Source organism: Nelumbo nucifera, chromosome 2 (genome assembly GCF_055504915.1).
Source record: "Nelumbo nucifera cultivar China Antique chromosome 2, China Antique-T2T, whole genome shotgun sequence".
Classification (NCBI taxonomy): Eukaryota; Viridiplantae; Streptophyta; class Magnoliopsida; order Proteales; family Nelumbonaceae; genus Nelumbo; species Nelumbo nucifera.
The window spans coordinates 18,612,275-18,684,363 of record NC_142650.1 but is presented as its reverse complement, the minus strand read 5'-3'; the positions used below and the strand labels follow the sequence as shown (position 1 = coordinate 18,684,363).

General features: G+C 38.5%; 2 protein-coding genes across 3 annotated transcripts; both read left to right on the top strand.

The window, feature by feature from the left end:
• Positions 1-41,762: 41,762 nt before the first annotated feature.
• Positions 41,763-47,710, top strand: LOC104595022 (vacuolar cation/proton exchanger 3-like). Of its 2 annotated transcripts, XR_016082324.1 has the most exons (13): positions 41,763-42,322; positions 42,430-42,497; positions 42,621-42,649; positions 42,733-42,929; positions 43,049-43,261; positions 46,015-46,146; positions 46,255-46,371; positions 46,467-46,520; positions 46,604-46,720; positions 46,888-46,978; positions 47,088-47,152; positions 47,240-47,298; positions 47,380-47,458. XR_016082324.1 is itself a non-coding variant. In XM_010255568.3 (12 exons), exons 1-11 carry the CDS (start codon positions 42,041-42,043, stop codon positions 47,147-47,149), a joined length of 1,362 nt encoding a protein of 453 aa, XP_010253870.1. In that variant the 5' UTR covers positions 41,763-42,040; the 3' UTR covers positions 47,150-47,152; positions 47,235-47,710. The 2 variants fall into 2 exon arrangements, 1 of the variants encoding a protein (XP_010253870.1); XM_010255568.3 differs by having other exon boundaries at positions 47,235-47,710.
• An 11,476-nt stretch (positions 47,711-59,186) lies between these two features.
• LOC104595021 (thylakoid ADP,ATP carrier protein, chloroplastic) lies at positions 59,187-71,613 on the top strand. Its single transcript, XM_010255566.2, has 10 exons — positions 59,187-59,690; positions 60,478-60,534; positions 66,452-66,514; positions 66,596-66,652; positions 66,785-66,868; positions 67,161-67,229; positions 67,308-67,420; positions 67,527-67,696; positions 69,194-69,272; positions 71,164-71,613. Exons 1-10 carry the CDS (start codon positions 59,376-59,378, stop codon positions 71,261-71,263), a joined length of 1,107 nt encoding a protein of 368 aa, XP_010253868.1. The 5' UTR covers positions 59,187-59,375; the 3' UTR covers positions 71,264-71,613.
• The last annotated feature ends 476 nt before the right edge of the window (positions 71,614-72,089 follow it).

Here is a 72,089-nt window from a genome sequence, read left to right as displayed (position 1 = left end):
TGTTGACATACCTGGTATGTAGATATGTATTTCCTTATGGATTTTAGAACATACCCTTCCAATAAAATTGGGATGACACTCTCTTATATGTGTGTAGGACTCCTGAGTGTCCACCCATCGGTGTCGCATGGAAGTAATTTATGAGTTGGTCCAAAAGTGCTGAGTCCGCTGGTAACACCATTCTACCTTTATAGTACAGCACTGACCCTTGGATAGAATACCCCGGTTTGTCCCCTGTTTGCTGCAACAACTGTGTCTTTATTGCTTGGAGTTCCTTATCACTGTCGGCTGCCTCCCTTAATTGGTCCCGTAGTGCTGTCATGAGTTGTTGGAACACCTGCAATTGGAGTATGCTCTCCACTCCATGTTTGGGTTGACGTGACAGTGCATCCGCAACCCTATTTGTTACTCTCGGTTTGTATTCAATAGTGTAATCAAAGCCCATTAACTTTGAGACCCACCGCTGCTGATCTGGAGAAAGGACCCGTTGTTCCAATAGGAATTTCAGACTTTGGTGATCAGTCTTAATTACAAACTTACGGCCTAGCAGGTAGGAGCGCCAATGCTGAACTGCTAATACAACTACCATCAATTCCCGGTTGTAGACTGAAGAGTGGTTTTGTGTGGTGGATGACGCCTTACTGAAGAAGGCAAGGGGCTGACCATCTTGCATCAGCACTGCTCCCACGCCCAGTCCTGATGCATCGCACTCAACCACAAATGGTTTGTTGAAATCCGGTAAGACTAGAGCTGGTGGGGATGACACCGCTGCTCTTAAGGCTTCAAATGCTACTTGGGCTTTGTTGTCCCAGCTGAAGGAGTCCTTCTTTAGAAGGGCTGTCAGTTGTGCCACAATTATCCCATAGCTTTTAATGAAGCGTCGGTAGTACCCTGTGAGTCCTAGCAATGCCTAGAGTTCCTTGGTGTTACGTGGCGTTGGCCACTGTTGGACGGCAGCTATCTTGTTTGGATCTGCTAAGACCCTTCCGTCTTCCACCACATGGCCCAAATAGTGTACACGGCCCTGCCCAAAGGCGCACTTCGATTCTTTGGCATACAGTTGATTTTGTAACAGAATGTCTAGGGTAATCTGCAAATCCACTAAATGTTGGTCCCATGTGGGGCAGCAAGAGCAGAAAAGAACAAGAGCAGAACACAAGTGCAGTCAAACTGTGTTGTCTCTCTCTGTAATTCAATAGACTGTGAGATGTATTTGGAGGTCCGCCCTGCTCTCCTATTTATAGCCTTAAAGAGAGAATAATTTGGACTCTCTTTAAGAGATAAGAATAATCTCTTATCTTATCTACAGATAAATATCAACCTTCCTAATCTAATTAGGAGTTTCCTGATCCAAATCTTTATTTGGATCTGGACTCTTTGAGTGGATAGAGATAATCCCTTATCCTATCTGTTGATCCAAATCCCAGAACCGCCCCCATTTAATTAATCTTATTAAGCTAGTTTGAATTGGACTTTAGGCCCATTAAGTCTATGTGCTCACTTAAGCTCTTAATCTGCTGCCCAGTTGGCTATCCTTGTATGGCGTGGGACCCAAACATTGATCTATACATCAGCCACATGGGTTCAGCCCAGCCTCTGTTACAAGGCCTGGCCAAATTCACTGTAGGAGACAGTGAACCATTGAGTCCATCACCATGGGCTCTTAATGGGCCCAACATTTACACTAAATGGTCATTGGGTCCAACCATCTTATGAAAACCCAAGGACTGTGGGCAGATGCAAGATTAGCCCATCAGGTATTACCCTCAATGGTCTTACACTTAACCTCTCAGCCCATAATGATCAAACACTGCCTGACAAGAGAAGAAATCTCCCTCGGCTGCAAGGTACAGTGCTGGACTCTCTACTCACATGGATCCCAAGAATTAAAACATTTTGCAAACATTTTGAAACCATAATATATATGTATATCTTTATATAAATATATTTTGCAAAACAAATTTCAACGGTTGAAATCGACTGCCGGCAGTTTTGGTTTCCATCAGAGAGAGTGCATCCCCGATCATTCACTTTGTCCGGCAAAGGGGTTGATCCTGTCACTATGATCACCCACTCAAATGAATTCTCGGACTGCCCAACATACACAGGTTTTGACCCCCTCTAAGGATCTCACTGATTGGCATATCAAAGACAGCCCAATCCGACACCTAATGTAGTATCATAATCGAGTCTAGGGGACAGGTGTAACATTCCAGTTTTGCCTATCTATCTCCAAGGTCCAGGGCAATACTGAAATTTTGGTCTGATTCAAGGTTTCAAGAAAACCCATACTGCTTGTACCTCAAGTCTCACCCTGGCAGCTGAGACAAGCCACCCCAACCAATTTGGCGGCACATCAATGTCAGCCTTGGCAAGATAAATCTCCTCAGATCTATCCAACAACTGTGAAGATTCTAAAATAACACGAGTCTCATAATTGTCCAGTTTAAGGGTATTACACAGAAACACACCATAATAACATGAATCAAATATGTACTTTATTCATTTACATTAAATGTCATAATATACATCATTCTGATTAGAGCTAAAGGCATACACTGTCTAACAATATGAATGTTGGTCGATCAGGGCAACTTCCACTAAACTGAGCTTGAGAGAAATCAAAACCTGGGTTCTGTGATGAAAATCCAGTCACCAAAAGTAACAAGAAATCAAAGGCAGTACTCTCAAAATAGAACAGAAAAGGAAAAGAACCTTTCACAGTTTCTAATAATTATTAATCAAGGGACATGAAGCTGTATTACTTATTATGCATGAGACAGATAAAGAAAATACCAGAACATGAGGTTTAGAAACTTATATTGGAATACATACTAGGTGAGTTCATTCTTTTCTTGCACTGTTTTAGTAGAAATAAGAATCTTATATACTATTGACTATTGAAGACTTGTAAGAGCTAGAAACTACATCAGAATTTGGGGTCAGATGCAAATATACAAGCTTAATTTATCAAAAAAAATTATATATATATATATATATATATACAAGCTTAATAAAAAACCGCAATGATCTCACACAGACACAATGGCTAAGGAATGATGTCTGAATTCTTCTGTAATGGTGATACTGGGGCCTTGACAACATGGCTAAGAATTTAGGCCCAACTTCCAGCTAACTGCTCTGGTGGGATGATAATTAGATTAGCTACAATAGATGTATAAATTCTTGCACTGTAAGGATATATGCCACTCTTCTAGGGTGATGTTCAGAGATCAACTACTATACTTTGCTTAGTGATAAAAGCACAAGTTTGAATCTAAAAACTTTATGTAGTAATAGGCTTTTTCATTCAAAACCAAAAAAAAAAAAACACACATAACTAGAAAATCCAAACAAAAAAAAAAACTACACCACAAAAAAATACCTATAGCCACTCAACCTTGCAAACATAAACTGTCCAAATCTTTTTTAAGGCTATCTCAAAACCATAAAGTGGGAGCACCCAACCATTTATTGAATAAAAGAACCATTGTTCGCTAATGGTGTGCAAATTCATTGCCTTCTTTCATGACATGACAAAACCTGCACACACAGCCTTCCAAGGTTTTTAGGGTGTCCATCAAAAGTAGAATCCAAGTTTGAATCCATCTCATCCTACAAAAGGGCAGCAATCAACTCTTTACAACCACTTTCAATTTCCACATTCATAATCTTGAGCTTCCTAACAACAAGACGACTTCTTTAATTGCAATTGCTCTAGCTTCTAGTGTTTTAAAAGGTGTGGGAGGCGTACGCCTGGAGGCGCTCCCAAAACGCCCTGAGGCATATGCCAGAGGCGCTGACACATCTGAGGCGTATGCATCAAGTGCAAGAGGCATACGCCTCATGCGATTTTTTCGTAAGGCGTACGCCTCATGTGCATCATGCACATTTTATATAAAAAGACAGGAAAAAAAAAAGAAAAAGAAAAGAAAGGAAAGTAAAAGAAAGGGAAGGGAAAGAAAAAGAAAGAGAAGAAAAAAAGAGAAAAGTAAAAGAAAGAAAAGGAAAGGGAAGGGAAGAAAATATAAGGGGAAAGAAAGTGGTTTGCCCCCTTCCTCCTCCTAACCCCCCTCCTCTTAAGGAGGCTTACGCCTCCTTGTGTTCAGGAGGCTTACGCCTCTTGCGTTCTGAACTATGCCTCGCCTCTAGGTAGTGGAACGCCTCCGCGTTTTAAAACATTGCTAGCTTCATGGGGGCAGTTCAACGTATATTCTTTTTGTATCAATGATGGAACCTTTTATTGATAAAGAAAATAAAGCAAGGTACAACAGGAAGTTAGGGGGACTGAGGGAGAGCTAAACTCTCTTAACGCTCCCCCCAAGAAAAACAAGAAGCAAATTACAACACAGCCTAGAACATTTGCTCCCTTCCCACCCCATGCTTAGCAATCTTTCCTCTTAAAGTTGAGAGTGAGGCAGCAGAAGAATCACTGAAGGGAAGTAACTCCTCCTCCTAGTGGTTACCTAATACCAACCTGGACCAGACCCCCGTCTGTCAAGAAATAACGGTAGCAAGCTCAACCGTACGTCGGAGATTAACAGTTGAAGAAGGGAGGAAAAATTGGGAGCATAGAATGGTTCTAACGGCTGAAAGGGAAGTAAAGAACTGGACAAAAATCCTAGATGCAGTGGCACAAAAATTAAAGCTGGAAGGTGATGCTATACTATTGCCTTTCTCTGAGAAGAAAGCTATCCTGGAAGTTGATGTTCAGAAGTGGAGCTTCAACATGATACAGATCGATGGCGGATTGGTACAGATACAAAAATGGGTCCCAATCTGTAATGAAATCGAACCAGAAGAAGGTAGCTTTCGGATTAAGTTGCTAGGACTTCCTTTTCACCTCTGGAATGAAACAACTTTGGAAACAATAGCAAAAACCTTGGGTGGAGTAGTGTTGGAGATAAACCAGAGGAGCTTGCGAGCAGTGGAACTTAGAGTTGCAGGATTGGAACCAGAACAAGTGCCCCGTTCGATTGAGATATGCTCAGATGGTGCCTGGTACAAAGTTTGGATTGCCTAAGAAGCTGAGGCATCGCTTTGGGGAAGACGAACAGCTGAAAAGGGAGATGCTGAGGTGGCCGGTTGAAGTACACATGGCTTTCAGGGGCTGAAGAAGAAGACTGGTACAATGAAAACAGAAGGGGAACAGTCGCAGGAGGTTAACCAGTCCCAAAGCACTCCATTTAAAGCAAATAATTCAAATTTTTTTTGAACTAATGACTTTTGGCTATGGTCGACAGTCCTATGCTGATGTGGCAAGAAGGGGTTTGGGTTCGGATGGTAATAACCAGGGCGCACACTCTGAGCCGGTTCAAAGATTGGGTGAGCCGGATAGGATAAACACTCTTAGAGGCCCACGTGACACTTTAAGTTGTCACATGGGTCGGGAAAGAAAGAGGGAGATGATAGATGAAAAATCCCATCTATCATCTTCCAAAACAGCGCCGGCCGAACTGAAACAAAAGGAAAATGCCAAACAGAGAGAGAAACTCGATCTCTGTGTTGGGTCCCTCGACTGGGTGTTGAGGAACAGGAAAGTAGCGCAGCAGATCGCCCTAATCCCCGCTATTTGAGGGATAAGAAAGAAGAGAGGGATGTAGAAGACCAAGGGTGGATAAGTTGTGGTTCAGACAGTGACTTTGAGGAGAGTTCAGATGACATTTCAAGTTTTGGAAGCTTGGAAGATGAAGGATCTTAAGAGGATCATAACAGGGAGTTCCTAAACTTGGACTGCCTATTCCATGGAGATTTGGTGGGAGAACAAGAAGGGAACGAGGAGGCAGAGATGCACAACACAGAGGCTGAAAACAGAGAGACTCACAATCAAAGAGGTGGGGGGCAATTCTGGTGCCCAAAATTGGAAAAGCCTCCCTTAAGCACTAGTGCTGTACAGAAAACCGAGGTGTTAGCTTACGTTAACCCAGAACTGAGCAAGAATACATCACAGAATAGTAAACAATCGGGTAATGGGAGCAGTCGTTGTGAAAACAAAATGACAGGGAATATTTCCCTCCAAAACGAGGAGACAGAAAACTCCAACTTTGACACACAGGGCTTGACAACCATCTGTCCGCCTACAATCCCAATTCCCTTTGCCCAACCGAACCCAGGTAACCCTGCTAACCCTGTTCATTTAGCTTTTGCTACTGATGCGGCTTCTGTTTCTCTTGTTCCAGATTTCATTCCCAGTCCAGTCTCAGAAGCCCATGAGGAGGCCACATTGAGTCCTCAAGGAAAGAAGGGGGGAGAGGTGAGGATGGAGGGAACTTTAGGGAAGAAAGAATATGAGGAATCACTGAGAACATAATGGGTGAAATCGAGAAAAATGAGCTACAAAGGAGAGTTACAAATGGGTCTGAGCTGGTGTGCAATGAGGAGGAGGAGGTTAGAATGGAGGAGAGGACTAGTTATGGAGAGAACAGAAATGAAAAAGGGAAGGAGACTATGAAGGATGATTCGATAGCTGAATTTGTTGGAAAGCTGGGGTGTAAGCTGAAGAATCCAAATGATCTAAAAGTTTCCCTAATAAAAAGAAAGGAGGAAAGGAGGAGAGCAAGATTAAGAAAAGAAAATTGAGTGAAGTGGAGAGATTAAAGAGAGATATCGAGGGGGATAATAAGTTTGGGGTGAGAGGGGATAGAAGGAAAGGATTCAAATAGATATCTGGTGGTTTTTTAGGGTTAAATTCTAAAGTTGAGATGAGAATTCTAAACTGGAATGTGAGGGGATTGGGTAATGCAAGGAAGAGAGCAACTATCAAAGAAGTAATTAGGAAGTTCAATCCGGATGTGGTGTTAATCTAGGAGTCCAAGAGAATGGACTTTAATAGTAGATGGGCAAGAAGTGTCTGGAGTTCTAAAGGGATAAAGTGGGTGGCTACTCCATCTTGGGGAGCCTCGGGTGGGATCATAACATTGTGGAAGGAAGATGTGGTGGTAGGTTTGGAAGAATTGATAGGGGATCATTCAATTTCTATGAAATTCAGGCAGGTGGAAGATGGTTTTGAATGGGTAGCAACAAATGTATATGGCCCCAATGACTATAGGAAGAGGAAGAGGTCATGGGAAGAATTGAGTGATATTAGGGGCCTATGGGAAGGACCTTGGTGTGTGTGGGGGGACTTTAATGTAGTAAGATTCACAGAGGAAACCAACAATCCCAGACAGAGAGTGACAACTAGCATGAGAAATTTCAATCAATTTGTGGATACTTTTGAGCTTAAGGAATTTCCAATCCAAAGCAATATCTACACTTGGTCCAACCTTCAATCTAATCCAATCTGCTCTAATTTAGATAGATTCTTGTTCTCAATAGATTGGGAGGAGCATTGGGGGAACCTAAATTCTAGAGCACTCCCTAGACTCACTTCAGACCATTAGCCTATAGTGTTGTGTAAGGAGGACTTAAGAGGAGGTGGACCTGCTCCCTTTAGGTTTGAGAATATGTGGTTGATCCATCCGGGATTCATAGAGAAGATCAAAGAATGGTGGGAACAACACAATCCGTCAGTTGAATGGGAGGGGATGAGATTCCACAAAAAGATTCAATTCCTAAAATCTCAAATAAAGGAGTGGAACCATCTGGAATTTGGAAGAGTGGAGGAAAGAAAGAAGATTTTAATGGAGAAAATTGAGGAACTGGACTTGAAGGAGGAAAGGGGTTCTTTTGGAGAAGAAGACAAAGAACTGAGATGGAGGGTTAGAAAGCAGTTGGAGGATCTCTTATTGCAGGAAGAGATAAGTTGGAGACAAAAGTCTAGATGTAAATGGTTAAAGGAGGGAGACAGAAACACTAGATTTTTTCACTCTGTGGCAAACACTAGAAGAAGGAAGAATATCATTTCTAAGCTAGAAGTTGATGGAGTTGTTCTTTCCCAACCAGCAGAAATAGCAGAGGCTTTTGCAACCCATTTTAAATCAATTTTTGGAAGGCCTCTAAATGAGAGGATTTGGGTGGAGGGGCTGGAATGGCCAACTCTTAGTTTAGAAACCAGAGTGGGGTTAGAGAAAAACTTTGACTTAGAGGAGATAAAGAAAGCAGTATTTTCAATGGATAGAACGAAAGCTCCAGGCTTAGATGGATTTACAATGGCATTTTATCAAGATTGTTGGGATATTGTGAAGAAGGACCTAGTGTTGGTTTTTGAGGAGTTTCACAGGTGGGGAATCATTAATCCGGGTTTAAACTCCACATTCATTGCATTGGTCCCTAAGAAGAAAGAGGCATCAAATCCAAGGGATTTCAGACCGATTAGTTTGGTGAATAGTTTGTACAAGATAATTGCAAAAGTCTTGTCTCTAAGAATTAAGAAAGTTCTTCCAGCCATTATCACACCCAATCAAGGAGCTTTTGTGAAGGGAAGGCAGATCACTAATCAAATTTTGATTGCAAATGAGAGCTTAGAGAATTTTAGGAAATCCAAGAAAAAGGGAGTGGTTTGCAAATTGGACTTAGAGAAGGCTTATGACCTAGTTGACTGGTCCTTTTTTTTTGGATCAATAACAAAAACTTTATTAAGAATTATGAAGCTTTAGGTACAAAAAAGGGGGAGATAAAGAGTCTTATCTCCCCATCAGAAAATTACAATGAAAGAAGATTAAAAATTAGCCCAAAAAATAGCCTCCCTATTCACCCCTTGCTTGGCCAACCCATCTGCAAAAGATTTAACAGTCCTTTTCACCCAGCTGTATTGTATCTCAATGCCTCTACATAGCCATAAGAATTTTTTCTTTTCATTATTGTAACTCCACAAGCCACTGTCCTCTTTCTTCAACCAGCTAATCACCACCTTTGAATCACCTTCCAAAATCAGTCGACTGATATTTAGTTCCTTTGCTCTTTGAACCTCTTCCAAAGCTACAAGGATCTCAGCCCTAATAGAGTCTCCTTCTCCAATAGGGCCAGAGAACAGAGCAAATAACAATCCCTTCCTCATTCCTGAAAACTCTCCCAATCCCGGAGGGCCCTGGATTCCTTATGCTACTGCCATCAAAATTCACTTTTAAAAATCCGGAGGGAGGAGGGGACCACAAGGGACTAAGAGTCCTCTTACACAGAGTGGAGGTTGCTATCTCTTTTCAGTTTCTTAACAGGTCAGCAATAGGAAAGTCTGAGAACAGTTCCATAGTTTTTAGCCAGTGGGCAGCCCTTAAAAGTATTAGGTCTAATAGTTCTTCCAGGGATCTTTCCTTTTCTGAAAATATTCGAGAGTTTCTTTCCTCCCATAGTGACCAACACACAACTGCCCTAATACTCCTCCACATCATCTTCCCTCGCTTCTTAGGCCATCTGAAAAACGAAGGGGAGAACAAACCTTGGACACTCTCAGGAGGGTTCCAAGTACACCCAAAGCGAGAAAGTACCCACTCCCAAACAGTTTTAGTAACCTTACAAGAGACCAAAAGGTGGTAACTGGATTCCCCATCATCTTTACAGAGAGAGCATCTATTAGGAAGTAAACAAGAATTAGGTCTCTTTTTCTGAAGTAGATCATTTGTATTTATTCTTTCCAGGAAAATTTCCCAACAAAAAAACCCAACCCGAGGAGGAATGGGCTTACTCCAAAATTCCTTAATCGGAAAGGACACACCAGAAGGGACAGATGACTGAGTTAAGGTTTCAAAAAACGAAGCACAAGAGAAGGTTCCTGAAGTAGAAGGGATCCAAATTCTAGTGTCTCCCCTATTAGGATCAAGGAAGATATTCTCAAGGATGGCTAATAAAGGTAAGAGGTTGTCCAAGTCTGTATCCCTAATTGCCCTTCGCAGGCCGAGGTTCCACCCAAAACCAGAAGTGAAGTCTGAAGGAACTAAAAAAGAAGAGATAGGTTCACTTTTCAAATCTGACAGAGCATACAAGGAAGGAAACTGGTTCTTCAGAGGTGAAACCCCAACCCAAAGATGTTCCCAAAATATTATTCGATTGCCAGAGTTAACATCGTACCTGATCCAAGGGGAGAAAACTGGAAGCAGATCATGGATGGATTTCCACGGAGAAGTAGTTGTAGCCCTCGCCACAATTCCAGAATCCCAGTCGTTGTCTTCCAGCCCATGTATGCTAGCCACAATCTTTGTCCACAATTTTTCCTTTTCCACTGTGAACCTCCACAATCATTTTCCCAACAACGCTATATTCCTTTTCTTGATGTTTCCAATCCCAAGGCCTCCTAGTTTTTTACATCTAATTACCACCTCCCATCTCACCCTATGATCTCTCTTCTCCTCTCCCGGCTCCCACAGAAAATTCCTCATTAATTTTTCCAATAAGCTGGAGACCTTGGTGGGGATCTTAAACACTAACAAATAATACACAGGTAAGTTAGCTAGGGTGGACCTAATCAAAGTGACTGGTCCTTGGTGGAGGTAATGAAAAGTTTTGGTTTTGGAGATAGATGGTGTAGATGGATCTGGGGTTGTATCAGGAGTTGCCATTACTCGATATTGGTTAATGGAACTGCAGTGGATTTCTTTTCGGCCATGAGAGGAATAAGACAAGGTGATCCGCTCTCCCCCTTTCTCTTTACTTTGATTGCAGATGTCTTGGGGAGACTGATACATAGAGCCGATTCTAGAGACTTAAAGGTTGGAGAGTCGAAAGGGGGGAAGTACCACTTACACACTTGCAGTTTGCAGATGACACAATCCTATTTTGTAAGGGTGGGGATATAAGATGGATCAGAAACCTAAAACTGACAATACAACTCTTTGAGCAGATGTCTAATCTTAAAGTGAACTTTGATAAGAGTTGTGTGGTGGGAGTGAATTTGGAGGAAAGGGAAGTAAGTGATTGTGCAGGTGTGTTAGGGTACGCTATCTCGGAGTGGCCTATCACTTATTTGGGCCTCCCCCAAGGAGATAACCCCAAGAATGAAAGCTTTTGGAACCCGGTAGTAGAGAGATTTGAAAAAAGGCTTGCTTCTTGGAGGAAAAATTATCTTTCTCTTGGGGGGAGAATCACCTTGATTAGGTCTACCCTTTCCAACCTTCCTATTTACTTCATGTCAGTGTTCAAGATTCCTACAAAGGTCTCCAACAGGATAGAAAAATTAATGAGGGATTTTTTATGGGAACCAGGAGTGGAGAAGAAAGACCATAGGGTGAGGTGGGAAGTGGTAAATAGGAGCAAGAAGCTAGGGGGGCTTGGGATTGGGAATATCAGGAAAAGGAACATGGCATTATTGGGGAAATGGTTGTGGAGATTCCCGTTGGAAAGGGACAAATTGTGGACGAAGATTGTGGCTAGAATACATGGGCTGGATGAGAATGACTGGGATCTTGGAATTTTGGCAAGGACTACTGCCACATCCCCGTGGAAAGCCATTCATGATCTGCTTCCAGTTTTCTCCCCTTGGATCAGGTACGATTTGAACTCCGGTAATCGAATAAGATTCTGGGAGCAAATTTGGGTTGGGGACCTACCCCTGAAAGACCAATTTCCATCATTGTTTGCTTTGTTAGATTTAAAAAATGAACCCATTTCCTCCTTCTTGGTTCCTTCTGATTCTTCTTCTGGGTTTGGGTGGAATCTGGGGTTGAGAAGGGTAATAAGGGATACAGATTTGGGGTGTATGTCATCTTTGCTAACCATCCTTGAAAATGTTTTCTTGAACCCTAGTAAGGGAGACACCAGAATCTGAACCCCTTCATCCGACTCTTTCTCTTGTGCTTCGTTTTTTGAGACATTAGTCCAACCTACTACTCCGCTTAGGCTATCATTCCCGGTTAAAGAGATTTGGAGCAAACCCATTCCTCCTCGGGTTGGTAGTTTTTGTTGGGAAATTTTCCTGGAAAGAGTTAACACAATGACTTGCTTCAAAGAAAGAGGCCCAACTGTTGTTTACTTCCCAATAGGTGTATTCTTTGCAAAGCTGATGGGGAAACGGGTTATCATATTATGGTTACTTGTCCAGTTACTAAGACTGTTTGGGAGTGGGTGTTTTCCCTTTTTGGGTATACTTGGAATCCCCCCGTGAGTGTGCAATGCTTGTTCTCTCCTTCTTTTTGTAGTTGGCCTAAGAGAAGGGGGAAGATTATGTGGAGAAGCATTAGGGCTGCAGTGTGCTGGTCAATATGGGAAGAAAGAAATTCACGAATTTTTTCAGACAAGGAAAGAACCACAGAAAACCTAACAGATTTGATACTTTCAAGGGTTGCTCATTGGCTGAAATCAATGGAGATATTCTCTGAATTCTCTATGGCAGACATGCTGAGAAAGTGGAAAGAGGTTGCTACTACTGCTATGTATAAAGGGAACTCAGTAGTCCCACTTGGACACCCCCCCTCCCGTCGGATTCATAAAACTGAATTTTGATGGATGTAGCTTAAGGAATCCAGGGCCTTCTGGGATAGGGGGTGTTTTCAGGAATGAGGGGTATATTAATGCCATGTTCTCAGGGTCAATTGGAGAGGGTGACTCTCTTAGAGTCGAAATTCTAGCAGTTCTTGAAGGAATCCAAAGAGCAAGAGAATTAAGCATTAGATGCTTAGTGATTGAGGGGGACTCGAAGGTGGTGATTAGGTGGCTGAAAGGAGATATCAGTGGCTTGTGGAGCTACAACAATGAGAAGAAAAAATTTAATTGGCTGTGTAAAGACTTAGAGGTGCAATACAGCTGGGTGAAGAGAAGTGCTAACTCAATGGCTGATGGGTTAGCTAAGCAAGGGGTGGCTAAGGATTCTTTGTTTTGGGCACATTTTTAGTATTTTGTTGCCATTTTGATGTTGGGGAGTTAAGATAGTTTACCTCCCCATTTTCTGTAATTAATTTTCACAAGTATTATTCATTAATAAAGATTTCTGTTATCGATCAAAAAAAAGTGTATCCGCAAATGAGTTGGCACTTCTCTTTACCCATTGGAGATGAATCTCTACACCCAGAGTTAACCATTTGAACTCCCTTTTGTCATTAGCATATTTCCATAGTCCGCTCTTCTCCTTTTGCAACCATTTGATAGCCACTCTTGAGTCTCCTTCAACAATTAACATTTGTAGATTCAATTCCTTAGCTTTCTTTGACCCTTTCAATAGTTTTCCATAACCTCAGCTCTAAGAGAATCATCCACCCCAATAGGACCAGAATACAACGCTATAATGTTACCTTCCTTATCTCTGAAAGTTCCTCAAATACCGAAGGCCCCGGATTACATTCACTATTCCCATCAAAGTTTAATTTCATAAATCCAGAAGCTAGTGTAGACCAAAGGGGGCTAGTTATCATTTGGACTGGTGCTGAATTGCCTACTTCCTTCCAATTTCTAACCAACATATCTGTAGTGATATCTTCAAACAGCTCTAGTGATTTTACCCACTGCACCACTCTTATAGTTATTGCTTCAATTACAACCTCTTTACTCCTTTGCTTTTCAGAAAAAATCGGTGAGTTCCATTCTTCCCAAATTGTCCAACAAATGGCAGCTTGTACACATCTCCACATTACTCTACCTCTCTTCTTTGACCACCTAACGAAGTAAGAAGCAAACAAACCTTGTATACTTGGTGGGGCATCTGCAACTAAGCAAGGAGAAGAACCAATCCCGAATAACAGAAACAAAGGGGTAGGATGTAATTTTCAATGACTTGAATTCTTGAAATCCATATACCATCATTTCCACTATTAAATCCCCATTTTCACTTCCTGTTTATGTGTATAATGGAGATGGAAAAACTGCAAAACCATCATAATTGACTGGTCTTTGCTTCTAGACCCATGTAATTTTCAATGCCGAATTCCATTTTGCTTGCAATGCATCAATATTTCAGTTAGAGGTATTATTAAGAAATACTGCTCACTATTTTGTGGCATTTTTTTAATTAAATTTTGTTCCTGTTTGCTTGATGAAACTGCCTACATCGTTTGGATCAATATGAGTTATAAGATGGTTATTTCTGATTAGAATGCAGATGAGTGATAGCAGTAAGTTAGATGTTGCACTGTAATTTTCTACTGCATCTAGCTACATAAAAACAGAATGGCGAAACAGGGTTCATGTAGCCCACCCCATATAGTTGGATAAGGCTTAGATGATGATGATGATGGTCATGATGCCGATCCAGCTACATTAGAAGGCAACTAGCACGTACTAGCTTCCAATGGAAGGGAACATTGTTGTTCAATCAAGAGCACATGGCTGCAAAAATCATATATAATGTAATAGTTCACAGAGATCGCTTGCAGAATGCTTGATAAGCTGATAAAATCAGGATATACAAGGAGGTGATGATGTTGATTACTCATTTTATTTTAATATATCATCTGTGGTAGAATAACCAGGATCATCAATCTGGGTGGGTCCCACATATGAATGTCTGTGGATCAGGGAAACTTCTACCAAACTGAGCTTGAGAGAAATCAAAACCTGGGTTCTGTGATGAAAATCGAAAATCCAGTCACCAGAAGCAACAAGAAGTCAAAGGCAGTACTCTCAATACAGAACAGAAAAGGAAAAGTACAACCTTTCACAGTTTCTAATAATTATTAATCAAGGGACATGAAGCTGTATTATTTATTATGCATGAGACAGATAAAGAAAATACCAGAACATGAGATTTAGAAACTTGTATTGGAATATGTACTAGGTGAATTCATTCTTTTCTCACACTGTTTTAGTAGAAATAAGAATCTTATATACTATTGTAAGACTTGTAAGAGCTAGAAACTACATCAGAATTTGGGGCCAGCTGCATATATACAAGTTTAATAAAAAACTGCAATGATCTCGCACATAGACACAATGGCTAAGGAATGATGTCTGAATTTTCATGTAATGGTGATACTGGGGCCTTGACAACATGGCTAATAATTTAGGCCCAACTTCCAGCTAGCTGCTCTGGTGGGATGATAATTAGATTAGCTACAATAGATGTATAAATTCTTGCACTGTAAGGATATATGCCACTCTTCTAGGGTGATGTTCAGAGATAAAAAGCACAAGTTTGAATCTAAAAACTTTATGCCATGGTTTTCAAAACTGGACTGGACCGGACGGTCGGACTGGAAAAATCGGGAACCGGTCAGGTGACCTGTTCTGTTTTTCCCCAAAACCGGATTTTTGCCAAAAAATGTTGATTTGGTTAGCACCTGGGCGGTTGAACTGTTCGAACCGTTCAACAGTTTTGACCGTTTTTTATTTTTTTATTTTTTGTCAGAATGGACCAACCGTTCGGTTCGAATGGTCAGACCGCTCAACCCGGGAACCGGACCCCTGACCGGTTCGTTGTCTGGGTCGGTTTTAAAAACCTTGCTTTATGTAGTAATAGGTTGTTTCATTCAAAAAAAAAAACACAATAAAATATCTATAGCTACTCAACCTTGTAAACATAAACTGTCCAAATTGTTTTTAAGGATAACTCAAAACCATAAAGTGGGAGCACCCAACCATTTATATTGAATAAAAGAACTATTGTTCGCTAATGGTGTGCAAATTCATTGCCTTCTTTGATGACATGACAAAACCTGCGCACACAGCCTTCCTAGGTTTTTAGGGTGTCCATCAAAAGTAGAATCCAAGTTTGAATCCATCTCATCCTGCAAAAGGGCATCAATCAACTCTTTACAATCACTTTCGATTTCCACATTCATAATCTTGAGCCTCCTGACAACAAGATGACTTCTTTAATTGCAATTGCTCTAGCTTCATGGGGGCAGTTCAATGTATATTCTTTTTGTATCAATAATGGAACCTTTTATTAATAAAGAAAATAAAGCAAGGTACAACAAGAATCTGGGGGGACTGGGGGAGAGCTAAACTCTCTTAATGCTCCCCAAGAAAAACAAGAAGCAAATTACAACACAGCCCAAAACATTTGCTCCCTTCCCACCCCATGCTTAGCAAGTGTATCCGCAAATGAGTTGGCACCTCTCTTTACCTGTTGGAGATGAATCTCTACACCCAGAGTTAACCATTTGAACTCCCTTTTGTCATTAGCATATTTCCATAGTCCGCTCTTCTCCTTTTGCAACCATTTGATAGCCACTCTTGAGTCTCCTTCTTCAATTAACATTTGTATATTCAATTCCTTAGCTATCTTTGACCCTTTCAATAGTTTGCCATAACCTCAGCTCTAAGAGAATCATCCACCCCAATAGGACCAGAATACAACGCTATAACGTTACCTTCCTTATCTCTAAAAGTTCCTCAAATACCGAAGGCCCCTGATTACATTCACTATTCCCATAAAAGTTTAATTTCATAAATCCAGAAGCTAGTGTAGACCAAAGGGGGCTAGTTATCATTTGGACTGGTGCTGAATTGCCCACTTCCTTTCAATTTCTAACCAACATATCTGTAGTGATATCTTCAAACAGCTCTAGTGATTTTACCCACTGCACCACTCTTATAGTTATTGCTTCAATTATGACCTCTTTACTCCTTTGCTTTTCAGAAAAAAAATCGGTGAGTTCCATTCTTCCCAAATTGTCCAACAAATGGCAGCTTGTACACATCTCCACATTACTCTACCTCTCTTCTTTGACCACCTATGATGGGGAACGGGATCTGCTCCTCACACGGGGACGCCTCACATGCACATCCATCGTGCGTTGGGAACATCTCCCGTTCACGGTAGATGTTCCCAATGCATGGTACGATGTGCATGTGAGGCGCCTGGTGTAAGGAGCAGATCCGGTCTCCTATGATGAACTCTAAGTCGACCGAGCTTCTTCGAGGGAGCTCCTTCCTCCAGAAACAGAATTAAGAGAGAGAGAAAGAAGAGGAAGAGAGAAGGGAATAAGTTGGTTATGCTTTTTCTGAGAATTCGGTTCTACCCGTAGGCCTTATATAGGCTTTCTCACTTATCAGCTCATCATGACCACGAGCTATGCATGCGGGTGGTTATGACGTGGCCTGCGGTTGTAAACAAATCGCAGGGGAGGTTTGTAAAGCCTTGCATGTGCGGCTACTGCTGCTGCATGGGCTTCACGACCTATGTGGGCCTGGCTTTCCTAAACAGTATGGGCCCGGTGATCTGATGGTGGGTTATCCGCCTGGGATCCATCAACCTAACAAAGGAAGAAGCAAACAAACCTTGTATACTTGGTGGGGCATCTGCAACTAAGCAAAGAGAAGAACCAATCTCGAATAACATAAACAAAGGGGTAGGAGATTAATAAGTAATAGAAACTCTCACCATTGGCCAAAGGATACTCAAAACTTCCAAAACTGGAAAGGTTTGTCCACTATTAATAGAGGACAGAACTAGAGCTTTGAAAAAGGAAGCACAAGAGAACTCACTAGAAGAGGTCAAAATCCAAATTCTATTATCTTCCCTCGAGGGATCCAAAACCACCCAACTCAAAATTTGGAGCAAAGTCGAGACATTTTCAGCTTCAGAGCCCCTAAGACCCCTTATGAAGGCCAAGTCTCAATCAAAGTATCAAGCCCATAACTTAACTTAGAAGAGACCAAAAAGGTAGATACAGACTCCTTGGACAAAGAAATGGGAATACAATGAAGGGATTTGTTCTTTCAAAGGCACATCCCCCACCCAACGATGTTCCCAAAATTTCACATAAATTCAAGAGCAAAGGTTATATATGATAAATAGCATGAATGAAGGTAGAATGGCATGAATGGATCTCCATGGAGAAGCTCCTGTAGTCCTTGCCAAGATTCCCACATTCCATCCATTAGCCGCTTGCAAATGATTACTCAAAATTACCTTAGCCCACAATTTATCCCTATCCCTTGCCAGTCTCCACAACCATTTCCTCAATAAGGCCTCATTTCTCTTTTGAATGTTTCCAATGCCTAAATCCACCATCAGTCTTGGTTCTAGTGACCATCTCCTAACTAACGCTATGATCTCTTTCTCTTCCCTGGTTCCCACAAAAAAAAAATCTATCATCAACTTTTCCAATATTCTACTTTTTCTAGGACCCTAAAAATAGATAAAAAATACACAAGCAGGTTGGTCAAAGTAGATTTTATCAGTGTGATTCTACCACCCAAGGATAAACAATTCTTCTTCCATGAAGCTAACCTCTTGGTAAATCAGTCCACCATTGGGTTTCAAAAACAGTTATTTCTCGGATTATCCCCTAGTGGCAGTCCTAGATAATTCAGAGGCCAAAACCACACATCCCAAAATTTCAGCCCTCTTTGTCACCTCCCTCTCATCCATATTAATCCCCACCACACAGCTTTTATCAAAGTTTACTTTCAAGTTTAACATTTTATCAAAAAGCTGAATCACCAACTTCAAGTTCCTAAACCACCTAACATCATCCCCCTCACAGAACAGAATAATATCATCAGCTCAATGCATATTCTTTTCCCTAGCTAACAAAAAGTAAATCACTAGATTCAAGTTTTACTCTGTTAGAGAACCTCTAATTGAAATAAGGCCCAAATATTGACTCATCTTGAAAAAAAATTAGAGTATCTTGAAGCCAATATTTTAATCCAAAAGATGGTCTGCCTGAAGTGGCACCACTGTGAGTATCTCAAATATTGACTCATCTTGAAAAAAAAAATTAGAGTATCTCAAATACTGGTGCATAATCCTGAATGTCTATACCCATTAGCAACCTCAAGGTAGTTTCAGCATTGGAAATGTGGACATATGTGTTCAACTGTGCTTCAAGAATAAATGTCAGCCATAAATCATAAAGTCTTGTATAACCTAGTTACCATTTGGGCACTTGGTATCCATACTAGTCATAGCTATCAAAAAAATCTGGTAGCCAACCGACCAACCTTCACTAAATGCTCATGTAATCAAGCATGTCTATCATTTGTCATTGTCACACCTTGACAACAATGAGTATCTCCATATTCTATTTTTCCCCAGTATAGTGTATCTTCATATTCTTCATCCACTAGCTAAAGCTTCATCATATATGAATTACCTCAGACATGTACCATGGTCCTAGTGTTGGTTGACATGGTCATAATTCTATATGAATGAGCTTAAAATTCTCTAAATCCATATACCATCATTGCCAGTACTAAAACCCTCATTTCCATTTCCTGGTAATGTGCTTAATGGAGATGGCAAAACCATCATCATTGACTGATCTGTGTGCCTGTCCTATACCCATGCAATATTCATTGTGCAGTTCCATATTCCTTACCATACATCAATATTTTCAGTTTAGAAGTTTTATGAAGAAATACAATTCACTATCTGTGGCATTTTAATTAGGAATTAAGTAAACTTCTCCCTCTCCACCATTTCTTATTTACTCATCTTTAGCTATATTGAATAAAATAATATCTTGTGGTCTGCTTTTCCATTAGCTAAGAAGGACAAGCATGTATTAACAAGAGTATAAAATAGCAATGTTGTTATTTTTTTCCTTTTAAAGAACCTATTATGGAGTCACATTTAAGAGAAAAGGCAGCATAATTAGAGGTTACAAACAACCCTCAGGATTTATTGACCTTTCATTTTTTTCTCTTTTTGTGTTGCATCCACATGAAAGGAGCCTTCAAGGTTCAACGCTGGTAATAAGAGTTGTGATGGTAGATCTAACCGGATTACTTGAAAAATACAGCAAGTGGAGAAGAAATGAATGATCACATAGTAACCAAGACCAGAGTAGATGTAAACAATTATTCTGAGAAGTGTCTAGTAGACCTCCTCTTGGAATCTCTGAATCATAAGGCGCTTTTGTTCATGATCTGCCAAGTACAGATCCAACTGGGCCTGAGTCGCCTGACCCAAAATAGGAGAAGACCAAGTCTGGCCTTTGTCTCTCTTCTGAAGGGTTATGTGCATTATACCATCCTCTGATCGATTATAACCAAAAAACATGAGTGAAAGCACAACCGTCATGAAAAGGCATATGTGAAGCAACTGGCTTAGCAGCCTAGGAACAAGAACGAGGAACAAATTACTATATTAAAAGTATTACTTCTATTGATAGTCTATCATAGTAACAAAATGCTCTTCAAACAAGAAAGGAGATATATGAATACCTAGAGTCCAAAATGATGAATTCGTCTTCACAGGGCCTGTGATATCATGCTGAAAACAAAGAAATACAGAAAAAAGAAAACTCAGCTCAGTCTTAACCCCAACTATTTGGGGAAATATAGGAAAAGAATGGTCTGAACAAGTTCTCTATGAACAATGGAAAATAGAGATGATTTTCGATACCAGGGAGGGTTCCCTTTAATCGCAACTTCGACGTGCTTGGACTGTACCTTGCAGTAGAAGAGCTTTTTAGAAACGTTGGGCTGAAGGGTGTGATGTAAATATTAAATTATTAACCTCCGCGAGTGTATTGTCCCATTCAAAGACCTTTTGACCTGAATCACAACAAAATTCTTGCCGATGAGAACACTATGGATGAATCGAGGGAACAAAAACGAGAGGGAGACCGTGGTCAAAAACTGCAGAAAAAGGTGAAGAGAGACAGGGAGATAGAGTATGCCGTGGACGAAACTATGGCGCTTCTCAGGAGCTAACTTCTCCGCCATTTCTAGAGGGCTTCTGCTTTCTCACTTCCGAACGTACAGAGGCAAACTGTGACCGGATCTGCTCCTCTCACAGGCGCCTCACACCGATTTCACGGGCACATCCATCAGGAATGTTTCCGTATTTATACGTTATTATTCACGGAAGATATTCCTAATGTACGGTGAAATGTGCATGTGACGTCAGTATAAGACGCCCAGTGTGAGGAACAGATCCCAATTCGTCAAACATACGATAGCAGTGTGAGGAATTGCACTACTAGCAGCCAAAGCCCAGAGGTCTGTGCGTTGGGATCTCCTCCCAAAAAAATGTCCCAACACTCTTCCAATACTATCCGTGTCCCAACGTCTCGCCAAGTCGCCATGATCTATCCCATGATATAAAATCGGATTTAGTACTTCTCACACTCTGTTCACAGCCACTTGTACTTTTATACCGTAGTCTGCGATGGTATAGTTTTTGTCGTGGAGACCGGATCTGTTCCTCACATCGGCCTCACAGGCACATTCCACCATGCATTTGAAATATCTCCCATAAGATATATATGTGAAATCAGTATGAGGCGCCTTGTGTGAATAGCAGATCCCAACTATTTGTTGTAAGCAGTGAGGAGATCTCATCCCATCTAAACGACCCCTCCATAAATGATAGACTAGCCACGAAAGGGGTGATTGTTTAAAATCAGACCCAGCTCAATTAGAAATTTATGGGCTTGGACTTAGGTTTATGTGTTATTTTATATTATATTATATATTTAGATATATAAATATATAATATAATAATATAATAATATAATATTTATTATATATAATATGAACTTTAAACATGTATATATTATTTTATATTTAAATTCATGGGCCTGCAACCTGATCCATCCCAGCTAGAAGACTTAGATTACAGCTCTCATCAAATGTGCTAAGCCCAGCCCATGATCACCCTACTCGTGATGGCTTGAAGAGGAGATAGTTCAGGTATCATAAGACTATTGATCTCGGCTGTAATGGCTGAACTGAAAAAAAAAATTACATAATAAAATATTCAAATGTATTATAATCAATCCAAAGGTTCAGTTTCAACAACTTTATAATCTTAAGATAAAGTAATAATCATTCATAAATCTGTGTAACAAATTATTAAATCCAATGATAATGTCCTATGCCAGTCATAGATGCTAAGTGAGAGATTGAATGGTGGAACAAATGTATTTTATGACTAGGCATGGGGCATTATCATTGTTTTACAGCCATAAATGCTTGATCCATCAGCCTAAGGTCAGAATTTGTAGGCTCAAAGTGTGGGTTGTTGACCTTTTGAATGTTTATAGCTCTATAATATCAGAAATCTGTATTGGGCAAATCCATATTTCTCAGTAAATGCTATTGCATTTGGTTAATCTGACGTCACCATTCTGTTAAAAATGGTTTTCAAGATTCCTCAAGATCATTGTTATTTTGGGAGAATGGCAATTCAACCCAGGGTCAGAATTTATAGGCTCAAAGTACATTTGGGGTAGGTGCCAACTCGGAATTGATGCCAATTCACGGGGGGGTATGGGTGCATAGAGTGTGGGTTTTTGACCTTTTGAATGTTTATAGCTTTGCAGTGGGAATCAGAAATCTGCATTGGGCCTGTCTGTACTTCTCCGTATTATTTTTGTGGTGATAGAGAGAGAGCGCTTTGCTATTCTCACCACTAACAACAGAGAATAAGAAAATAAGAGGTGGGTGCTATTGAGATCACATTTATGCTCCACTGAACATGCCCCATGAGCGCTCCACAACACATCTCAACCTTGTATTAGGAACATCTCTATTACGGGAGGTGTTCCCAGTGCACGCTGAGATGTGGATGTGGGGCACACTCTGTGAGGCGTAAATGGGAATGGGATCTGCTCCTCACATATGGGTGCCTCACAAGCACATCCACTATGCATTGGGAACATCTCCTGTGAATAATAACTTATAAGTACATGAGATGTTCCTAATGCATGGTAGGATGTGCGTGTGAGGTGCCCTATGTGAGGAGCAGATCCGATCTCGGCGTAAATGTGACCTCTGTGGTGCCATGGCAAAGAAGAAAAAGAAGCCACAATAAGGTTATGCTATTTGACAGAAAAGGAGATAACAAAAGGAGGTCCTCCTCTTGTTTCATGTGGCATGAGCACCTATTATTGTCCATGCGTTTGAAACTCTCGACGGCTAAAACAACAATGGTAATAATGGCCCGTTTGGGAGGTTGAGTTATATTCACCTAAATTGTTTCAGCTAGGGATGCAAACGGATTGGATTCGAATCAGGGGTATATTTGAATCTGATTTGGCATTGTTTATATCGGATCTGATCAGATCTTATAGGACTCGATCTGAATTCGAATCTTATCGGATCTTCGGATCTGATTTGATCCAAATTATTTTTTTTAAAATTAATAAATTATTAAAATAAAAAATAAAATATGTCAATTTAAAAAAAAAAAAGAAAAAACAAAAAATACAAGTATTTTTAAATTATTTTCATCATATATATACATGTTTTTTCTAAAAAAATAATATAACAAATTTATAAAAATACAATATATTTATAAATAAATAAATAACATATATATGTATTATATATTTATATTTATAAATATATAACACATCGGATCGAATCTTTTTGAATCGTACAAGGTTCGAATCCGATTCGATTTCTGATTGGATCATAGGATCCGATCAGGGGTAATTTGAATTCGACCAAATATGATCGGATCTCCAATTGGATCAGATCAATGATCTGATCCATTTGCACCCCTAGCTTTAGTTGTTCTGAAACATTTTTTATGAACTATTGAAAGAGTTTGAACCGAATAGCCCTTCAAATGTTTGACTGACAATTTATTTGGATTTCTCCATTTTTTCAACAAGCATAGCTTATAGGCTGTTTGTGTGGGGCTACCTTGGAAGGCCAGAAGTTGCTACGAATCAGTTGTTTGCCATTCGAAGGGCTATTACGAATCGGTCGTTTGCCATTTGAAGGGCTATTTGCTTCAGTTGCTTTAAATCTCTTATCTAGAGCACTTCAAAACAACTGAGATGAACATTTAATTAAACCCTCTCAAATGGGCCCTAACCCAAACACCATCTAAGTTAGTCACACACACACATATCTAATATATATATATATATATATATATATATATATATATATATATGTGTGTGTGTGTGTGTGTTAAAGGAAAGTCTTCAAGCTATAACCCCCACCATTCAGACATGTGGCCTTCTCATTTTTCTAGAAAGCTAGACACGTGACATTTTCTAAGAATTTGTTGCTAAAGCCCACAACCCACTACTACCATTCAGACATGTGGCATCCTATTAATTCAAGAAATAGGATTCAAAAAGTAGACAATTTCACTCCTAAACATTCCCAATAGGCAATTATTTATTAGTTGAACACATGTTTATCCATAGTTTATTAAATACAAATGGTGGGACCCATTAAAAGATTACCATAAATCCATGTTTGTTTTTAAATGATTTTTTTCAAAAAGAAAATACTTTATTAATTACAAACTTGATTTAACTTTTAGGAAGCAACCTAATTTAATTTTAAAAATAAATAACTCAAAATAGATTTATTAGATAAATAGTAAATACCAAATAAAGTGGGTTATTGTTTACCAATAAGATCTCATTTAATATCTTAAATCAAATTAAAAAAATATAAATTAATAGTGGGTTTCAAATAAAATAGGTCATAATAGATTGGAAATTACAAAGATGCAAGACCCATATTAGTTTTTTTTTTAAATTTAATTTTTGATAACTAAATAGTATGCTTCAAACTAAATTATACACATATTTAGTTATCCCATACTTAGTACGTGGGTCATTCTCCTAAAATTTTTCCTAAACAATCTCCTCCACTATCCTCAACTTTCTCCTAAGTTATCTCTAATTCAGTAGAGAGTTTCTCTTCTAAATTATCTCTAATTCTTATTTATCTTCTCCTCCACTTTTTATCTACATTTATCTAAAGAAAGTTTGAATTAAAAAAATTAAGAATTATTTAAATATTATAAAAAATTATATAATAACTTTCAAATATTTATTATAAAGACAAAAATAATTATAATTTATTTAATAATATCCATATTATTAATAATTATATATTTTTACAAAATTCATTATGAAATTATGCACAAATAGTATAAATTATGATTTTCTGGATTATTCAATCTAAATGTTATTCAAATAATAAAAATCTAACTTTAAAAATGAAATATTATTTAAATACATCAATAACTAAATATCTTAAAAACTTACTGAATAACTTTCAATTATAATAAATAGATTAAGATTTTAAATATTTAGTTAGATAACTAAATATTTTAAATAACGAAATATTTAACATAACTAGATTTTAAATAGTTAAAATAACAAAATTATGTATTAATAGTACTATAATTTTATGGATTATTAAATTCAACATGTAATTAATATTTTAAAATTTAAATAACGATATTATTGTAAATAACTAATTTCATTTATACCAATTAATAATTATAGAAAATAACTTTCAAAAAAATTATTTTTTATTAATAATAATTTTAGAAACTTAATCTTTATTTATATATATATATATCTATACTAAAATTAATATTTATTGTATTTCAGTAGTTATTTATTGTTTTTGTGATAAATATTTTTTCAGTAATTATGTATAAAGCTATTTTTATTTGTTATTTAATAGAAAACTTTCAATGATTATTGGAGTTTAAACTACTATTATTTAGTTTTTTAAATTTAATTTATTGTGTATTTTCGCTATAAATTTTTAATAATTATTGGAGATTAAACTATTGTTCACGGGTTGGTTTGGTTCAGTCGTAGGTTATTTGGCCAACCAAATCGACCTGGCTAGGTTGGGGATTTGATCAATTTTTGGTTTGGTCAATTGGTTCATAAGATTTAAACTTAAAAAAAAATAAATTTAAAAATTAAGTTTAATTTTAAAAAATTACAATGGTATTATTAAAAAAAATTTAAAATTAAATTTATGATATAAACTATTTTAGCCTAAGAAATGTTGGAGTTTTTCCACTTTCCCATATTAAAAAAATATATTTAAAATATAATATATATATATGTATGTATGTATGTATGTATGTATATGTCATTCGATTTTAGTCAGTTTATAAATGGTCAAAGCAAAATTGATCCAACCCAGTTGGATTGGAAAATTGTTGAACCAAAGGTAACTGGAAATACTAGAAATCAGGTTGGTCAATTTCATTAGTTTGATTCAGAATGGCAACAAGGTGTGTGGGGGGGGGGGGGGGGACAAGAAGCCTCTCCCCATCCCTGCTAATGGGGACAAAGTTATCCCCATCTCCATTTCCATAGGGATCCCCATTCCCTACCCCACGTGGATGTAAATTTCCCCATCTCCATCCCTTCGGGGGGGGGGGGGGGGGAATCATCCCCATCCCTGCCCCATTCGAGGCAGATCCCCACGGGGATCAGGGAAATGGGGAAAATTTCCATATCTAAGTTTGATATAAACAACACTATCTAAAATTAATTATTGTTATTTTTGTATTGTAAAAAATTATTAAAAGTAGTATATAAAATATAAATGATTATTAATTATTATATAAAACAATTGTATACTCTTACATGTTTTTATTGTTTATATTTAACTTAACAAATCACATGCATCTCACGGGTCCCCGCTAGTATTAATTTATGATAATGATTTACATACAATTATACAAAGAGAATTCAGAAGGCAAGAAGTGCAAAACACAAAGTAAGTTTTAGAGTAATTTTTTTTCTTATTTGGCAATGGGCTATACAACAGGCGTAGCCTTCCTCCAAACACCCTAGACCCCCCAACTCGAGTGAAGGCGGTATTCGATCCCAGGTCTCTACTTCCACCAGCCAAAGACTTTGCCAACTGACATCTTCAACCCACTTTACAAGCAGTCTAAAAACCAAACCAAACTTGAAATGTGCTAGTTCAACCCACTTTTGCACGATCTATTTTAGAATTTTAATCTTTAGGTCTGTATGATGGGCCTGGGCCTAACACTATTAGGGTTGGGATAAAGGCTTCAGACAGTTTGAAACTTTGAATTCAACTAAGGCTTAGTTTGGAAAGAGTACAAATACAAATTTGAGAGTGCAAACCTTATATTTTGTATGTATTTATACTGTATATATTTGTACTTGTACTCTTTTCAAACTGAGCCTAATGCCCAACTTGATCCTCACACACAATAAAATAAACTATAAGGGAATTTGACAACATCGTTCGTTTTGTTTAAGAAAACAAAAACAAATGTTACCTCAGATAAATCATATTGTTTTTTCTGACATGACAGTTGTTTTTGTTTTGAAAATCAAAACCATATTATATCGATTCTTATATTTGAATATATTTTTGCATAGCCTAATCTTCTTATCCAATAAGTCAAAATTAATTAGATTGGGCTTGAACAAGTAATCCTTCTTGCAATTATATATATATATATATATATATATTTCCTTGTGGCCTTATATGTACCAAAAATCATCATCTAAACCTTATCATTACAATTATATAGAGTTGGCTACATGAATCCTGTTTAGTCATTCCATTATATTTTTAGATAGTCCAAATTTTAATGAATTTACTTTATCATTTTTTCTTATGTCTACTTCATTGATTTAGTTCGTTATAGGTTATTCGAGTTTAATAATTTCTTCCCTTATTTACCCAAATACTATTTCTTTATGAATCTAAAGATATTTTAATGGGCTTTTTGAGGCCTCAATATGAATAATTATTGGATAAGTTTTATAGATTAATCCCTTGGTAGGCCTCCTGGCTTGAGAGACGAAAAGGAGAATATTTCCTTATTTCTTTTAACTTTGAGTTGACTATTCCTTTTCTATTAGTTAAATTTAATTCCATTCTTGGAAGCATATAATTAAGGCTCAATTTGGAAAGAGTAAATATAAATATATACTCTGTAAATATAATGTTTAAAAATATGGTATATTAGGTTTTATTTGTACACTTCCCAGATTTAAAGGCTCAGTTTGGAAAGAGTACAAATACAAATATGTACAGTACAAATATATACAAAATACAGGGTTTATACTCTACATATTTGTATTTGTATTCCTATATGTATAGTACAAAACCTTGTATTTTATAATTTTAAACCTGGATTTCGAACCTACTCCAATTTGTTACCTTCTCTTTCACAACTTACATTCAGCCTAGACATGTGAAGCTTACTCAAAAGAAGTAATCTTATTAGTGTTCTTGTCATGATAGTGATATCTGCTTATATGTCTTCATAAAACAATGCACCATCTACTCAACTCAACTCAACTCAATTAGGCCTTGTTTCAACAATATGGGGTTGTCTATATGAATCCTATTATTCTTCCATTCCATGCCGATTTCCAAATGGTATCATATCTATTCTTAATAAGGTTATGGGTTTTTAAATAATTTCTTAATACTTCAATCCATGTACATTGGACCTTTCAACTTGCAATAAATCACTTATTTTCATTAGCACTGTTGAAGATATATAGTATCCTCTCCTCATGTACATGACCAATCCATAATGGTCCATATTCTCCCAACTTCCATTTAAGCTCTACCACAATACCCACTTTGGATTAGGCGTGTCAATTGGACTGGATTTGGTTCAATCCGATCCAGTCCAATGTGAGTCCATTATAAATGGACCAGGTCCAATTCACTCCAATGAATATTTTGGATCATTTTGGAGCGGTCCAATTCAATGTCTGAACCGTCCAATCTGTTCAAATTTGTAATTTAAATTGGTTTCAACCCAAGCTCGATTCATTGACACCTATATTCTTATCTTATATCAATGGACCAGATATTGACTTAATCCAATGCAATCCAATATAAATTTATTACAGACGGACTAGATTGAATTCAATGTAATAAATATTTTGGACTGGATTGAACCAATCCAATACGCCTTGTTGGCCCTTCCAAATTGATTTTGGACTGGTCCAGTCCATTGACACCCATTAGTTTGGATTTATCATCCTCTGTTTTTACAACAAAAACTTGGGACAAGATTGCTGTGAATATTATATTATAAAAATATTTTCTTTACCTTATCAAGTAGATTTGCTGCAAAGAGAAATGAAATTCCTGGTTGTATCTTTCTATTATGTAGCTGTTGTTGATCATTCTTCAGTGTCTAAACCGCAAATCCATCATAGCAATCCTGTGTGTATCCATAAAACTGTTTAGATACAATCACATATTCATACTTTGATTGCTGTTTCTGTTTTGAGGTTTATATTTTACATATTCCATTTGTGGACACCAATTTCTGCCACATATTCATACTTTGTTTGTTTCCATAGAAGATATATAAGCCATATGCCGTATACCCAACCTAGCTGGCGCCATGCCTGACTGCACAGAGGAATAAGAAAAATGAGGAGAGAATGGAGTATGGGCGATGCTGCTCTTGATTATAGCCATAGCCATTGATTGATAGAGAAGACCAGAGTTCGGAATCTCTGTTGCACTGGGTGTTGATCAATAGTTCTATCCTCCTGATCTGAGAGAACTTCCAAAAGTTTACTGTTTGATTTCAACCTGCTGCCTGTTTGAACTTCGACTGATGTTTAGCGGAAAAGAATGTACCCAACTGAATTTGGAAAACCATAAAACCATAAAACGTGAAAACCCAACTACTTAAAGATCAGGAAATGAGAGAGAGAGAGACAGAAGACTATTTTATAAGAGAAATGACAATCTCTTAGATGGTGTTTGGAAGCGTGGGCGTTTTTTAGGACCGATTTTTAAGAAAAAACGCCCCTGCTTCTAAGATCTGTTTTTCACAAAAAAAAAACGCTTCTGCCACGTAGGCAGTGAACAACACTATGTTGTTTGGTAAGGTGATTTTCATCACCATTTTTTATGTATGTTCTGACAGGTAAGCACCACATAGGATACACATCAGTCAACCGTTGGGGGAAACGGTCATGCATTGGTGGGGTCCCGATTTACGAGGCATGCCCGATTTTTCAATAAACACCTAAACCAAACATTCATATATATGAGCGTTTGTTGAAACACCTATGTGGATCCGATGTGGCACCATTTTTTTGAAAAACGGCCACGGTTCCAAACATCCCCTAAATTATAAGGAAAAGGCAATTTAAGGATTTGGAAATGTTTAGATAATCACATAAAAGTCGTGTTGAATTTTTTTTTTTTGAAATTAAATGAGGAATGCTAATGGAAGGGGCAATGTTTTGAAATTTAAAAGTTCAAGGAGGTATTTATTGCAAATGAAAGTTCAAGGAGCCAAGTGTCACCACTGGTAAAATATAGGATGGTAATCTGTAATTTACCCATGGCAATACTAGTAAGATATGAACTGAAAACTCTGGCTTTATTTGATGTCAAATGAAGTAACATTATGGTATGAATCAAGAGGCTCAATATTCATGTTGCTAAAGGAGGAAACTTCTGTTGGTGGCCTTCACAAAACTAACCTTTTTGTCCTCTTTGTAAGAAGCACATAATGCAAATTAGAGTGATGAGTGATCACCACAAAAGAAGGTTATTTGCATTTGTGTTAAAGGGTTAAGATCTTGAAGAATTTTAAAATAAGAAAGAGAAAGATTTTTTTAAGCTATGGAAAAAGTAAGGAAACCTTTACAAACTTTGTATATGTTTCCCTACCATTCCCTTCCTTTCCCTACCTTTTCCTTCAAACCAAACATAGCCTAAGAGAAAAAATATAGACAAATTCTTATGAGCGTTTTGAAATTTTTAAAAATTTTCTGATATTTTCATAAAAATTTTAATTTCAAGCCAGTTCAAAATGTTGTGTGAAACTATGATACGTAGATACCTGTACAAGGATGCAGGATACCATGATTTTTAGTGTAAATATCATATTTTTTTTTGGTACACATTAACAACTCAAAGACGTAAGTGGTAATAGCAGTATTCGAATCCACATATCTGCTAGGACTACCCAGCCAACGTACCAATTGACAACCACTCAGTTGGTTGCGGCTTTCCTACACTTGTCAGAAAATAAAACATAATCAGGGGCCTCACCAAACTAACATAAGCTTTTAGGTTGAACATTTTTTTTAGATGGTATCAATGTCTGTTTGACCAAGTGGTCTAGTGTTCCATCGTTGTCACTAGGGGTGGATTCGAGCCGAGCCAAATAGTACTAGGCTCGAGCTCAGCTCAAGACTATTCTACAAGGCTTGAGCTCGAGCTCGAGCTCGGTTCAAGCCAGAACCTTGAGCTCGAGTCAAGAGTTCATAAGCTCGAGCTCGGTTCGGTTTGGCTTGTTTTATATTTTATAAAAATAAAAATTATATATAACTTTTTTTTATTTTATATTTATAAAATTAAGAATTATAATAATTTATAATTATTATTTTCTATAATTTTATTATATATATATATATATATATATATATATATATATATATATATGTATATTTGAGCCAGCTCACGAGCCTCACGAGTCGAGCTCTAGTAGGCTCAAGCTCGGCTCGTTGCCACCCCTACTTGTCACCCCATTTATAGTCAATAATTAAGTATGTGTTTGGTATATCTTCCATTTATTAAATAAACATTTGTACTTGTCTCCAAAATCGAAAATAGTACTTGATAAACTGTTTATGGACAACTAGGTGCCACTAGTTACCACATTAGTGAAACAGTGAATAAACGCTCAAACATTGGGGGAAGCGTTAAAATGAAGTTTTCCAATGGTTGGTGCACACATAAATCAAAACCCACTTTTGTAAATATCAATGTGTATAGATGAACATAATGGAAAAAATGCTGATTTGACAATGACATGGTGGCATTTTGATAAACGTCTATCACGAAACGCTCACGGAACAAAACACACACACTAAATTTAAGCACAAAGCATGGGCGGACCCATGCCTTTCCACATTTCAAGCCCAATGGGCTTTGTTAGGGAGAATATTAAAAAATAAAAACCTATTTAAGGACCTCACCTAACAACTTAAGCTTTTAGGTTAAACAGTTCTTTGAGACTTCTCTATATATATCACCTCTCATTACTTTATCCAAAAGCCTATCCTTCTTGCAAATTTTGTTTCATTATTTGAAATTATTAAAACCAAATCCTTTATTCCATCTGAACACACAAGAAAATCATATAATGCTTTTTCTTCTCTTATTAATAACTCTGATTATCTATGAATGGATGTTCTATGAGCAAACTCTGAAAGCCAATGCTTTATGGCCTAGATATCAGCTAAAATTGGCCATTATCCATTGAAGAAAGGCCTTGGCTAGACGGGGTTTTGGGAGAAATAGGCTAGATATATAGAGGGGCTGGGGCTGCTCTCACTCTCCAACCGACATTATCATACTTCTCAATCCAAAATTTTGCCCTTCCACTAAGCAATGACCCCCAAGCATATGCGCATGAGGCCTAGACCACCATAAATCCAAACTGCTATATATCTAATCCTGATAGGGCAACACAGCGCTGCTGCAGGCTTAATTACAGCTTTGTTCACAGTAAATATATATATCCAGATCATGATTTATACCTTAGAAAATAACTCCAGATCTTATGGGAATACTTTTGTAAGACAAAGCCTTGTTAATTTTTATTTCTGTTCCTACGTGTCCTTCATTTTGTCTCATGTAAATATGCTATCTTTGTTCTCTTACATCAACTTTAGATCCTTTGCATCAAAGTAGATGAATCTCTCTTTAATTATTTTCAAAGAATTATTCAACCTAAAAGCTTAAGTTATTAGGTGAGGTCTTTGAATAGGTTGATATTCTCTAATACTTCCTTTCACACAAAAGCCCATTAGGCTTGGAAGTATGAACATGTACAAGCCCACCCATACCCAAGGTTCAAAGTATCGACACGTATTGGCCCGTATCAATCGATACGTATCGTTCTGGGACCCCTCCGATACGCCCCTATAGTGGGTGTATCGGGGGTCTGACTGGTTCAGGGTGTGGATGAGGCCTAAACTATTTCCCCCGAACCAGTTGCGAAAAAATAAAAAAAAGTGCCAAAAGCTGTATCGATTCGCCCAATACGCCCATACCGGCATATCGGGCGTATCGATATTTTGAACCTTACCCATACATTGTACTGAAACTTAATTAATTATAATGTGAGTAATGAGGATTGAACAATAGACCACTTGGTCAAAGCAGCTCTGATATCATCTCGAAGAACCATTCAACCTAAAAGTATTAGGTGAGGTTCTTGAATAGGTTGACAAATCAGGACTAATTGTTAGAACCATTCTCTAACAATTATCTACATATCCTCTTTCATATATAGTGACAAATCAGGATCATGAAAGTTTGGCAAATATAATTTCAGTGCAGGCATCAACTTGATGCAACCCACCTCCTTTATCTGGCTCTGAGACTGATATGGCCTAAGACAAGCTCACATAAGCTGAGTTGAGTGAGATGAGTCCGCTTAGATGATAATGATGATGAAGAACTAAGTTAACATATAATGACAATAGGAGCAAGTATATATCGACTTTCATCATTTGAGGAACAAGCTATACTTAGTTTATATATATAATAACATCAAGTTATTAAGACAACCTTGACAAAAGAAACTTCGTATAGATGCCTATCTTCTGCTAGGGTCGTTATTAGTGAACAGACAATTTCTCGGTCGAGCTTAGATCTGATCTCCAATGGCGAAACTGTTTTCCCTCACGTAACAACTTCCACTCGTTAAGCCAATGCTGGCGAAGAAACTTCACAGAACATGTCTAGAGTTCTACTCCAACCTTTCCACCCGGATGCAACACATGAGACAGAAACCAACCACGTACCCCAAACCAAACCCAGCTAAGTGTAGTTCATGTGGACTGAATTGCTAGCTGTGAACTGCTTTTTGGAAGTTCTTATGAGATAGCAACCAGAGTGATTCGATCACATGTTAACAAGAAGCGAAACTTCCGGCCTCCTTCATTTTTTGTGTTCGTTCTGGGGGTTTGCCTTGTGAATGGTGAACGAGTCGGTTTCAGTTACCGGAATCAGGACAAACTTAACCGTTTTTCTTTTTGTCTGATCAAATACCTGAGTTTCCGGGAAGGTTCTTTGAGCTCTGGTACAACCTGCTTTCGTTCATATGGAGCTGGGGAATTCAGAGAGAGGACAAAGACAGAGAACCTTTGTTGACGGTCTTTGTCTGGACGAGGAGTTCTGGTCCTTCTGGAAAGGATCGTGAGGCCGTGGATGGAACAGTTCGCATTAATTATGACGTGTGGAGAACACACACACACAGTACTCCACAAGTGCAACCAGCAATTAATCAGTGTCCACATAAAACAAGAAGAGAATCTGATAGCGAAGCGATTGTTATTGTGGTATTAAATCACTGACGACAAAAGGTGGTTCCTTCTCACCGTACTTAGAAGTACGATTTGTCATGTACTTAGTGCTGGCTTACAAAATTGGGATTATTCAAAGAGTATTAATTACCATTTTGTCTCGTTTTGTTTTATGGCTATGAATTGGCTCACTTGGTCCAACCACTGGAAAATATCTAACCGGCTAGAGGGTGGAGGCCATTTGGGTCACACACATATCTATTCCTTTGGTCAACTCAAATTGAAGACTAATTTGTGAACCACATCTATGGATAGCAACATTGATACATTAAGTTAGGACTAACCTTCGCTAGTCCACCACCTTCATTGGATGAACAATCACTGATGATGACTGATGTTATTGAAGAGAGAGAGATGACCAATAAGAGTGTCTATGGACCGGTTTTGGATTGCACCCAAAATCAATTTGGACGGATTGGATGGATCAATAAGGCATATCGGATTGGATCAATTCAGTCTAAAATATTTATTAGATTAGATTGGATGTGGTCCATTTGTAATAAATTTATATTAGATTGGGTTGGATTAAATTAATATGTGGTCTATTGATATAAGATAAGAATATAGATATCAATGGACTAGGTTTGGGTTGAAATCTTTCTAAATTAAAATGAATTTGAACAGATTGGATGGTCCAGACATTGAATTGGACCAGTCTAAAATGGTCCAAGATATTCATTCGATTGGATTGAACCTGGTCCATTTGTAATGGATTTACATTGAACTGGATTTGATTGGACCAAATCCGGTTCAATTGACACCCCTAATCACCAATACCTTATCTTAAACCATTGTAGACTGTAGACCTAGTATTTAATTTTTCAAAACTTGAATGTCATAAATGAACAACGTAGATTAATTGTTTTTTTTTTTTTTGTAGAAAGTTGGAATTATGAACTTAGGAAGCTGTTTCAAACCTAGCATTCATCAAAGGTAAGTTTAGGATTGGATTTGAAATGTTATAACTTATAACTTTGTCACCCAGAAAATTAGAGCAGTAAAAGAAGCGATTTATTACAAATGAAAGGGGTTAAAAGAGCTAAAGAAAAAAAAAGATATAAATAAAAATAGTAAAAATTTATTTAATCATTAATAATTTAATAATGAATATAACTCTAAATATAATGAATTGACAAAACAAAATTCACATAACGAACCCCATATAATGGGATAAGGCATGGATGATGATGAAAGACAAGTGTAAACAATGGAATATAGCTTTGAAACCAACAAGTATAATTATACAAGATGACGATGTACAATCTGGTCGGTCTCAGCTGTCAATGACCTTACCTCTGAATCGAGTAGCGGGGACCTGAAACGTAGGAGATGAAGAAGCTCCGGGGAGAACCCGGTGTAAAGGCTCCGAAGCTTAAGTTAGAATCTTTCAAAGGCAAGATAAACCAGATAGCGCAAGGTTTGCATACCTCCTTTTGGGGGGTGGAGCGCCTTTTATAACCACCTAGCGCACTCACTCCTAGACTCTTGTCAGGTCGGGAATCAGTATTTTCGTGCTTCTGCCAGTCTAGGCGCCATCGCCTCTGCTGGGGCAGAACCGTTGCTGCTCCTTTTGTCGGAGCCGTCTCTGTAACTGGAGGCAGTGGTGACAGGTGATGGTGGCAGGTGGCCGTTGGAAATGCGGCCGTCAAGCGTCAGATCCCAAGTTAGTCAGTGCGCCGCCCTTGGATACGGACTCCTTCGGTGTCAAGTACGACGTGGTTCGTCCAGTTCAATGCTCCGGAAGCGAAGTGCCTGGAGTGGTGCGTAAGGCAAAGTCTCGAGTTTTGGAGAAGGGGAGGCCCCGAATTGTCATAAGACGGGCCCGTTCGGGTCTTTGCTTTGTGTGACGGGGTCAAAAGGGAGAGTTCGGGCTCCTTGCAGGGAGTCCGATCACTAAGTAGGGAGTTTGGGCCTCTTGCTAGGGAGTTCGAACTCTAGGTAGGGAGCTCGGGCACTAAGTAGGGAGCTTGGGCCTCTTGCTAGGGAGTTCGAGCTCTAAGTAGGGAGCTCGGGCCTCTTGCTAGGGAGTTCGAGCTCTAAGTAGGGAGCTCGGGCCTCTTGCTAGGGAGTTCGAGCTCTAAGTAGGGAGCTCGGGCCTGCTGGTCCCTTCCCTTTGGCGTTTGTACCCTCGGTATGCTGTCTTGAGTTCCGAGCTGCTTGCCTTTTTTGCCACGTGCCATGATTTGCGAGGTCGGGCCAAATCTTCCTTCATCAATTGCCCCCCACTCCTTGTGCTAAGGTCTTGCCCTGGCGCGGGGAGTTCGCAAGGTGTCAGGTAGATTTGTCCTGCACTCTGAACCTTGGTTTTGCGGGCGCGAGGTGCGTTTGTCAGGGTTTCTTCGAGCGTCCATTTATGCGGGAAGCGTGTTGGCCTGTCTAAATGTTGCTAGATGTGGCGGTGCGCGCGCTTTGCTTTGAAATTTCAAAAAAAGGGGGGCGCGCCACTTGGGGGCGCGAAAGCGGGCGCTTTTTCAAATTTGAAAGAGACGTGCCGCTGCCGTCTTTTCTGAGACGTGCGCTGACGTTCCATCAGTTTCGAAAAGATGCGCGCCGGCGCTGTTAGTTTCAGAAAGACGTGCGCCAATCACGTCTCGGTTTCGGGCGACGTGCGGTCAGGGCGGTCGTAGGCCGTCAGATTGGCTTTGATCTGAGTCGTTGCCTTATGGTCACTGTGTGCATAAATAGCGCGGGGGGGGGGGGACCCCGGTTCGTTGTCGCTTTTGTATCTCTCGAGCTCGCGTCTGAGTTTCAGCTCGCATCCAGTTCGCGTCCAAGTTTTTTTTCAGTTCGCGCTCAAGGTCTTCCGTTCGTCCGAGCTCCTGTGGTCTACAGCTTTCGTCCGGGTGAGTACTTTCCTGGTCTACTCCCAATGTCTAGCTCGGATGGCTCAGATAGTCATTTCAGCGGGTCAGACGCAGGTTCTACGAACCAAGTTGCATCCCCCGATAGCCTTAGCGAGCCAGAGATAGAGCTCGAGGAAGAGTTCGAGCCTGTAGGCCGTGAAGCTTCGGGTAGTTTGGCGTCCACCTCTTGCCGGGGTCGGATGTTAGACAAGTTCGGCCCTTCGACCATGACGCCCGAGGGGCTCCAATCCCTCATTACTTAATATAACTTGCCCGAGGAGTATGCTTATTTCATACCATCGGGTAGCTTTCCTTGGGAACATGGTCCTGATGAGATCATAATATTCCGGGAGCAGCTCGCCGCGGGGATGCGATTGCCTTTCCACCCCCTCTTCGTCGAAGTCCTGAACCACTTCGGCGTGACAGTCGGCCAGCTTCACCCGAACTCTATTCGGAACTTGGTGGGGACAATCTCCCTTTTCTGTGACGAGAGCTTTCCGTTGGACTTGGAGATTTTTTCTTCAATCTTGATGCTCAAGAAGCAAGCGGGTCCTCTCCCCGGCCGCAGGCGGGCTTACTACCTGTCTCCTCGCCCGGGTTTTAAGCTTTTACACGAGCTCCCCAACAAGGTCCCAGCATGGAAGCGAGACTATTTCGGGGTGCGAAGTGTGCTGGGGTGGCCTTTTCAGACCGGGTGGGGAATGGCCGCTCCCGACTCCGGGGTTACGCTTGACAAGGAGACGGCGAAGGGCCTCCGGCAATGGGCGCGGCTTGGGCTAAAGTGTGAACAGTATCTGACGGAGGCCAAGCTCATTGCGGCCGGCCTTAGCTCGGGTAGGTCCTTCACTTAGAGACTCTTATCTTGTCGTTTTTCTTGCTTTTTACTGATGGCGAACCTCTTTTCGCAGGTGTGATGGATTCGCGAGGGACCTGAGGTGGACACTTGTTTCAAGGTATGAAGAGGAGAAAGCGGGTTGCCAAGCGAACTCGCACCGAGGTGCCTCAGGATGCGGAGCCCAAGGTGCCGGGCTACCATCCAGAAGATCCGCACAGGGGGCCCGAGATGGTCCCTCCGATGCAGGAGCCAGCGGGGGGCCCTTTTGCTGAGACTACATACACGGGGGCTCCTGCTTACTCCGGGTCTGCTCATATGCGAGCTGGTCCCTCAGGAGCGTGTTGACGCCGACCTACGCTCTTCAAAAGAGTAAAGAGGCCATCTTCCCCGAGGAGGTCGCGGCATGGACTGATCTCCCTCTGCATCAAGTGGCCTGCCGTGCCGTTACCCACGCTATGGTGGTAAGTGTTCTCCTTTTTTAGCTCTTTGGCTTTTGTTTTGTTGGTTCTTTTGATCATTCGGTCTCTCTTTTGGCAGGTAAATTCTTCCATTCACGCCTTGGCGGCTCAGGTGGAGAGGAGCTCGAGGTAGGCGCGAGCTGCCGAAGAGGCTCGTCGTGTGGCCGAGGAAGCCGCTCGTGCTGCTGAAGAGACTGCTCGTGCTGCTGAAGAGACTACACGTGCTGCCGAAGAGACTGCTCGTTTTTCCCGGATTAGGCAGGTGAGGTCTCAGAGGGATGCCGAGGCCATGGGAGTGGTGGTGAAGCACATGGCGGACTTGAGGTTGGATCTGCAGCATCAGGTCGAGTATCTTCAGGAGCACATGGCGGACTTGTAACGGATTGGATTTTAAGAATTTTTGAGAATCCAAACCTTCTCCACATATGAAAATGTAAAACCCTCCCCACATTCAACAATAGGGTAGGTTGGATTTAGAACTCGTATCTAATTTTTTATTTTCTTGTTATATATAAGCAATAAATAAGTAAAATAACATAAACAAATAACAAGATTTACAATTATTTGATTAAAATATGTAAAAGATAGATAATCTATCAATTATCCTCCACATAAAATTCAAAATATTATTAAACTTAACACCTAATACATAAAGCTTATATGCATTCCAACAATATGTGGGTCAGGGAGGGTTGGGTTTAGCCTAATACCGTACCCTACCCATATTCGTATGGTTTGTAGAATCCTAAAATTTGTCCCTACACCAAAACCCGTCCTTCAAGAAAAAAAAACCCACCCCGTCAGGGAGGTTAGGGGTAAGGGTGTAAATGGATCGAATTCGAATTGGATCAGCCAATATCTGAATTCAAGCCCGATTAAATATTCGATTTTGAATTCGATTAATTAATTATTTTAGATAATTAATAAATATATAAATTATTTATATAACTTAATTATTATATATAAATTATATAAAATATTTTATATATTATATATAAGAATTAAATAATCAGTTGAATTCAGATATTTATCGAATCGAATCAAGTCATATCCGAATTCGACCGATTAGATATTCGAATTATTCAATTTCGATTCAATTATGTCAAATATCGAATTCGAAATCAAATTTTCGAATACCATTTACACCCCTAGGTACGGGTGAGTACACATTGAATAGGGTAAAAATTGCCATCCCTATTAGAAACTGGATTTCCTTTTTTTACTCACACTCTATTTACCTTGAATTACAGTCACACACCATCATGTTGTATTATGAGATGTGCGGCTGCAATGTAGTGTTGACAGGGCATGAGTAGAGAAAGTGAATAGGAAATCTGGGTTCTTAAACTAATGCCATAAATTCTAGTTGATGGTTGGCTGTAGATAAAATCATGCACACCGGTTAGACAGCCTGTCACGAGAGAACATGCCAGTGTTTCATACGCATCAGGTGTGGATTCCACATAAACCCCATGTATAAAGAACACTGGCATGTTCACTCATGATAGCCCAGCCCGGTGTGCATGCAATGATTTTGTCTCCAACCTATCTAATTCCATGAATTCCTTAAAATAACGTGAGCCGTACGATTAGAATTCCTCTAATAATTATCTCCATATTAAAAAAATAAAAATATATTCAAAGACCTACCTAACAATTTAAGCTTTGGTTGAATAATTCTTTAAAATAACCTAATAATCAATATTTATTATTCCCATTATAATTAAATTTCAAAATAAGGTATATTAGTATATATGGGTGGGCCTTGGGAACAATGCAAATATGGAAGGAAGGATGTAGGAGGAACTCAAGGTTGGGGGGAAAATTAAATGAGGATATGATAGAGAGAATGGTGAGCCCATTTCATCTGTTACATGCAACAACTCAATGTCATGCTTGGCCCAGCCTACGTGAAATCATTATCGCAAGAAATAATGAGAGAGTACAGTGAAGACCGAACCATTACCAGATTACTTTGTTCTCTATCTTGTACTGTTCTACACATCTATAATTAATGAGAGTCAAACTCAGCGTAATAGATTATGAGATTTCACAGACTTGAATTATATCAGAGAGTAGGGTTTGTGAGTCACATCATTTCAGTTAAGTTAGAGCGTATGAGTTATTTAATTTCTTTTTGAGGTCTCAGTTTTTATCCATTCAAGGCCATGGGATATGTGGATGGATCCATGCAACGTCCATCTAAAATTGTTGAGAAAAGATGGAATTGGAGTTCCGAATTCAGATTTCACTTTATGAGAACTATGGGACCAAGACCAACAGCTGCTTCTTAGTTCTACACAAATTGCTTTGGTGAGATTTCACAAACTCTTGAGTCAGTTTGGAGTGTATCACAAACAACTAAGATAAATGTTTTTTGTGTACGGGTGCAATTTGGGTCGGGTTGGATTCGAAGTTTATTGAACTTTTCAATTGGTTGAATTATCCTGAGCCTGATAGAGTTGAAATTTTTTTAAGTTGGGCAATCCAATTTTTATCTCTACTCTTTGCAAGTGAAAGTGAAAGAAATTAACGATTAATTAGAGCTATCCATAGTTTTTAAAACCGGATTGGACCCGACGGTCGGATTAGAAAAATCGGAAACCAGTCAGATGATCGGATTCATTTTTCACCAAAACCGGATTTTGGCCAAAATATGTTGATTTGGTCAGCAAACTGCTGACCCGGGCGGTTGAACCATTTAGCACTTTTGACCGTTTATTCATTTTTTTTTTATTTTTTGTCAGAACGGGCCAGTCATTTGATTCAAACGGCTGGACCATTCGACCTGGGAACCGGACCCCTGACCGGTTCGCTCCCTGGGTAGATTTTATAAACCTTGGAGCTATCAATGGGTTAGATTTACTTGAACTGCATTTGGCATATAAAGACTTGTCTCTTTTGCAGTTAAAAATTCAATATTCATAGGAGCATTTTAACTGCAAAAAAAAAAGGAGATAAATTTTTAAAAATTCAGTATTTATAAGGGTATTTTAACTAAAAAAAAGATAAATCATTAAATAAGGAATGCCAAATGCAGCCTCAGACAGAACCAATTATATCAGTTCTGAATTTTATGTCTTTATTATAATTCAGTCGAAACAGTTTTTGATGTTCCAAATCGATTAAAACCTATGTAATTAATAATATAAAGGTCTTCTGATTTTCTTATTATTTTTGTTATATTTTATCTCTAAAAGGGTAGATTTAACATACAGTATATAAGATAGTTTTACTTTAAAACACATATTTTTATCAAATATAATCTATAAACATTTTACTATATTTATATTCATTTTTCAAAAGTTAAAGTTCTAATTCACAAATTGTTATTTAAGCACGTTAAATAAACACTTTCAATTTTTTTTTGACACAAATGCACTCAACCTACCCTTGAAAAAAATAAAAAAATAATTTTTAATAATTATCATCATATTTATAAAATGCTCACTAAATGTGGTTCCTAACCTACAGATCCGGTCCCAAAGTATAATAGGGTGTAATCGGGTCAGATCTGATTACCCCGATTAATACTGGGTTCGGTTTTGGGTTATTTATCGAATCGTTTTGGGACTGATCCACCCACCCTGTATCGAACCAGACCGGACCCATTGACAGGTGTATAAACGTCGGATAAGGTCTAATCCTTTTCAGTTTCACTCACGCTTCCACGCATCTAAGTCATGTATTTGTCTTGATCTTCCTCAATCCATTGGCATCCGATTGATTGTGTACTTCAAATAATAGAGGTCCAACACACACCTGGGTTTCTGATAATCTGAATAGAAGATCTGTGATTGTACAATTCCTTCCGATCACATTCAGACAAGTGACCAAGGGATAGCTGTATATTCTTCTGATTTGTATAGCTTCATTTCTCAAGGCTTCAAACTCAAGCCATTTGGAAGCTGTGAGTAATCATACAAGAAGCTTCCTGGAAAGTGCCATTATACAGTTCTCTCTATATAGCATCATTCTCTTCCTCACCAAAGATCTCCAGTCTGCTACATTCTTTTTCTTCTTGGTATTCGAATTGGTTGAGAGCTTACAACAAGCATCATGGCCTCAGAGGAGCAATGGACATTAATGGAGAACGGCCATGGCAATGACAGCAGCTTCAAGGGGTCGAGCAAGGAGATTCGGCACGGGAGGACTGCGCACAACATGTCATCGTCGTCGCTGCGCAAGAAGTCGGACCTCAAGCTTATCTCCAAGGTGCCGTTTCAACGTCTCAGACTGTGCTTGGCAAACATCCAAGAGGTCATCCTGGGAACTAAGCTCTCCGTTCTCTTCCCAGCCATTCCTCTAGCGATTATTGCTGAATATTGCAAGTTTGGAAGAGTGAGTCCTGTTCCCTGATTTGGGTTTCTTTCATAGATAGATGATCAATAACACATTAATTTTTTTTTTTATGGAATTAATGGTTTCTGCTGTTGTGACTGATACAGACTTGGATCTTTGCGTTGAGCTTGCTCGGCCTCACTCCACTTGCAGAGCGTGTCAGCTTTCTCACTGAGTAAGTTTGATCATCAACAACACTTATTCTAGTTTTCTGTAACTCCATATATATATAATCTGATCAACAGCATTATCAACAGTATACTGATCATATATACTTTACCTAATCAATGATCTGCAGACAAATTGCATGCTACACAGGCCCAACAGGTAATGCCATTGCCATCTCATGTTTTTGAATTAAATATATATAAATCTGCTCTGATCGATATGGAATTAATTCTGTTTTCCAGTTGGGGGGCTTCTCAATGCAACATGTGGGAATGCCACAGAGCTCATAATAGCACTGTTTGCCCTTTACAAAAGGAAAATACATGTGGTGAAGAGCTCCCTTTTGGGTTCTATTCTCTCCAACCTTCTTCTTGTCCTTGGGACGTCTCTGTTCTGTGGAGGATTAGCTAATCTCAAAAAGGAGCAGAAATTCGACAGAGTAAGAACCAAACCGCTTAATGATCACAATTCACAAGCAAGGATATCGTTCTCGTTCTTGTCTTGATATCTTGGTTCGTTAATTTCGTTTGATCTTTATCATTGACATTGATTTTACAGAAGCAAGCCGACGTGAACTCGCTCCTTCTGTTGCTGGGTCTGTTGTGTCACATACTGCCATTGATATTCAGACAGGCCGCGAGTTCTGACATAGTGGCAGCAGTCTCAACTCTGCAGTTGTCGAGAGCGAGCGCCATTGTCATGCTGATAGCCTACGTTGCGTACCTCTTCTTCCAATTGAAGACCCATCGCCAGTTGTTCGAAGCACAAGGGGTGATTTAGAACATGGCTCTTTTTTCTCTTTTTCTATCAGATCTCCTGCCCACAGTAATCCTACCCACATCACACTACACATTCTACAAAACACGAACATCTCCCCGTGAATGATGTAGATAGGGTAGATGATCCGAACCAAATCGTAATTTCTATTTCTGCATAATTTCTATTTCGGATTGTTGTAGTCTTGTAGAGTTCACGATAACGATTTGGTTCGGACCATTCCGTTCGGTTTCTTGAATTTTAGAAGCTAAATCGTAAACCGAAATATTTATTTTTATATATTTTATCTAATGTTAATATATAATGTATAATAATATAATATACAATAAAATAAACTTTCAAAACACTCTCATTCTAATCAAATTGATTTATGGTGATTAAAAGATAAATTTTAGTAGGCACTCCATTATAAGTACAGTGACTAAGCACTCAAGTGCTTACTCAACGTGCTCAGTCTGCGTACTTGATCCGGACAGGTTGATGTGATCATTGAATTTATTGCAAGCACTTGCGTGTACGTTGGGCTTTGGGCTTGAAACAGGTTGGATCCGGAGAGGGCCCAGCCCGTCTTGATCCACATCACGTGGGGAGAGAAAAACGGGTTTCCTTTCCATGTCGGCTCTTATAACGTGGGTCCATGACCGATCCATTTATGCATATAACGTGGGTCCATAAGTTTTTTTCTTTCCTTTTTTTTAAGGGAAATTGTCAAAAACTCATCATAAGTTTTCAGCATTTCTCTTAAACTCATCACAACTTTTTAGAATATCTATAACTCATCATGTCACTAATTTGACGTTAAAGAGACTAACGGCTGTTAGTATATTACCATTTTAACCTTCATAGAAAAATATAAAATATATACATATATTTTAATATTTAGATATGAAAAAAGGAAAAAGTTAAAAAAAATATTTTCAAATATAAAATACATAGAAACACAGAAACTGAAAAAATATTAAAAAATTATAGAAAATGCACATAAAATAAAAAATTATTTTCAATTTATAGAAACTATAGAAATTGAAAAACAAAATCAGAAAAAAAATTGTAGAAAAAACACCAAAAATTATAGAAAAATACAGAAATTGCAAATAAATAACAAACAATACAGGAATTTTTGAAGATTGTAGAAAATAGAAAAAATGTAAAAAAACAGAAATTATAACAAAACACTAAAATGTAAAAAAAAAAATTGAAAAATGAAAAAGACCCTTTTCCTCTAACTCGCCATTCAAGGGTGATTTGGTCATAAAATTTGTTATTTATGCTGACGTGAACACCTCTGTTAAGAAACATTAACGGTGCACTAACGGAAAATGAGTTTTGAAAAATAAAAACTTACTGACATGGTGAGTTTTAGACATTTTGAAAAGTTGTGGTGAATTTAAGAGAAATGCTGAAAACTCATGGTGAGTTTTAGACAATTTCCCTTTTTTAATTATGAGTTAGAGGACTCTTGGCCTATCTATAGATATAGATATGGTTATGGACTAGGGTCTGATTGGTTGAAAGTATCATACGCTGGAGAATATAAAAGCCATTTAATATTCATTATTGACCCCTCAATAATTAATATGCCATACAACGATAACATTTGAATTCATGATTGACCCCTTGATAATTTATACTTCCATACAATCATAACACATTCCTTGCAGCATTTTCCAAACTGAGCTCACATTCCATATGATGTGTGTGAGAGTGAATTATTGGAGAGAGAGAGAGAGATTTGTGGTTTTATTATGTTAGAAGAATTGTGTTCAGTATCTCAAAATATCTGTATCAGTGCATTCAAATACCTAAATAATATATATGGGTATATCGATATATAAATATTTTCAAAACTTCAAACATTCCAAAAAGTAAAAAAAAAAAAAATAGTGAAGTATTGATGATATTGATCCGCTTGATATCTATTATCGAAATAAACTGGTAGCAAGGGTTTTCAATGGGATTCAAAGTCCAAAACCATGGAAACGTTCAATTTGTTTACATAATGGGATTGAATTAAGATACAAGCCTGATTAAGTTTTATAATATAGAATACTTAGAAGAGAATATTTTTATTTGTTTTCGATGATCAGATAGGATTCGGATGTTTGGATTTAAGTTTTTAAAAATCAGATAAGATTTGGATGTGGCTACAAGTTGAAGGTGATAGAAGGACCAGGGATAGAGGAAAAGGACTTGGGTGGAAGTATAATAACACACTTTGCAAGCAGGGAATCTAGCTGCACATTGGGAACATCTCTTCATAAATTTATGGGAGATATTCCCAATGTATGGTTATATGCTATGTGCAGAGAATTTTTGCTTGTAGAAGATTCAGGCTCGATTCAAATGTGGTTGGATTTGATCCCGTTACAACTTTAGTGACTCAAATGACTAAATTTAGAATCCAGATTTGAGTTTTTCCATGGTTTAAAAAACTGACCGAGAATGGAACTGTTTTGGCCACTGATTCTTGGGCCAAATGGTCCAACCATCTGGTCTGAACCCCGGTTGGACGGTTATAGGGTTCAAAACTGGACCCAGAGCCATGACTCTAGTTCCTGCGTCAACTGGTCCATCCAGTCCGGTTCGGTTTTCAAAACCATGAGTTTCTCCCTTAACTTATTTTTCCACCTCTTCTTTGTTTCATTGTCCAGAAAATCAATACCCAATGAGTGTCTTAAGCTAATGAATATTGTGTGAGGTACTTGAGTGGATTGTAAAATCTAACTCATTCTTGTGAAATTAATCAGGATGATGAAGATGGTGATGATGTGACTTCTGAAGAAACATCTGTGATTGGATTCTGGAGTGCATTTGCTTGGTTGGCTGGAATGACAGCCCTCATAGCTATGTTATCAGAGTATGTTGTGGGTACAATTGAGGTATGCAAACTGTTTGATCTCTCTCTCTCTCTCTAGTTTCACTGGAAGAGCTTATTCATGCCTTGTCCAAAGTTGCTTAACCAAGCAATTTTTTTCCTTGTTCATCAGGCTGCATCAGATTCTTGGGGTTTGTCTGTAAACTTCATTAGCATAATCTTGCTACCAATTGTTGGAAATGCTGCAGAACACGCAGGTGCAATAATCTTTGCTTTTAAAAACAAGTTGGTAAGTGATTGCAGAGCTCCTTCAATTGGATATTTTTTTTCCTCTTATCCTTCCTGGGTTCCAAAGTTAACATCTCTTTACTTGGGCATTTGCAGGACATATCTTTAGGTGTTGCCTTAGGGTCTGCTACTCAGATAGCATTGTTTGTGGTGAGATACTTGGCCAAAATGTTGTTGGCTATTGATCCTTGTGAAATTGGAGCATCATTCTTATATAGATTACTCTGGTTCAGGTTCCTTTAAATGTCATCGTTGCATGGATATTGGGCATCAATATGGATCTTGATTTCAAGTTCCTTGAGACTTCTTCTCTTGTTTTAACAGTAATTATCACATCCTTCGCTTTACAGGTATGATCATCGATACTCCAAATTTGCCGATTTGGAAATTGATACATTGAACCTTGATAGAAATACACATTAGAAAGAAAGTAGAAAACTTTTCTCACCATTTTGAAGAAAACTAGCCACTTTCTAGTTTCCTTTTAATACTAAACCAGCTGCATTGTGACTTACAGGATGGGACCTCCCACTACATGAAAGGATTTATTCTTTTGCTCTGCTATGTGGCTATTGGGGCCTGCTTTTTCGTTCTCAAAACGCCGCTTCGTAAGTAACAAGTTATAATGTAATTTGGGTTTACTGGAAATCTCAGATTGATCCATGGTTATCTGTCATTGCATCCCTAATTTGTATTCTTCTTTAACATTAATTCCAGACCAAACGAGCATCCCCAAGCTTGGAGTGGAATCATCATCTGCAGGAGTCTTGGCAGCTTAACAGGCAAGTATTTGTTCCTGCAGTCCATAGAGAAAAGCAGATAACGCACAGAGTTATCAACTTTCTAACATACAGCCAATCTCAGTGCAGGCTTTCAACTTTGGGGTTACTCCTTCATACCATGGCAAATTAAATGTCTCTGAAGAAGGGATAAGTTTTATCATTCTTTGATTTCTATTGGCTTTGCCGGTTCCTGAAGCATTCTGCAATTTACATTGTATTGTTAATAGAGGATTTTGTGATGAACCAAAAGCTCAAGTGAAGCAGCCATCGAAGTGGTGATAGACTGTGAAGACAAATGATACAATCCAATCCTGAAGAGGAGCAAAATACGCCACAGAATTCATATATAGCTTCCTACATTTTGGTGTAGCATGGATTCTCCCTGTAGCTATTGCTTATTTTTGCTCAAGTAATACTAAATAGTATATAGGCTTGGTTTCATTGTCTGGAGTACAGGGGAAATTTTCATTCTGATATTATTTTACTTGAGCAATTGCTTTGTTTATTTTTGAGTAATATTTAATAAATGAAAGAAGTTCTTATAATGGTATTCTTCAATTTTATCAAGTTGTACAGTTACTTGATCTTTTCAACTGGTTTAAATTGAAACCAAAGAAAAGGGTGCATGATGTAAGTTGAACAGAATCAAAGCTTGTTGGTGATAGTTTAATGAATAAATTATCCATAGTTAGGGGTTCCATTTATGGGATTGCATAGCAGCAACAGGCAATGGCCATGATCAGGAAAATCTGATGCAGAGAAAAATCCAAAAACAGCATTCGACCCAGAATGGATTATCTGAAAACGTTATTCTTACTCATGAAATCCCCTGGGATGAGCTTGGATGAGGTGGTGGGATTTGGATTTGGGCTCTCGAGAGGGGATTGAAGAGAAAATCATCTCTCCTTTCTTTGATGTCTCCCATTATCAAGCAACCCTTTGAAGACCCAAGGTCATATATCTTTTGGGAAACTGCTAGGGGACATTTAGCTTGTAATCCATGCATTTGTCATTCCTTATTTTAAGGACTTGTCTCCTTTTTTTGCAGTTAAAAACTCAGTGTTTATTGGGGCATTTTAACATTAAAAAGGAGATAAGTCCTTAAAATAAGAAATGCCAAATGCAGCCTAAAGATAGTGATAATTCAGATAAGAAATTCAGGATCAAATGCAGCCTAAAGCTAGTGGCAATTCAGATAAGAAATTCATGAATCCTGGAGTAAGATATACCCACCACAAGAAAAATTCTCCAGGTCATTGTTGGAGGCATGTGTACGATGGCAATCACAAAGAAACTGGCATCAACTAAGTAAATGTTTGGCATTGATGCTGCAGATACAACACTGTTTCTGTTTTCAAACAAAATAAGATACCGTTTTCTGAAATGGCGCTGCTGATGTGTGGGTTGGAAGTACTGTTCTCTAAGCAAACAGTGTTTTTTTTTTGTTTGAAAATGTTGCTGCCAGGTAGGACGTTTCTTGGAGCAACAGCAACACCTTCTATTTGGTACCAATGCTCCATATCTGTTTTCAGCACTGGTACCATTATAGGAAGTCCATGTCACTGCCACATCACATCCTCGTTGGCAGCAATGAGCTATAACATGAGGAAACGTCGAACTCGGTGTTGCTCCAAACCACGCATTCTCGATTTCCAAGGCGTGGCTTGGAGCACCGTTTTTTATGGAAAACGGTTTCAAACATATTGTTGTTTCCTAGAGCACCATTTTTTCCAACGTGGCGCTGATGTGTCATTGTTTTCTGGAGCAACAACATCGATGCCAAACAGTGCTAAATGCCATTGGCCAACTGCCATGGTGCATTTATTGATATTTACTGCATATTAAATCCAGATCTCAACAAATTACATTAAATGGATTAAACTTGAATTCCCAGCATTCCAATGAATTTTTTTGGGTGCCAAGCTGGTCCTCAGGCAAAATGCTCTGGACTTTAACTTGGTTTAGGTTTGGGTTGTAGCCTTGGATAACCCGAGCCCAAATCCTCCTTGACCCAATCTAAACTAGTATTATCACCTGATTGGTTGCCACTTTTATGATAGGGGTTGATTGGTTATTAGTTTTTTTTTTTTTAGTATCATGTTTCTCGGGATTGTTATATTAGAGTATATTTGTAGTATGTATATAATTAACTTTTGTTTTGGTATTCGGAACCGGAATGGCTTATTCCCATAGTCTGTTTGGTTCAGGCAGGAATGAGAATAGGAATTGAAATCAACAGGAATGATATTTTCATTCCCAAGGGAGAGGCATGAGGGAATGTCATTCCAAAAGGAATGGGATGGGATTCCGATTCTGATTCTGCTCAACCAAACAGCTGGAATCGGATTAGCCCATTCCGATTCCACTTCTAAACCCCTATTCATGTGAACCAAACGGGGCCTAAGCTCTTTTCTTGGAGTTGGTTCAACAAGTGGAAGGGTTAATGTATCTGATTCTACACCTGATCCACTGCTTTCACCATTTCTTTGCACTGCATCTCTTCTAGATACCAAATCTGGCCAGGATACAAGCTCCGGAAATGATAAAATAGCCGCTTATGATGTGAAAAGCATGGAGCATTGGAGCAATCTACATCAAATGAAGTTCGGGAGCAGGATTATAAAGAGAGAAGCCAGAGTTCTGAGTTATTTCAGCAGTTGCTTCTATGAACCATTTTCTAAAACCCTCTGCAACTTGAGCGGATTATCAGAAAAAATACTAAAGAAAGAAGGAGCCATTTTGTGCAAAACCCTCCTACATGTTTCGGGTGATGAACTACTTGTGATTGATGGTGTCTTCTTTCCTACAAAACAATACAAAATATATACAAAGTAATACAAAATACAAGATTTTATACTCTACAAATTTGCATTTGTATTTCTTTCAAACTGAGCTTTAGACTCTTTTAGGTTCTTGAAAATTTTAATAGTTAAGTTTATTTTGAAAATGTGAAGAATAATGGAGAGTAAAGTTAAAGGTACTTTACCCTTTATTGTCAAAGAACTTAAAGGTACTTTAAGTAAATTTTCAAATATTAAGATAAGTTTTTGTTCATTTACTAAACTATAAAGGTATTTTAAATAATTAATTCTTAATCTTTTTTAAAAGTCTTCTCTATTTAGCTATTTTAACTCTATTTTCTTTTATGAGGGAAAAAGAAAATTAAAGGACCCACGTCGCAAAACTACAATTTATTATGAATCAAGGAAAAAAATTCATGATACAACACACTTCGATAAAAAAAAATATCTTTCTCTTTCTCTCTATCTCTCTTCTGTCATAAATAAACCTGAACACTCAATACATGTGTTGAACATGCACATTCACATGGATTTTCATAGTTGGACCAATTCAGTTAATGAGTCCCCATTATTCACAAAAATTAATGAGGCCGACACCCATCAGCTATCGTAATTCATATCAACTTATCTCATCTCGTTTCTTAGAAAGATATCAATTTGATAGGGATCTCCCTTGGAGTATGTGAATGAATGTACATGTGACTGTAATTTGGATTAGGTGAATGTGATGGCTGTAGTGTGGACTGTGGGATCAATTATAACGTTCTAAGCGAGTCATGAAATATATGGCCTGATTTCTAGGAATGGTAACAGGTAGGGTATTCGTGCAAATTGTTGTACCTATTCTTGAATCTGTCTATGTATCATTGATTTCAAACTTGTTCCAAATTTGTCTAATTTTTCTTTTCAATTTTTTAAACCCGTCCTGTCTTAAACCCGTTAAACTCGTCCCACCCGTTAAACCCCTTGATCAAACGTTTTCTACTAAAAAAAAGCTTCTTAATAATGCTTATAGTGTGACAAACCCAAAAATGATAGCGCCAAATCTCTTAGAACTACTTTAAGCCACTAAGCCATCTCACCTTTTGTATTATTTAATGGAATAAAATAGATTTTATTAATTTTTGTGTTCATAAAAAACCATCAATACATATATGATTAACAATTCTAACTAAAAATTAAAAGAAATAATATTTAAAATTATAATTTTATAACTAAATGAAATAAACAATCTATCAAATCCAAAGTTGCATCAAATGATGATTTTAATCCTAAGAAATTTATATAAATAAAATATTAATAATAGAATAATTATCTTAGTATTTAAAATTTATAAATTTTTGCATGATATATAATATAATAGGTTCATATTTATGCATCCCGGGTATTGGGTATTGGATACCCTAAAGTCAAAACCCAAATCTGTCCCAAACCCTATAGGGTTTTAATCTAAAATCCTAAACCCATCTCAAACCCTATAGGGTTTTGATAAACAAGTCCTATTATGGTCAGGACGGGTCGGATACCCAAAAATTCCTATGAAATTGCCATCCCTATTGATTTCTTGACTGTATAAATTGGTCCCACAGCATGTTAAACAACCATTGTGTTCAACTAATCCGATCTCCTGATTGTGTTTGTATTGCTGGGTTGTTAGATAGGTCATAGGTCCATTTATTAAATGGGCTCTGTAAAACAAGGCTTCCTCCTAAGCTCACTATTATTTTTAACCTCTCTTTGGTGCATCGTCACCCAAGTGTACAAAACATTGGCATGTTCATTGTCTCCCAAGTGTATGAACCACTATGGTGGTTCAGTAAAACCCACCAACATGAGGCTAGTAATGCTAAGTGCATTGTGTTCAAGAATGAAGGCTCAGGGCTTGTTTGTTTCCTCTTAACTCTTATCTTTTAAGATGAATCTATTAACTTTAAGAGAAAAATGGTTGTTTGTTTCCTCTTATCTCTTATCTCTTAAAGTGCAATCATACAACTTTCTATTTTTCAATGATACTCTTAAAAAGACAAACAAAAACTCTAATATATGGGGTCAAAATAGATATTTGATAATTTTCAGAATTCAGAACAACATTCTCTGCATTCAAAGTTCAGAAGAAAGAAAAGTTCACCAATACCAATATACCTCTTAATGTAATTAGAGCAAATGAACAAACCCTCCATTTGAAAAAAATACAAATACAAAAATGTATAGTGTAAATATATACAAAATAATATAAAAAATAAGGTTTTGCACTCTACACATTTATATTTATACTCCTTTCAAGCTGAACCGAAAGGTCCAACAAAGAGTTCCTTAGCAAATCATATCCATGGAAACAAGCGCAAGCTTCAGCTTCAAAAGGGTACTCATTATGATCCCAGTCCACTAAACTCTCTCCTGACGTCAGCTCAATAACAAAAGCATCAAAATTTATCCATATGGAATATGAAATCCATATAGGCTAAGGAAGTTTTTTTGGTAATCAAAGATATCATATCAAAGGAACTCAAAAGATACAAACTCTAAAACATTTGGCAACCAAGCTGAGATACAAGTGCCAGAGAAGAGCAGAATTGAGAAAGTGCAGACCGAGTCTTCAATGAATTTATAATGATAAGTGAATTCAGACAAATTAACTTCAAGTATTCTGATCCCATGTTGAAGACACCCTTAAGCTATGTTTGGTTTGAAAGAAAAGGTAAAGAAAGGATTAGAAATGCGGCCGGAGAAGACGATATAATACAGGTTTTCTTATCTTTGTTTTCCTTTCCCTATCTTTTCCTTTAAACCAAACATTAACTCCGCTTCTTCCACCAACCCCGTACTTTGAAAACGTACTCCAAACGCACATAAACAATTAAGATAAGATCATAAGACAGGTGATTAGAAAAGCAAATTCATGTGTAAGAGTTTAGGCAATCAGAAATTAACCTATCATCCGAAAAACATAATAGCATGAGTATTAGGCTTGGGCACTTATAATTGGATCAAAATGATTACTTTCTAAAAGATAAGTTTGTTGCAGGCCCACCATATAAACCAAAGCAACACTTACACTGCGCCATCGGTCAATATGCACATTTAGAACCAAGCCAAGCCAAATGTGTTAAGTGTTTTAATAGGATGACAATTTTCCCCACTCCCACAGGGTATTTAATCTCTCAGACCTGATGGAGTTGGAGATATAATATTATTTATATTATATATCAAAATATATTATAAATTAGTTTTCAAAAAATATTATTAATTAAAAAATTTTGGGGACTTGGGCTTCCATTGAGTTTGGGGATAGAGATTTATTTTAAAATCGGGGTTAGGGACGGAGAATATAATCCTTACTTCAAACCTGTCTTGTTGCCATTCCTAGTGTAACTTGAGTGTAGAAACAAATGCTCAATACTCTCATCAGCGTCCCCATAAAGGGAGCAAGAAATGCCCCAATTCGAGAGATTGAGCTTAATCGGAAGAGCTTCATAGATAGTGATGTGGTCCATCCATGTATTCCAATCTTAAGCAACCATGTGTTTTTAGATAGAATGCTCAAAAAGATCATCAATGACCCGTTTCGTCCTAGCCAATTGACTCGATCAACTGGTTCATCCGAACAACTTTAGTGCACCCATATTTTGATAAAGTCACCGACATGGTCGGGCCCAACCAATAATCATCTCCTAATAGGATTAGAACTCCTTGATGAGCATGGCGTGGTAAGATTTCTTCAGAGAAAGATATACACAGTATACCCTCTTGTTGCTTCCATCTTGCTCCTTTGCTTTCGTTGTCGACGAAGCCTCTTGTGCTCGGTCCGGTGATCTCTTGCCTACCAATGTACTAACCTAACCATCTGAGGGTTCTCCTGGAAGACATACCTCAGGAGTCGGGGACACTCACTATTGTAAGCATCATTCCATGTTAAACCAGGTGCAGTGATTCTACAATTGGAAGAGTCTAGGTCCCCGACATGTAAGAGCTTTTAACACAAAAAACCCAAAAGTAGTAGTAGTGGTATAACGCCCATGACTCCACGAGGGGTGTGGAAAAAAAAAAACCGAAAAATCAAATCGACTGAAACCAAACTGAAAAATTGGTTAATTGAATTGGTCAGTTCCGTTTGAGTTTGATGTTTTTAAAAAATTGAAGGTACCGATCGGTTTCAGTTAATCAATATAGAAAACTGGCGGTAAACTGAATCGACCGATATACATATATTTTTATATATATTATATATATTGATGAGGGCAGATTTGGCCCTCCAATGAAATTGTGACATGTGGCACCTCGTGACAACTAGGTGACACCTAGGCAACAACTTACCAAGTTGGTGTCCCACCTGGGCACCGGCCTAGCCGGCCTGGCTTAGCCTGGCGCGGCCTGCACATGGCCTGCGCGCTACCTGGCGCGCCGCCTGCGCACTACCTGGCGCACGGCCTGCGCACTGCCTGGCGCGGCCTACGCGCGGCCTGCGCAACCTGGCCGACCTGGATCAGCCTGGCACATGATCCGACCTGACCGACCTAGCCGACTTGGATCAGCCTAGCACATGATCCGACCTGGCCGACCTAGCCGACCTGGATCAGCCTGGCACACAACCTGACCTGGCCGCCCTGGCAACCCATAAGACGCCCACTGATAAACTCGACATGCATACCCCATGAGCTCGGTAGCTCACCAAGGAGCTCGCCAAGGAGCTAGGCAGCTCTCCAAGGAGCTCGCCACCAAGGAGCCAGGTAACTCGGCAGAGCTCGCCACAAGAAGCTCGACATAGCCCAAGGAGCTCGGCATAGCTCCCCCGGGCAGCTCGCCACTTGTAGGGTAGCTCGGTACAGAAGAGCAGTTTGGCGTATCGCAAGAAGATCTCCTGCCTAACAATCGTACCTGACAGATCTGGAGACCTGCGCCCACGTCTCTCGCCAAGCGGCGCCTTGCCTGGCAGAGCTGTACTCTGCAACAGTCGCCTGCACCCGTCGCCTCAGCTCTGATAGCGACGACTGCGGCAGAGAGACAGAGGCGGTTATGCCTGACTTGACAGAGGCGGTCACGCCTGGTTTGACAGGACACCGCTATATAAGGACTCCAACCCCCAAAGGCAAGGGGGAGAAGGAAAAAATGGAGGTAATCCCTACTCTCTAACTCTCTCATTCCTCTAATATCATCTTCAAGCTCTCGACAATCAGAGTGCTAACTTAGGCATCGGAGAGTCCCCGTCGGGTAAATACCCCTGGCCCCCTGGTTCAGTTCTCGCAGGTTCCTCAGCTCCCGCCGCCTACAAAGAGGAGGAAAAGATGGAGTTCTCGCAGATCCCTCAGCTCTCGCCGCCTACAAAGGAGAGGAGATCACCTCATGCAGAGGGCAGTTGGGTTGCGCTACACCAGGGAGCTCCACCATCCTTTGAGTTACAGGCCGCCTAGGAGCAGGTCAAATGACGAGTCCACCAAGGTAGCTCACCACCAGGGAGCTCAGCATAGCTCTCCCCTGGGCAGTTCGCCATCAGGGAGCTCGGCATAGCTCTCCCCTAGGTAGTTAGCCATCAGGGAGCTCGTCACTAGGCAGCTCACCACTAGGGAGCTCGTCACCAAGTAGCTCGTCACCAGGTAACTCACCACCAGGGAGCTCGTCACCAGGTAGCTCACCACTAGGGAGTTCGTCACCAAGTAACTCACCACTAGGCAGTTCACCACCAGGGAACTCCACCATCCTCTCCTAGGAGCAGGTCAAATGACGAGGCACTTAGCCAAATAAATTGATATATCACAAAAAAAATGATACATGACCAGAAACGATTACATCATATATATTTTTTATATATTATAAATTAATAAATATATATATTTATAATATATGATATATTATTTATTATTTAAAATATCATATTTTATGTATATATTTATAATATATATTGTAAAAATAAAAAACCAACAAATTGACAAACCAAACTGATGGGTAACTGAACCAATAAACCGATTGACTCTTTCAATTGTATAACCAGTCAACCACACAGTCCTTTTTAACTGTGTATTAGGAATAACTCCATACTTAATATTTTTTTATTTATGGCGAGATATTCCTATATTCCCAATGTACAGTTGAAAAGGGCTGTGAAAACAGTGTAAACACAAATTTGTGAGCACCAAATCCAAATTCAAATTTTCAACCCTCTTTTTATTAGGCCCACAACCATTCGTATAAGCATTTAGTATTTAATGGGTCGTGGGAATCAAGATGTACGCAAAAAGGAGACCCACAAAACCAACTACCCTTTTCTTTTAAAATTTGGGTAGTGCTCCACCAAACACTACCATATTAATTTTTTATTGAGTATATATATTGGCTTTTGGTTGAATTGCTTTAGCTGAGCTGCTGCCCATTTGAGGAGGGCTGAGCTGAAGGTTCAGCTAAGCTGGTTCATTGCTTTGAAGTGCTTCGATAAGTTATTCAAAATTTCAAACAGCTTTAAATGGTTGGATACCGTTGTGCTTCAGCTCTCCCAAAAAAGCTTCAATGAAATATCATGTAACCAGCTGAAAAATAATCAATTTGGGCTCTCCAACCACTGTTTATAGGCATTCTGGATGCTTCTCACCTCACAAAAGTCAAAAAAATGTGCAACATTAAAAGCCTTCCCAACTGGGCACTAAACTACTTCGTACAGAAGACTTCAGCTCTATTCCATGGCCCAATGTTTAGAAGTGGCAAATGGGTAAATTGGGTTAAGTTGAATATCAATCCATTCATATTGACCCTTCAACCCATTTTTCATTCATATTTATTGATGTTAATGGGTCACAATTCATCCCATATATGACCCATGATTTGACCACCTATATGACCCACCCAAACCCAAATTGTGACTTTTTTTTTAATTTCTTTTCTATTTAATATCAATTAAGAGAAAATAAAAATGATAAAAAGTTCAAAAAATATTTTTTAAATAAAAATAAAATCCACAAAAACACTGAAAATGAATATAGAACATAGAAAATTATATAAAAAATAAAAAATTTAAATGAAAGCATCATTTCACATAAAAACAGAAAATTGCAAAAAAATACAAAATGCAGAAATTTAGAAAAATATAAAACATGAAAAATAGAAATTACATAAAAACTGAAGAAATTATAAAAAATATAGAAAAAACAAAAAATTACAAAAAAAATCAGGAAAATGTATAAGATGCAATAAAAGCAACAGAAATTATGAAACATTTAGAAAAATGATAAAATGCAAAGAAAATAAAAAAGTTACAAGAAACATAAAAAATTGGAAAAATATAAAAATTGCAAAATAAACAAAAAAATTATAATAAAGTAAAAAATGCAAATAAATAACAAAAGTACAAGAAACCAAATATAAAAAATGTATGAAAATTACAAAAATTGATAGATTTTTTTTTCTGAATTTTACAATGCAAGAAAATAAAACATAAAAATGTAGAATTTTTTTTTCATAGAAGTTTCCATCAATTTTTTGAATTAATAGAAAATTTCAAAAAACGTAGAAAAATATGAGAAAATAAAAAAAAAATCTGATTCCATCTTCTTTACATGTGAACCCAGATCTGTCTTCACCGAGGAATACAATGAACACAAATCTGGGTTTGAACCAAATCTAGCGTGATCTTCTCCGGTAGTGGATCTATGTTTTCAACTTCACCCTATGTTCAATAGAGGAAGACAATGAACACATATCTGGGTTTGAACAGAAAGAGATCTAGTGCGAATCTGAGATTGAATGCAACCTCTGCCATGGTGGAAAGAGCAGAAAGAGATCTGTTTTGCGAACTCAAACTCTCTCATGGCGGAAAAGCAGAGAGAGATCTGCTATGCGAGCCCAACCTTTTGAAGAAGAAGAAACAAAGAGAGGGAGAGAGAAAGAAAGAAGGGAGAAGGGAGAAAATCATGGGCGGTTTTGATGAGAATGGCGACCTAACTTTCTCCCCTCAACCTGGCGATTTGGCAGTACAAAGCACAACACAGTCGAGACTCCACCAAGCTTGACCCTTGTCCCTTACAATTTTGACCCTTCCCTCAACCCAATTGATTTTACATCCCAATGGGTACCCTCAACCCAACCTACCCTAACCCTCTTCTCCTGATCCAAATGGATGACTCAACCCATAATAACCCTCATCTTAAATGGGTGGGTCAAATGGGTTAGGGTTAGGGTTAATATTGTCACCCCAACCAATTTTTTAAGTCAGAGACATGGGAGTCAAGCTACCAATGAAACTACAAATTGCTGTTTCTACATAAAAGTCGTGACTCTCATATGTGATGTGACAACGTGTTTTTTCATCGATTTGCATTAATCAATCCAAAATATTTCACACAGAAACAGCACCCCAAACACAAGCTTGATGATCAAGGAGCTAAGTGGTCGATTGACGTAGTCACTAGTCACGTAGAACAGCACAGGTGCTAGGGCTTCACCACAGCCCATGTTCTTGTACTGACATAGCCAAGTAAGGCCAAGCCCATCAAGCCCAATGTGTAAAGTTTGGATCAGCTACCAACAGATGGTCCCAACAGTGTTCCAACCAGCCATTAAAACCATAGATCGGGAACATCTTGACATGAATGACAAGGGAGCATTTCGTTGGTAGCACATCCCTACCCCAACGTGTAATTCCTTGCATAGCCACGTGGCTTTAGAGGATCCAAACCTCATGCTACCAACAAGCTACAGAATTGCTGTTTCTACCTGAAAGTCAAATTTGACATTTGAACTACCAACAAGTTCAGTGCTCTCATCATTTTTGTTGGAGATCACATCTGCGCCCCAGAAACGCCCCACATACACATCTCAGCATGCAATGGGAACATCTCCCGAAGTTGCCAGTGGAAGATGTTCCCAATCCACGGTTGGGATATGCTATGGGGCGTTTGTGGGGCGCAGATGTAAATTCTTTTTAGTTGATGATCAGGAGCTAAGTGGTGAATTGATGAAGAACGGCAGAAGTGTTAGGGCTTCACCACAACCCATGTTGGTGTATTGGCATAGAGGAATAGTAAGGCCAAGCCCAGAAGCCCATGAGGACCCAACTACAAGGCCCAATGTGTAAGGCCTCGCGTGGCTTTAGAAGATCTGAGGCTCAGGCTAGGCTAACCAACTAAGCTCCTTTTTTTGATTTCTTTTCTGGTCAAAGTAACGAAGCTCTTATTACCAACAATAAAAAAAACCACGAAGCTCCATTAATCCTCCATTAAAGCTTCGCGAGATCAAAACACATAAAAAACATGATAATTAATTAATTAGTTAAAAAGCAAAAAGAAGGTTGCCAATACTCAATAGAAACAAAACAAAAAATAATTCTCTCTCCTGTTTCCCTCTCTCTGCAACAACCTCGTTGCCTTATCTTCTCCTTCCTTTCTCGTTGGAACACAGACGAGAACCAACATTTCGTGTTTTGAAGTTCTGTTGAGAAGATGAGGGAGGAGGGCAAGTTGGTCTGGCGAAAGATTCCTGGTCTTGAAAGGTCTAGGAGGTGTTTCAGTGAAGAAACAGAGCATGCACAATGGAGGAAGAGGTGGGGAGGTGGCGGTGCTTTTGCTTGTGTTTCATTGGTGGAGAAGAGCGAGAAAAAAGTGTTTTCTCCGACGGCTGAGCAACTCTTGAAGCACCCATTGGCGTTGCTGGCTTTCGTGCCGAAAGACGCAGCACTCTTCGTCGCGGGAGCAATAGCCGGTGCTGCGGCCAAGACCGTCACGGCCCCTCTTGACCGAGCTAAGCTGCTCATGCAGGTCTTCAATCCAATGCTTCCATAATTCCTTATCCTTTTGCTGTCCAATTCAACATTTTCCTTAACTTCCTTTTGCAAGCTTCTGGAAATGGGTTTCCTTCTGATTTTGAAAATAATGCTGGATTTTGCAAGTTGGATTGTTTGAATTGTTTTGTTTCTTGGGGTAATCTAAACTTCATATCGCTTTTGTTCAGTTAAAATATGTTGGAATTCTCTCTCGTCCTCTGTCATACAATTTAGCGTTTACCCGAGCTGTACCTCAGAACCCATCTCTTCTCCTTTTCTTTTCTTGCGTGCAAATAAAAATTAGGTTTGCTTCTGATTTTGAATTAGTGTTTCTTTTTAATTAGTGTGGTTCCTTCCAATAGCTTGCTTAACTGTAGCGCTCTCAGTCAAATTTGAATTTTCTTTGTTCGGAAAGTATGAAACCATGATTTACTGCTTCACATTTTGTTTTTTCTTGTCAGTGGGTTTGCTGGAAATGATGGATTTGTGGGGTAGTTTTCATTGGTTCATTTTTATTCTGTTTTGGTTTATTAAGTTTCAAAATAATTGGTGCATTTTGTAATTACTTTCTTGATATATTTTTCCCTCAAGGAGAGTTGTCTTCGTAATATACTCTTTTCTGCAAGATAGGGAGGGATGTCCTAAAACAGAAATAGTGGAATTCAGTATTCTTTCTATTGTTTTTGAAGCAATATTTTTATTATCAAAAAGGTATTTGTTGGTTTGGTTTTGGAAATGCAGCTAATTGCTTTACATGTATCATTTTTTTTGTTTTTTTGCAGACTCATGGTTTACGGGCTGGGCAAGAGAGTTTGAAGAAGGGAGTAGGTTTCATTGAGGTGAACTTACAGCTTCCCATTACCATTGGTTTTTTAATCCTTAATGATGTCACATATCTTAGAATCTATTCATTGTGTAAATTTCTAGTAAGCTATCAACATTTCGCTCAGATTTGTATAGCAAGCAATCTCTTTGGCCATTCTTTGCTTTTCATATAGCTTTTTTTAAAACGGAGTTTTCACTGTGTACATTCTGTGAAGAGGATGAGCAGCCATTTACTTAAATGCTTAGATATATGGAGCAAACATGCACCCATCAGCTACAGTTCTTTATGATGTGGTGGATGGAAGGAATTGGGAGTATCCATGTTCCAAGAAGCACTTGTGAGGCTGATGCAAACATGGAAAAAAGTGAAAGAGAAGATAGAAGAAGAAATTAAGGTTTTTTACTTCAGATTATTGCATCAGGGGCAATTTCATAATTCTTGAGTGATTCAAACTTTTTCCATATTAAGTTTTTTAGGAGTTATTTTGTAATTTGTTGGTGTTGTAGGAACAGGATCAATCATCTTAAAGGGTCAAATTAGTTTAAAGAGTTGTATATAAAAAGTTATTATATTTTTGAAAAAGTTGAGGTTGCAATAGTGCTACTTTTATTGCACTCTTAAGTCTAAGGGGTCAAAATGTATCCATTTGACTTGGTCTTTATGTTATTAGATAGACATTTCAATTACTTTTGAAGGAGACAAAGATCTTGTGTATCAAATGTGTTTTGGGAGGTTATAGGCGTTTTAGTATTGAAGGTGTTATTTTCTGATGGGCTTTAGTCTTTCTATTTTTTAGTTTTTTTTTTTTTTTAAGTTTTTTATGGTTTGTTTAGTTTTCGTAAAGATATTTGGACTTATTTTAAGAGTTCAAGTCCGTGTTAGAGTTTATGTATGAGTTATACATGAGTTTGCTTTGGTCCTAATGCAATTGGTAGTCATTTCTGGTCACTTTCAAGTTGGATCTGGAGTCTTTAAAGGGAGATCCCATTCTTGTTGCTAGTCTATAAATAGTCATTATAATTGAAAATTTAAGAGTTGATTGATGATAATAGTTTAGTTTAGTGAATTCTGGTTGTAACCAAGTCTCTCTCTCTCTCTCTCTCATTTTTTTCTATTATTTTTAATTTTTATCATTTATTTCTTGCTCTTCTGCTTAATTTCTCACCAATTATCACAAAAATCATCTTTCTTCACCTTAGATACTTGTGCATTCTTAGAGTTCCTTTTAGTGAAACTATGCTTATTGGTAAGATCTTTGGAGGATTGAGGTCTTTGTGAAGATCAAGAATCTTGAGTTGATTAGAATCAACTTCACCAAGGCCTGAGAAAGCAAACTCAATTTCCCTAGTCTCTAGATTGACCAATAAAAAATGACCCACATTTCCAAGAAAGACCCCATCAAACTTCATCTTCACAAGGTGAGCAGTCTCAATCACTTGGTGCACCTAAAGGGATAATATAGGAACTAAACACCCAACTCTACCTTGGGAGAATTATCACTGCCATTAATTTATCTGGACAGAACTGATGTAGACATTGTGGAGGGCTGTTGATATAAAACTTTTCAGGGAATATCTTGAATGGGGACATCATTGTCTTTCAAACAATTATTTTCTTTTCCACCCAAATATCCCATAAAAGCACAGAAAAATGTGTTAGTCTAGAGAACCATTCTTCTTTTGTCCATGATCCCACACCCAACTAGTAGGAAGGTCCAAAATGTTGTTCAGAAAGATCCATGATATGCCAAAACAGTCTCAGGGAATAATTACAAATATATTGAGCATTTGAGCAGCTATATACTGGATATTGAATGGTATGCATATTCCCCAAACATTCTCAGGGAATAATTACAAATCCAAGTTTCAACAAACATTAATAGAAGAGGACCTTTATACTTTTAAATACAGCTATGCTACTACATGCGACTTTAGCTATTACCCATACTTCAGATACTGCATGCTGAAGATATCTGTTTTGGTCTCTCTTTTTCTTCTTGTCCCCTTTTTTAAGTGGCTTTTTTTTATTGAAGGATATGGGGGGTGAGAGAATATTAAGCCTATCTTTTGAATGATCTAGAGTTTCTGTTATTTGACATAATTCTATGGACATATGACAGTTAAGTTCTCACTATGATGTCTTCTATCTTTATTAATGCATGTTTCTTGACTTTTTTTTTGATAAATGATAAATTTTATTAATCACAAAAAATAAGAAAGTACAAGATCCCCAAGGAGAGGCACAAGATGCGACCTCTCCATACTAGTTAAGAACAGCTTCCCAACACACTAAAACAAGTTACAAGGTAGCACAAAAAAAAAAAAATCTTCCCTAGAAACCCCAAGTTTGGCCCGAGAATCAGCCATAGTATTTTCTGACCTGTGCACCCATTTAACATCCACTCTCATATTACTAGTTAGCCACTTCACTTTTTTGAGGAGGTCTTTGTATCCCCAAAGGACAGCATCCGGGTTTGAGAGCCAGCCTATTACCACCTGAGAATCCCCTTCAAATAGCAAATGTTCCAACCCAAGCTGGTTGGCGATCTGGATACCTTGTACAGCTGCTAGTAGTTCTGCCCTTGTAGAATCTCCCACTCCCACTGGCCCTGAGAACAAGGACACAATGTTGCTTTCCTTATCCCTCAGCACACCCCCTACACCTGAAGGCCTGGGGTTACCTTGGTTGCTCCCATCAAAGTTTAGTTTGATGACACCTTCCGGGGGAGGTTCCATTCTATAACTCTTTTATTCTTCTTAGTAGAGGTATTAGCTACTGCTGGCCAATTCCTCCATAGGTCATCAAAAGAAAAATCAGCAAACACATCCAAAGTTTTCAACCAATGGATTGCTTTTGTCAAAACACAGTCCTTCAACTCAGCCAAGCTTCTTTCCTTTTCTAGGAATATTCTAGCATTCCTTTCCTCCCAAACAGTCCATAAGGTAGCTGCCCTAAGACATTTCCACATGATTTTACCTCTCCTTGTATGCCACCCAAAAATAGAAGGATTAAATAGCAAGCTTACATCAGATGGCTGGATCTACCTACAACCAAATAAACTAAAGTTCCAATTCCATAGCTCTGCAGCAAGAGAATAAGATATCAGTAAATGGAAGCAGTCCTCACTTTGGGCCTTACAGAGGGAACACCAATTCAGGGAAAGACAAAGAAGATGTCTCTTTTTCTGCAAGTTTTCCAAAGTATTGATTTTCCCATAGTAAACTTCCTAGCAGAAAACAACAATTTTGGGGGGAATAGGTCTTGCCCAAACTTCTCAGGGGTTTAAGCTGAACCGTAGAGATTTTAGAAAAGAAGTGCAAATAAAGGTACCTTTGGGTAAGGGAGTCCAGACTCTTTCATCAGGTTTTGTGGGGTCCAAACAAACTGATTCAAGTAAATGAAGCAACTCAGTAACACAAGTAAACTCACCGTTCCTTAGACCCCTTCAAAACCCAAAGTCCTAGTTTAAGGATAAGGGAAGCAACGGTTCCAAGAGACACTTTGAAATTGGCTCATTTTTGTAAAGGGAAAGGGAGTATAAGGAAGGGAACCGATCCTTGAGGGGTTGGTTGCCCACCCAAATATCCTCCCAGAACTGAATAGAATTACCAGAACAAGCATCATACCTGACAAACCTAAGGAAGCAAGGTAGAATACCATGTATGGCTTTCCAAGGTGTTGTGAGGGTAGCTGGACAAGATATCTCGGCATCCCAACCATTTCTTGAGTATCCATGAATACATGACACCACCTAGGAGGGCTTCATTCTTTTGCACTAAGTTTCCTATCCCCAGGTCCCTTTCTTCCTTAGATTTGGTCACTATCTCTCATCTAATTATGTGATCCTTCTTCACCTCCCCTAATTCCCATAGGAAATCCTTCATGATCTTCTCTAGTTTCTTAGCCTCCCTTGGGGGGACCTTAAAGACAGACAGGAAGTAGGAAGGTTAGCAAGTGTGGCCCTAATCAAAGTCACCCTTCCCCCTATGGAGATGTAGTTCTTTTTCTAGGCTGCCAAATATTTACCAAATTTCTCCACAATAGGGGACCAGAAACTGCTTTCTTTAGGATTAGCTCCTAAGGAAAGACCTAAGTAATTCAAAGGCCAAGGAGAGATGGCACAACCTAAGCACCCTGCAATGGATTCTACCTCCCAGACCTCCAAATTTATTCCAGCCACACAGCTTTTATCCAAGTTTATCCTCAAATTGGAAGATTGCTCGAAGTCTCTTATTAAACTTTTAATGTTGTCCACCTTACTTAACTCATTCCCTTCACAGAAGATAGCAATACCATTAACAAACTGAAGGTGGATAACTGGAATGTCTCTCCTCCCTAATCTCCAACCTCTTATTAGGTCCTCCTCATCTGCTTTAGAAATCAATCTACTTAACACATCAGCAACAAGAGTAAAGAGGAATGGAGAGAGTGGGTCACCTTGTCTTAGGCCTTTGATGGCTGGAAAGAAGTTCTTCGCCGCCCCATTGACTAAGACTAAGTAGTAATAGGACTTTGGGCAATCATTTATCCAATTACACCATTTGTTCCCAAAACTATGCCTTACACCTCCAATAAAAAAACTCCAATGCACTACGTCATAGGCCTTTTCCAAGTCTAGTTTGCATACAAAGCCTTGCATACCAGATCTCCTCATCTCCTCCACACTTTCATTACCAATGAGGATCTGATCTATAATTTGGCTGTCCTATACAAAGGCTCCTTGTGCTTGGCTAATGAGAGAAGACTACTTTGATTCTCCTAGAAAGCACTTTCGTCAAGATCTTATACATGCTCGTCACCAGACTAATTGGCCTAAAATCTTTGGGATGTTTGGCATCGGTCTTTTTAGGAACTAGAGCTAGGAAAGTGGCATTGATTCCAGGGCTCACAACATGTTTATCCTCAAACACTCTGATAACCCCAACTAAGCCTTCTTTTATTATATCCCATCAATCCTGATAAAATGCCATTGTAAACCCATTTGGTCCCGGTGCCCTAGCTCTATCCATTAAGAAGACGACTTGTCTAATTTCCTATTCCTCAATCCTTCTTTCTAGCCTCCTCTTCCACTCTTACTCTATTCTCTAAAGGTCGTTGGAAGATTGATTTGAAGTGAGACAACCACTAGAAATCTCCTCCTGAGAAGTTAGATCAACATCCACCTCTAGTTTTACTATCGGATTTTTCCTTCTTCTCCCTTTAGCCATGGCATGGAAGAACTTAGTATTCCCATCCCCTTCCTTGATCCATTTGTGCCTAGATTTTTGCCTCTACAATATCTCCTCCCTCAGAAGAACTTCCTCTAGATCCTTTTTCAACTTCCATCTCAGTTCTCTAGCTTGCAAACTCATTGTCCTCTAGGATTCTTTGGCATCAAAATTCTCAATCTGATTCAATAGAGTATGCTTCCTCCACCCTGCCAAAATGGTCCCTGTTCCACTCTTTTATTTTAGCTCTCAACCTCTTTAATTTCTTATGGAATCTAGCCCCTTTCCATTTCACCCCCCTCAACTCTTCACTCCATCATTCCTCAATCTTTTTCACAAAATCCGGATGTGTTAAATCACATATTCTCAAACCTGAAAAGCTTAGGTCCGGTTCCAAAAGGTTCTTGTCTGACTTCTATAGGGCAGTGGTCAGAGGTAACCCTAGGTAAAGCCTTTGCCACCAAACCTCTCCAATGGCTTTTCCCAACCCTCATTGAATAGAAATCTGTCAAGCTTAGAGCAAGTCGGGTTCTCTTGGAAGTTGGACCAAGTGAAGAGCTTGTAGTAAAGGAAACTCTCATAACTCACAAGAATTAATGAATTCATTAAACTTCCTTATACTAGTTGTGATGGTCTGTTGGGGATTATTTGAATGTTTCATGACTTCATCCTATCTGTTAACTTCATGTTGAACCATGGTGTCATATCGAATGTTAACTCCAGGCCCTTGCACTGATTGGAAAGGAGGAGGGAATTAAAGGGTACTGGAAAGGCAACCTTCCTCAGGTAATTTGCATCATCCTATAGCTTAAAGGCAGGATTAAGTTTCCATTTTTGATTTTGAGCATTTCTATTGGTTAATACCAGGTGATCCGCATAATACCTTACAGTGCTGTCCAGCTTTTTGCATACGAAACTTATAAGGTAACCTTCTGAACATTCTTTACTGAAACTTTATATGTTATATCATGGATTCATAGTCCTTTTTTTGACAAAAAAAATCATAGTCAGTTTTGTTCAAGAATTGTGATCTATTTTCTGTTTTGGGGGTTATAGAAAATTTTTAAAGGAGAGAATGGAGAGCTTTCTGTTCTTGGAAGACTTGCAGCAGGGGCTTGTGCTGGCATGACTTCCACCCTTGTAAGCACCTTGAACTTGCTTTACTAATTCTAGTTGATTTTCCTTTGTTGTTTTTGTACCTCTGGAATTGTCATATGTGTGGCATCAATATTTTACTCATCATGAATGAAAATTCCTTGGTGAAACCAGTTGACTACTAGGGTTCAATCCCCTGGACATATGCTTTACATTCCTTCCATTTATTAGCTGTAAAATATTGCAATTTTTGTACTTTGTTCATAATTTTGTGCATTTATTGGTTCTCCCTCTCTTATGTTGTGTGTTCTAAGTTCTGATTTCATAACCTTTGTAGGTGACATATCCTTTAGATGTTCTGAGGTTAAGGTTAGCAGTTGAACCCGGGTACAAAACCATGTCTGAGGTAAAAATCATTGTGTTAGATGTGTAAAATATAGAATTCTTCTTCAGTGGCATAACAAACTCTGGTGGGTTGTTTCAGGTTGCGCTTAACATGCTAAGAGAAGAAGGAATTGGTTCATTTTATAATGGTCTTGGACCTTCTCTTATTGGAATAGCTCCTTACATTGCTGTGAATTTTTGCATTTTTGATTTGTAAGCTTACTCTTCTGGTTATATGCTTTCTTTCCGTGTATATTTATGTTTTCCAAGGGGGGTGTAATGAAACTGATTACAAAATTGCCTTCTTTCTTAACTGTAGGGTGAAGAAAGCTCTGCCAGAGAAGTATCAGAAGAGGACAGAAGCATCACTTGCAACAGCTCTTGTGTCAGCAACTCTTGCCACGCTAATGTGCTACCCTTTAGACACTGTAAGGAGGCAAATGCAAATGAAAGGAACCCCATACAAGACAGTTCTGGATGCCTTTCCAGGTAAGACTGTGGTACTAGTTCTTCAAAGTAATTCATTGATTTTTTTTTTTTTGCACACAAACACAAAATATATAAGAAAAATGGTGATGTATATGCTCCTATATTAAACAAAAAATATAAGTCAATCACAAGCTGTATGGCCACGCAGCAGATACAAACTCTTATAGCAATGAAGATTTGCTATACATTTATTAATCTCCAACCTAGCAAGATCATCAAGAATTACATTCAGATCTCTATGAATCCATCTCAAAACATGGGCAGGTGCCCCAATAACAGTCTAATCTCATGACTACTAGGAGTGATCATGGGCCCACACACTAGGCCTGAAATATAGGGCCAGGATGGAGAGGACAGGTCCTCCATGCTGGGGTAGCAATGATGACCCCTAATAAGTACCTTATACTAAAGGAAAAAAGGATTCCCAGGAGCAGTGACCATAGGGCCAAATAGGAATGCCACGACCTCAGCCTGAATAGAATTTCTCTCTCCAATGCATTCCCTGTAATCCCAAACAATCATTATTTAGAAGTTAAGGATATGTTATTCTCTTTTATTTCCTGTTAACATATGGGGCCATTGATTTCTTAGGTTGTGTTTGGTACCATCGTCATTTCAGGCTCAAATGTTTAGAGAGGCAATGGCATTTCATGCCAAAATTCCTAGGCGTTTTGACAATGAAACTTGTTTCATTGGTACTTATGCTGACTAGGTGTTGCACAAGTGTCTTGACCAGTATTGGGTTTGGTATTGGCCTTGCTACCTAAATGTTTATATTCAATGTGACACCACCCTACCGTACTGGTTCTCATCCAATGGTCAAATTTTAAAATAAATGTTTTCTGATGATTGGCTCATTATTACACATAGATTAACATCTAGATACAGATCTAATGGTTCTAGAAGCACAAAGCCGAAAAAGAATCTTTGTTTTGGAGGTAGGGTTTATAGGTATTCGCCTATTCGGTGTTGTTTATCCATCTTTGCTAGTGTGCAATGCACCAGAATATATTTCTAAAACTGCCATGTAGGACACCAACTAAGAGGCAAGTCATTGAACTTTTTCTTCAAACGGACAGCTGATGGAGAAAAGATTAAATTGATGTTTCCCCCAACACCCCCTGGTTTATGTTTCTAGTAGAAACATTTTATGACTGTTTTAACTCAAAACAGTTCCAACCAAACAGAAAATTGATGGTTAAACTCAAGCTAGGTGGCGCTGATGTGGCAGTGTTTCAAGTAGAAACAGTCACGGTACCAAACATCACCTTAATGACATCTTTATTGGTTATGCATGTTATTTGGCAATGAAATTTCTACAGTGTTTTCTGGTTGTACTATGTTGATGGGATCTTGGCATTGTTTAATTGTTGATAACCCCATTCTTGTGTACCACAAGGTGCCTTTTCTCATTGTTTATGTACTTCTGACCTGTAGTAGAAATGGTTTATTCCGCCATCAAGTGACATTATCTCATAATTAATGGTATTGATTCAGGTATTGTGGCACGTGATGGTCTCATTGGATTATACAGGGGATTTGTGCCAAATGCCCTTAAAAACCTCCCAAATAGCAGGTTCGTTTCCATTGCTCTGTTTCTATTTTGTTATACTCAGCTTATTCTCTTTGTATATTATTATTGCTTATTTTGAAAACTTGGTATACCAATTCCCATTTGGTCAAGTTGACATATTTTCTAAGAAGGCATCTAGTAATGGCTGAAGTTGCTTAACTGAATGACTTATTGCTTTGTCTTTAGTGGATAAAATAGTCATATAATAAAGTATTGGGTAAAAGACTTAAACATACTCTAAGTTTTTATAAATCGACTTAAATATATCCTGAGTTTTTCAAAAAGGATTAAATATACCTTGTGACTCTTTTATCCTTCATTTTCCTTCAAATTTTCAAAACGTACCCTGGCCAATGGATTGGTTCTTTTACCTTGTGAATTTTTTATTGTATATTCACCTTAATGAATCGAAACACATGTTTGTTTGTTGAGGGGATAAAGGAATTACAAGACATGATACTTTTGACTTGGAGATGGGGGTGGGGAAGGTGAAGGCAGGACCCTATCACTATCAATCTATTCCAGGTCAGTGACAATGGGTTACCAACTGATTTGGGTCTAAGCGCAACAGCCCACTCTGTCTAAGCAGGATGTCGTATTGCCATCCATCAAAAATTCAAAACCCAACTGCTTATTGAGCACCATACGCATTTAGAGGAGAAATTCTTGACTCTTGGACTCACTGGTGTGGATCTAAACCAGACCCGAGCTTCTCCTATTTGCTATATCAATATCTCTGCATTATCGAAGATAGACAAGTTGGGTTCAAGCTTGCTGTGCCAAGTTAGAATCACATTCATGTTCTTTTTTTGTTAACTGAACCAATCCGTTGACCATCTTTATTTTTTATCCTTCTATTCATTTATGCCTTTTCATTGATGGAGAGTATGTTCAAGTCCAGTGGGGTCAGTCCGTAAGGTATATTTAACTAGTTTAAGTCTTTTTTAAAAACTCAGGGTATGTATAAGTCAATTTATGAAAAATAAGGGCATGTTTAAGTATTTTACCCTAAAATATTTAGGGTATAGCAACCAGTTTGACATGCCATTCAACCATTAGAGCGCTCGTACTTAATGACTAATTTTCTAAAAGAAAAAGCAATAAATAATTCAATTTGGCTACTTCAGCCATTATGTAATGGCTCCTAAACCTCCTGATCACCTGATCCAAAAGATAAGGTCTCCAGGCATACCCTGCTCTTGTTGAGATTTATCAGAGTTTTGCATCATTTATTGACCCAGAAAGATATTCATCATCATCACCTAAACCTTAATTCAACTATACGGGGTTCACTATGTGAATCCATTCTTTTTTTACCAGAAAGATGTTAAGCAATAAAAATAATTATATGGTTTTAAGAAAACTAATTATTATTTATTAAAAAATTTTAGGCTCATAATTCATTGCAGTCACCAAGTCAGTTTGCATATGTAAAACATTCATGCCTGTGCCAGGTTAGAGTTGGTCATTTTTCCAATCTTACTAGTTACTATTTCAGCGTGCTTCATATATTCATGCCATCTCAGGAGTCTGTAACTCTCTATGGTCCCCTATATAATGGATTATAATAAGTCTATTTTCTACTTTCACTACTAGGCAGCAAGATTCAAAATATCGATACGCCTGACATGCCGGTATGGGCGTATCGGGCGAATCGATACCCTTCTTTTATATATATATATATATATATATATTTGCAACCGGTTCAGGGGGGGCAGTTTAGGTCTCCATCCCCTGGATCAGTCAGACCCTTGATACACCCACTGTAGGGGCGTATTGGAGGGGTGCCGGAACGATACGGGCCAATACGTGTCGATACTTTGAACCTTGTCAGGCAGTAGGGCCCTTGCTTTCCTCCTGGTTTGTTGACTCATGAACCTTTATCTTTTTGCAGTATTAGGCTAACCACCTTCGACACCGTTAAAGGTCTGATTGCAGCCAGCGAGAAAGAGTTCCAGAAAATCATGGGAGAATACAACCGGAAACAAGGCTAAAGCATCCATACACAAACAACGCAGATTTTTTTGTCCTAATTGTTCGGGTATCAATTTCATTTTTATTTATTTTTTCCTTTTGCCGTTTATAGTGGAAATAGCCAGGTGGATTTACTGTATGATATGTAAGAATTCTAGAGTCGCTAGCAAATTCTAGTTCGGGCCTTGAAATTTTGTAAGAAGTGATCTTTCATTCAAAGCTCTGAGAGTGCAAAGCCCGTAAAATACTCTTACACCAGAAGTTCTGTGAAAGGATCGTTTGTGTATTATCCTCTGTATGGAAAAATCATAGGCGCATATGAATGACTAGACGCGTTTATACATATAAAAAGTGCTTCTGGACTGGAACACCATTTGAGAGATTCCCTTTGTGGGTAACCTAAAGATTCTTGATTCTAGTCCATAAATTTTGATCCTCCATGCCTTCAGTCAGACTTAAGAACCTAGAGATTGGATGGGTGTGCTCTAGGCATCAATGCATCATAATGATCATCCTGTTGATATTGTAGATGCATATGCATGGGTAAACATGGATACCTTAGGAAAACTCAAATAAATCCCAAAATATATAATAACACTAAATATAGGTCTCAAATTACTATAAATTATATACACACAAAAAAGAACTTTAGGAAATGTTGAAAAATGATAGAGCTAAAAATGTGTTCCCTAATTCTTAGGAAACTAGTATAATTCTTGTTAATGTTCATAAATACATAAATTTTAATAACTAAGTACTTTTTAGTTTTTTTCCTCATAGGTATGTTCTAAGAAGAGAAAATATCTAAGGGTTAAAATTTATAGGCTTAAGACTCATACAATTATG

What these genes read in the sequence shown, in the direction of transcription:
- LOC104595021 (XM_010255566.2), top strand. Translation starts at nt 59,376, where the DNA reads ATGAGGGAGGAGGGCAAGTTGGTCTGGCGAAAGATTCCTGGTCTTGAA. An exon ending in GGAAAGGCAACCTTCCTCAG is followed by an intron (nt 66,515 to 66,595) that starts GTAATTTGCATC and finishes GGTTAATACCAG; the next exon opens with GTGATCCGCATAATACCTTA. An exon ending in AAAAACCTCCCAAATAGCAG is followed by an intron (nt 69,273 to 71,163) that starts GTTCGTTTCCAT and finishes ATCTTTTTGCAG; the next exon opens with TATTAGGCTAACCACCTTCG.
- LOC104595022 (XM_010255568.3), top strand. Translation starts at nt 42,041, where the DNA reads ATGGCCTCAGAGGAGCAATGGACATTAATGGAGAACGGCCATGGCAAT. An exon ending in CGTGTCAGCTTTCTCACTGA is followed by an intron (nt 42,498 to 42,620) that starts GTAAGTTTGATC and finishes AATGATCTGCAG; the next exon opens with ACAAATTGCATGCTACACAG. An exon ending in CTCAGATAGCATTGTTTGTG is followed by an intron (nt 46,521 to 46,603) that starts GTGAGATACTTG and finishes ACTCTGGTTCAG; the next exon opens with GTTCCTTTAAATGTCATCGT.